Below are 72089 nucleotides of genomic sequence, written 5' to 3' on the forward strand. Positions count from 1 at the left end.
AAATGACTAAGTCGAAAAAAAAAAAATTTTCAACTTTTTTCAATTTTACCCCCGTGGGATATATATTCTACCCACACACATTTGGAACTCTCCTGGGGTACCCTCACACATATTATTCCTTCATTTAGTGGATATTTTCACAAAAAAGTGAAATTTTCAAAAATTCAGAACATTGGCTGAAAATGACTAAATATGAACGCCACATCGGGCGAATCGCTCTGGAACTGAAATTGGAACGCTCACTGACATTTCCACTAACTGAAAGTCTGATAAACGCCGGTTAAATGACTAGGTCCAAAAAAAAAATTTTTATCAACTTTTTTCAATTTTACCCCCCCCCCGTGGTATATATCTTCTACCCACACACACTTGGAACTCTCCTGGGGTACCCTCACACATATTATTCCCTCATTTAGTGGATATTTTCACAAAAAAGTGAAATTTTCAAAAATTCAGAAAATTGGCTGAAAATGACTAAATATGAACGACACATCGGGCGAATCGCTCTGGAACTTAAATCGGAATGCTCACTGACATTTCCCCTATCTGAAAGTCTGATGAACGCCGGAAAAATGACTAAGTCTAAAAAAAAATTTTTTTTAACTTTTTTCAATTTTACCCCCGTGGGATATATATTCTACCCACACACATTTGGAACTCTCCTGGGGTACCCTCACACATATTATTCCCTCCTTTAGTGGATATTTTCACAAAAAAGTGACATTTTCAAAAATTCATAAAATTGGCTGAAAATGACTAAATATGAAGGAATCATTGGGCGAATCGCTCTGGAACTGAAATCGGAACACTCGCTGACATTTCCCCTAACTGAAAGTCTGATAAACGCCAGAAAAATGACTAGGTCCAAAAAAAATTTTTCAACTTTTTTCAATTTTACCCCCGTGGGATATATATTCTACCCACACACATTTGGAACTCTCCTGGGGTACCCTCACACATATTATTCCCTCATTTAGTGGATATTTTCACAAAAAAGTGAAATTTTCAAAAATTCTGAAAATTGGCTGAAAACGACTAAATATGAAGGACTCATCGGGCGAATCGCTCTGGAACTGAAATTGGAATGCTCACTGACATTTCCCCTATCTGAAAGTCTGATAAACGGCGGAAAAATGAGAAAGTCCAAAAAAAAATTTTTTTCAACTTTTTTCAATTTTACCTCCGTGTGATATATATTCTTCCCACATGCATTTGGAACTGTCCTGTTATACGCTCACACATATTGTTCCCTCATTTAGTGGATATTTTCACAAAAAAGTGAAATTTTCAAAAATTCAGAAAATTGGCTGAAAACGACTAAATATGAAGGACTCATCGGGCGAATCGCTCTGGAACTGAAATCGGAATGCTCACTGACATTTCCCCTATCTGAAAGTCTGATAAATGCCGGAAAAATGACTTAAGTCCAAAAAAAAATTTTTTTTCACCTTCTTTCAATTTTACCCCCGTGGGATATATATTCTACCCACACACATTTGGAACTCTCCTGGGGTACCCTCACACATATTATTCCCTCATTTAGTGGATATTTTCACAAAAAAGAGAAATTTTTAAAAATTCTGAAAATTGGCTGAAAACGATTAAATATGAAGGACTCATCGGGCGAATCGCTCTGAAACTGAAATCGGAACGCTCACTGACATTTCCCCTAACTAAAAGTCTGATAAACGCTGGAAAAATGATTAAGACCAAAAAAAATGTTTCACCTTTTTTCAATTTTACCTCCGTGGGATATATATTCTTCCCACATGCATTTGGAACTCTCCTGTTATACGCTCACACATATTGTTCCCTCATTTAGTGGATATTTTCACAAAAAAGTGAAATTTTCAAAAATTCTGAAAATTGGCTGAAAACGACTAAATATGAAGGACTCATCGGGCGAATCGCTCTCGAACTGAAATTGGAACGCTCACTGACATTTCCCCTATCTGAAAGTCTGATAAACGCCGGAAAAATGAGAAAGTCCAAAAAAAAATTTTTTTCAACTTTTTTCAATTTTACCTCCGTGGGATATATATTCTTCCCACATGCATTTGGAACTCTCCTGTCATACGCTCACACATATTGTTCCCTCATTTAATGGATATTTTCACAAAAAAGTGAAATTTTCAAAAATTCAGAAAATTGGCTGAAAACGACTAAATATGAAGGACTCATCGGGCGAATCGCTCTGGAACTGAAATCGGAATGCTCACTGACATTTCCCCTATCTGAAAGTCTGATAAATGCCGGAAAAATGACTTAAGTCCAAAAAAAAATTTTTTTTCACCTTTTTTCAATTTTACCCCCGTGGGATATATATTCTACCCACACACATTTGGAACTCTCCTGGGGTACCCTCACACATATTATTCCCTCATTTAGTGGATATTTTCACAAAAAAGAGAAATTTTCAAAAATTCGGAAAATTGGCTAAAAACGACTAAATATGAAGGACTCATTGGGCGAATCGCTCTGGAACTGAAATCGGAATGCTCACTGACATTTCCCCTAACTGAAAGTCTGATAAACGCCGGAAAAATGACTAGGTCCAAAATTAATTTTTTATCAACTTTTTTCAATTTTACCCCTGTGGTATATATCTTCTACCCACACACATTTGGAACTCTCCTGGGGTACCCTCACACATATTATTCCCTCATTTAGTGGATATTTTCACAAAAAAGAGAAATTTTCAAAAATTCGGAAAATTGGCTGAAAACTACTAAATATGAAGGACTCATCGGGCGAATCGCTCTGGAACTGAAATTGGAACGCTCACTGACATTTCCCCTATCTGAAAGTCTGATAAACGGCAGAAAAATGACTAAGTCCAAAAAAAAATTTTTTTCAACTTTTTTCAATTTTACCCCCGTGGGATATATATTCTACCCACACACATTTGGATCTCTCCTGGGGTACCCTCACACATATTATTCCCTCATTTAGTGGATATTTCCACAAAAAAGTGAAATTTTCAAAAATTCTGAAAATTGTCTGAAAACGATTAAATATGAAGGACTCATCGGGCGAATCGCTCTGGAACTGAAATCGGAACGCTCACTGACATTTCCCCTATCTGAAAGTCTGATAAATGCCGGAAAAATGACTAAGTCGAAAAAAAAAATTTTTCAACTTTTTTCAATTTTACCCCCGTGGGATATATATTCTACCCACACACATTTGGAACTCTCCTGGGGTACCCTCACACATATTATTCCCTCATTTAGTGGATATTTTCACAAAAAAGAGAAATTTTCAAAAATTCGGAAAATGGCTGAAAATGACTAAATATGAAGGACTCATCGGGCGAATCGCTCTGGAACTGAAATCGTAACGCTCACTGACATTTCCCCTTACTGAAAGTCTGATAAACGCCGGAAAAATGACTAGGTCCAAAAAAAATTTTTTCTCAACTTTTTTCAATTTTACCCCCCGTGGTTAATATCTTCTACCCACACACATTTGGAACTGTCCTGGGGTACCCTCACACATATTATTCCCTCATTTAGTGGATATTTTCACAAAAAAGAGAAATTTTCAAAAATTCGGAAAATTGGCTAAAAATGACTAAATATGAAGGACTCATCGGGCGAATCGCTCTGGAACTGAAATCGGAATGCTCACTGACATTTCCCCTAACTGAAAGTCTCATAAACGCCGGAAAAATGACTAGGTCCAAAATTAATTTTTTATCAACTTTTTTCAATTTTACCCCCGTGGTATATATCTTCTACCCACACACATTTGGAACTCTCCTGGGGTACCCTCACACATATTTTTCCCTCATTTAGTGGATATTTTCACATAAAAGTGAAATTTTCAAAAATTCAGAAAATTGGCTGAAAATGACTAAATATGAACGACTCATCGGGCGAATCGCTCTGGAACTGAAATCGGAACGCTCACTGACATTTCCCCTAACTGAAAGTCTGATAAACGCCGGAAAAATGACTAAGTCCAAAAAAAATGTTTTATCAACTTTTTTCAATTTTACCCCTGTGGGATATATACGCTACCCACACACATTTGGAACTCTCCTGGGGTACCCTCACACATATTATTCCCTCATTTAGTGGATATTTTCACAAAAAAGTGAAATTTTTAAAAATTCTGAAAATTGGCTGAAAACGATTAAATATGAAGGACTCATCGGGCGAATCGCTCTGGAACTGAAATCGGAACGCTCACTGACATTTCCCCTAACTAAAAGTCTGATAAACGCCGGAAAAATGATTAAGACCAAAAAATTGTTTCACCTTTTTTCAATTTTACCTCCGTGGGATATATATTCTTCCCACATGCATTTGGAACTCTCCTGTTATACGCTCACACATATTGTTCCCTCATTTAGTGGATATTTTCACAAAAAAGTGAAATTTTCAAAAATTCTGAAAATTGGCTGAAAACGACTAAATATGAAGGACTCATCGGGCGAATCGCTCTGGAACTGAAATTGGAATGCTCACTGACATTTCCCCTATCTGAAAGTCTGATAAACGCCGGAAAAATGAGAAAGTCCAAAAAAAAATTTTTTTCAACTTTTTTCAATTTTACCTCCGTGGGATATATATTCTTCCCAAATGCATTTGGAACTCTCCTGTTATACACTCACACATATTGATCCCTCATTTAGTGGATATTTTCACAAAAAAGTGAAATTTTCAAAAATTCAGAAAATTGGCTGAAAACGACTAAATATGAAGGACTCATCGGGCGAATCGCTCTGGAACTGAAATCGGAATGCTCACTGACATTTCCCCTATCTGAAAGTCTGATAAATGCCGGAAAAATGACTAAGTCGAAAAAAAAAAAATTTTCAACTTTTTTCAATTTTACCCCCATGGGATATATATTCTACCCACACACATTTGGAACTCTCCTGGGGTACCCTCACACATATTATTCCCTCATTTAGTGGATATTTTCACAAAAAAGTGAAATTTTCAAAAATTCAGAAAATTGGCTGAAAATGACTAAATATGAACGACACATCGGGCGAATCGCTCTGGAACTTAAATCGGAATGCTCACTGACATTTCCCCTATCTGAAAGTCTGATGAACGCCGGAAAAATGACTAAGTCTAAAAAAAAAATTTTTTTAAATTTTTTCAATTTTACCCCCGTGGGATATATATTCTACCCACACACATTTGGAACTCTCCTGGGGTACCCTCACACATATTATTCCCTCCTTTAGTGGATATTTTCACAAAAAAGTGAAATTTTCAAAAATTCTGAAAATTGGCTGAAAACTACTAAATATGAAGGACTCATCGGGCGAATCGCTCTGGAACTGAAATTGGAACGCTCACTGACATTTCCCCTATCTGAAAGTCTGATAAACGCCGGAAAAATGAGAAAGTCCAAAAAAAAATTTTTTTCAACTTTTTTCAATTTTACCTCCGTGGGATATATATTCTTCCCACATGCATTTGGAACTCTCCTGTTATACGCTCACACATATTGTTCCCTCATTTAGTGGATATTTTCACAAAAAAGTGAAATTTTCAAAAATTCAGAAAATTGGCTGAAAACGACTAAATATGAAGGAATCATTGGGCGAATCGCTCTGGATCTGAAATCGGAACGCTCACTGACATTTCCCCTATCTGAAAGTCTGATAAATGCCGGAAAAATGACTAAGTCGAAAAAAAAAAAATTTTCAACTTTTTTCAATTTTACCCCCGTGGGATATATATTCTACCCACACACATTTGGAACTCCCCTGGGGTACCCTCACACATATTATTCCCTCATTTAGTGGATATTTTCACAAAAAAGTGAAATTTTCAAAAATTCAGAACATTGGCTGAAAATGACTATATATGAACGCCACATCGGGCGAATCGCTCTGGAACTTAAATCGGAATGCTCACTGACATTTCCCCTATCTGAAAGTCTGATGAACGGCGGAAAAATGACTAAGTCTAAAAAAAAATTTTTTTCAACTTTTTTCAATTTTACCCCCGTGGGATATATATTCTACCCACAAACATTTGGAACTCTCCTGGGGTACCCTGACACATATTATTCCCTCTTTTAGTGGATATTTTCACAAAAAAGAGAAATTTTCAAAAATTCAGAACATTGACTGAAAATGACTAAATATGAACGACTCATCGGGCGAATCGCTCTGGAACTGAAATTGGAACGCTCACTGACATTTCCCCTAACTGAAAGTCTGATAAACGCCGGAAAAATGACTAGGTCCAAAAAAAAATTTTTTATAAACTTTTTTCAATTTTATCCCCCCGTGGTATATATCTTCTACCCACACACACTTGGAACTCTCCTGGGGTACCCTCACACATATTATTCCCTCATTTAGTGGACATTTTCACAAAAAAGTGAAATTTTCAAAAATTCAGAAAATTGGCTGAAAATGACTAAATATGAACGACACATCGGGCGAATCGCTCTGGAACTGAAATCGGAACACTCACTGACATTTCCCCTATCTGAAAGTCTGATAAACGCCGGAAAAATGACTAAGTCGAAAAAAAAAAATTTTTCAACTTTTTTCAATTTTACCCCCGTGGGATATATATTCTACCCACACACATTTGGAACTCTCCTGGGGTACCCTCACACATATTATTCCCTCATTTAGTGGATATTTTCACAAAAAAGTGAAATTTTCAAAAATTCTGAAAATTGGCTGAAAACGACTAAATATGAAGGACTCACCGGGCGAATCGCTCTGAAACTGAAATCGGAACGCTCACTGACATTTCCCCTATCTGAAAGTCTGATAAATGCTGGAAAAATGACTAAGTGGAAAAAAATAATTTTTTCAACTTTTTTCAATTTTACCCCCGTGGGATATATATTCTACCTACACACATTTGGAACTCTCCTGGGGTACCCTCACACATATTATTCCCTCATTTAGTGGATATTTTCACAAAAAAGTGAAATTTTCAAAAATTCAGAAAATTGGCTGAAAATGAGTAAATATAAAGGAATCATGGGGCGATTCGCTCTGGAACTGAAATCGGAACGCTCACTGACATTTCCCGTAACTGAAAGTCTGATAAACGCCCGAAAAATGACTAAGTCCAAAAAAAAGTTTTTATCAACTTTTTTCAATTTTACCCCCCGTGGGATATATCTTCTACCCACACACATTTGGAACTCTCCTGGGGTACCCTCACACATATTATTCCCTCATTTAGTGGATATTTTCACAAAAAAGAGAAATTTTCAAAAATTCGGAAAATTGGCAGAAAACGACTAAATATGAAGGACTCATCGGGCGAATCGCTCTGGAACTGAAATCGGAACGCTCACTGACATTTCCCCTAACTGAAAGTCTGATAAACACCGGAAAAATGACTAGGTCCAAAAAAAATTTTTTATTAACTTTTTTCAATTTTACCCCCGTGGGATATATACTCTACCCACACACATTTGGAACTCTCCTGGGGTACCCTCACACATATTATTCCCTCATTTAGTGGATATTTTCACAAAAAAGTGAAATTTTCAAAAATTCTGAAAATTGGCTGAAAACGACTAAATATGAAGGACTCATCGGACGAATCGCTCTGGAACTGAAATTGGAACGCTCACTGACATTTCCCCTATCTGAAAGTCTGATAAACGCCGGAAAAATGAGAAAGTCCAAAAAAATATTTTTTTCAACTTTTTTCAATTTTACCTCCGTGGGATATATATTCTTCCCACATGCATTTGGAACTCTCCTGTTATTCGCTCACACATATTGTTCCCTCATTTAGTGGATATTTTCACAAAAAAGTGAAATTTTCAAAAATTCAGAAAATTGGCTGAAAACGACTAAATATGAAAGAATCATCGGGCGAATCGCTCTGGAACTGAAATCGGAACGCTCACTGACATTTCCCCTATCTGAAAGTCTGATAAACGCCGGAAAAATGACTAAGTCCAAAAAAATTTTTTTATCAACTTTTTTCAATTTTACCCCCCGTGGGATATATATTCTACCCACACACATTTGGAACTCTCCTGGGGTACCGTCACACATATTATGCCCTCATTTAGTGGATATTTTCACAAAAAAGAGAAATTTTCAAAAATTCGGAAAATTGGCTAAAAACGACTAAATATGAAGGACTCATCGGGCGAATCGCTCTGGAACTGAAATCGGAACGCTCACTGACATTTCCCCTAACTGAAAGTCTGATAAACGCCGGAAAAATGACTAGGTCCAAAAAAAATTTTTCAACTTTTTTCAATTTTACCCCCGTGGGTTATATATTCTACCCACACACATTTGGAACTCTCTTGGGGTACCCTCACACATATTATTCCGTCATTTAGTGGATATTTTCACAAAAAAGTGAAATTTTCAAAAATTCTGAAAATTGGCTGAAAACGACTAAATATGAAGGACTCACCGGGCGAATCCCTCTGGAACTGAAATCGGAACGCTCACTGACATTTCCCCTATCTGAAAGTCTGATAAATGCTGGAAAAATGACTAAGTCGAAAAAAATAATTTTTTTAACTTTTTTCAATTTTACCCCCGTGGGATATATATTCTACCCACACACATTTGGAACTCTCCTGGGGTACCCTCACACATATTATTCCCTCATTTAGTGGATATTTTCACAAAAAAGTGAAATTTTCAAAAATTCAGAAAATAGGCTGAAAATGACTAAATATGAACGACTCATCGGGCGAATCGCTCTGGAACTTAAATCGGAATGCTCACTGACATTTCCCCTATCTGAAAGTCTGCTAAACGCTGAAAAAATGACTAAGTCCGAAAAAAAAATGTTTTCACCTTTTTTCAATTTTACCCCGTGGGATATATCTTCTACCCACACACATTTGGAACTCTTCTGGGGTACCGTCACACATATTATTCCCTCATTTAGTGGATATTTTTACAAAAAAGTGAAATTTTCAAAAATTCAGAAATGTGGCTGAAAATGACTAAATATGAACGACTCATCGGGCGAATCGCTCTGGAACTGAAATCGGAACGCTCACTGAGATTTCCCCTAACTGAAAGTCTTATAAACGCCGTAAAAATGACTAAGTCCAAAAAAAAAATTTTTTAAACTTTTTTCAATTTTACCTCCGTGGGATATATATTCTACCCACACGCATTTGGAACTCTCCTGTTGTACCCTCACACATATTATTCCCTCATTTAGTGGATATTTTCACAAAAAAGTGAAATTTTCAAAAATTCTGAAAATTGGCTGAAAACGATTAAATATGAAGGACTCATCGGGCGAATCGCTCTGGAACTGAAATCGGAACGCTCACTGACATTTCCCCTAACTAAAAGTCTGATAAACGCCGGAAAAATGACTAGGTCCAAAAAAAAATTTTTTATCAACTTTTTTCAATTTTACCCCCCGTGGTATATATCTTCTTCCCACACACATTTGGAACTGTCCTGGGGTACCCTCACACATATTATTCCCTCATTTAGTGGATATTTTCACAAAAAAGTGAAATTTTCAAAAATTCTGAAAATTGGCTGAAAACGACTAAATATGAAGGACTCATCGGGCGAATCGCTCTGGAACTGAAATTGGAACGCTCACTGACATTTCCCCTATCTGAAAGTCTGATAAACGCCGGAAAAATGAGAAAGTCCAAAAAAATATTTTTTTCAACTTTTTTCAATTTAACCTCCGTGGGATATATATTCTTCCCACATGCATTTGGAACTCTCCTGTTATACGCTCACACATATTGTTCCCTCATTTAGTGGATATTTTCACAAAAAAGTGAAATTTTCAAAAATTCAGAAAATTGGCTGAAAACGACTAAATATGAAAGAATCATCGGGCGAATCGCTCTGGAACTGAAATCGGAACGCTCACTGACATTTCCCCTATCTGAAAGTCTGATAAACGCCGGAAAAATGACTAAGTCCAAAAAAATTTTTTTATCAACTTTTTTCAATTTTACCCCCCGTGGGATATATATTCTACCCAAACACATTTGGAACTCTCCTGGGGTACCCTCACACATATTATTCCCTCATTTAGTGGATATTTTCACAAAAAAGTGAAATTTTCAAAAATTCAGAAAATTGGCTGAAAACGACTAAATATGAAGGACCCATTGGGCGAATCGCTCTGGAACTGAAATCGGAACGCTCACTGACATTTCCCCTAACTAAAAGTCTGATAAACGCCGGAAAAATGACTAGGTCCAAAAAAAATTTTTTTATCAACTTTTTTCAATTTTACCCCCCGTGGTATATATCTTCTTCCCACACACATTTTGAACTGTCCTGGGGTACCGTCACACATATTATGCCCTCATTTAGTGGATATTTTCACAAAAAAGAGAAATTTTCAAAAATTCGGAAAATTGGCTAAAAACGACTAAATATGATGGACTCATCGGGCGAATCGCTCTGGAACTGAAATCGGAACGCTCACTGACATTTCCCCTAACTGAAAGTCTGATAAACGCCGGAAAAATGACTAGGTCCAAAAAAAATTTTTCAACTTTTTTCAATTTTACCCCCGTGGGATATGTATTCTACCCACACACATTTGGAACTCTCTTGGGGTACCCTCACACATATAATTCCCTCATTTAGTGGATATTTTCACAAAAAAGTGAAATTTTCAAAAATTCTGAAAATTGGCTGAAAACAACTAAATATGAAGGACTCATCGGGCGAATCGCTCTGGAACTGAAATTGGAACGCTCACTGACATTTCCCCTATCTGAAAGTCTGATAAACGCCGGAAAAATGAGAAAGTCCAAAAAAATATTTTTTTCAACTTTTTTCAATTTTACCTCCGTGGGATATATATTCTTCCCACATGCATTTGGAACTCTCCTGTTATACGCTCACACATATTGTTCCCTCATTTAGTGGATATTTTCACAAAAAAGTGAAATTTTCAAAAATTCAGAAAATTGGCTGAAAACGACTAAAAATGAAGGACTCATCGGGCGAATCGCTCTGGAACTGAAATCGGAATGCTCACTGACATTTCCCCTATCTGAAAGTCTGATAAATGCCGGAAAAATGACTTAAGTCCAAAAAAAATTTTTTTTTCACCTTTTTTCAATTTTACCCCCGTGGGATATATATTCTACCCACACACATTTGGAACTCTCCTGGGGTACCCTCACACATATTATTCCCTCATTTAGTGGATATTTTCACAAAAAACAGAAATTTTCAAAAATTCGGAAAATTGGCTGAAAACTACTAAATATGAAGGACTCATCGGGCGAATCGCTCTGGAACTGAAATCGGAACGCTCACTGACATTTCCCCTATCTGAAAGTCTGATAAACGCCGGAAAAATGACTAAGTCCCCCAAAAATTTTTTTTTCACCTATTTTCAATTTTACCCCCGTGGGATATATATTCTACCCACACACATTTGGAACTCTCCTGGGGTACCCTCACACAAATTATTCCCTCATTTAGTGGATATTTTCACAAAATTTAAATTTTCAAAAATTCTGAAAATTGGCTGAAAATGACTAAATATGAACGACTCATCGGGCGAATCGCTCTGGAACTGAAATTGGAACGCTCACTGACATTTCCCCTATCTGAAAGTCTGATAAACGGCGGAAAAATGACTAAGTCCAAAAAAAAATTTTTTTTCAACTTTTTTCAATTTTACCCCCGTGGGATATATATTCTACCCACACACATTTGGATCTCTCCTGGGGTACCCTCACACATATTATTCCCTCATTTAGTGGATATTTTCACAAAAAAGTGAAATTTTCAAAAATTCTGAAAATTGTCTGAAAACGATTAAATATGAAGGAATCATCGGGCGAATCGCTCTGGAACTGAAATCGGAACGCTCACTGACATTTCCCCTAACTGAAAGTCTGATAAACGCCGTAAAAATGACTAGGTCCCAAAAAAATTTTTTATCAACTTTTTTCAATTTTACCCCCCCGTGGTATATATCTTCTGCCCACACACACTTGGAACTCTCCTGGGGTACCCTCACACATATTATTCCCTCCTTTAGTGGATATTTTCACAAAAAAGTGACATTTTCAAAAATTCAGAAAATTGGCTGAAAATGACTAAATATGAAGGAATCATCAGGCGAATCGCTCTGGAACTGAAATCGGAACACTCACTGACATTTCCCCTATCTGAAAGTCTGATAAATGCTGGAAAAATGACTAAGTCGAAAAAAATAATTTTTTAAACTTTTTTCAATTTAACCCCCGTGGGATATATATTCTACCCACACACATTTGGAACTCTCCTGGGGTACCCTCACACATATTAATCCCTCATTTAGTGGATATTTTCACAAAAAAGTGAAATTTTCAAAAATTCAGAAAATTGGCTCTAAATGAATAAATATGAACGACTCATCGGGCGAATCGCTCTGGAACTTAAATCGGAATGCTCACTGACATTTCCCCTATCTGAAAGTCTGCTAAACGCTGAAAAAATGACTAAGTCCGAAAAAAAATTGTTTTCACCTTTTTTCAATTTTACCCCCGTGGGATATATCTTCTACCCACACACATTTGGAACTCTTCTGGGGTACCCTCACACATATTATTCCCTCATTTAGTGGATATTTTCACAAAAAAGTGAAATTTTCAAAAATTCTGAAAATTGGCTGAAAACGACTAAATATGAAGGACTCATCGGGTGAATCGCTCTGGAACTGAAATCGGAACACTCACTGACATTTCCCCTATCTGAAAGTCTGATAAATGCTGGAAAAATGACTAAGTCGAAAAAAATAATTTTTTCAACTTTTTTCAATTTTACCCCCGTGGGATATATATTCTACCCACACACATTTGGAACTCTCCTGGGGTACCCTCACACATATTATTCCCTCATTTAGTGGATATTTTCACAAAAAAGTGAAATTTTCAAAAATTGGCTGAAAATGAGTAAATATGAACGACTCATCGGGCGAATCGCTCTGGAACTTAAATCGGAATGCTCACTGACATTTCCCCTATCTGAAAGTCTGCTAAACGCTGAAAAAATGACTAAGTCCGAAAAAAAATTGTTTTCACCTTTTTTCAATTTTACCCCCGTGGGATATATCTTCTACCCACACACATTTGGAACTCTTCTGGGGTACCCTCACACATATTATTCCCTCATTTAGTGGATATTTTCACAAAAAAGTGAAATTTTCAAAAATTCTGAAAATTGGCTGAAAACGACTAAATATGAAGGACTCATCGGGCGAATTGCTCTGGAACTGAAATCGGAACACTCACTGACATTTCCCCTATCTGAAAGTCTGATAAATGCTGGAAAAATGACTAAGTCCAAAAAAAATTTTTTATCAACTTTTTTCAATTTTACCCCGTGTGGGATATATCTTCTACCCACACACATTTGGAACTCTCCTGGGGTACCCTCACACATATTATTCCCTCATTTAGTGGATATTTTCACAAAAAAGTGAAATTTTCAAAAATTCGGAAAATTGGCTGAAAATGACTAAATATGAAGGACTCATCGTGCGAATCGCTCTGGAACTGAAATCGGAATGCTCACTGACATTTGCCCTAAGTGAAAGTCTGATAAACGCAGGAAAAATGACTAAGTTCAAAAAAAAATTTTTTTTCAACTTTTTTCAATTTTACCCCCCGTGGTATATATCTTCTACCCACACACACTTGGAACTCTCCTGGGGTACCCTCACACATATTATTCCCTCATTTAATGGATATTTTCACAAAAAAAGAGAAATTTTCAAAAATACGGAAAATTGGCTGAAAACGACTAAATACGAATTACTCATCGGGCGAATCGCTCTGGAACTGAAATCGGAAAGCTCACTGACATTTCCCCTATCTGAAAGTCTGATAAATGCCGGAAAAATGACTAAGTCGAAAAAAAATTTTTTTCACCTTTTTTCTATTTTACCCCCGTGGGATATATATTCTACCCACACACATTTGGAACTCTTCTGGGGTACCCTCACACATATTATTCCCTCATTTAGTGGATATTTTCACAAAAAAGTGAAATTATCAAAAATTCTGAAAATTGGCTGAAAACGACTAAATATGAAGGACTCATCGGGCGAATCGCTCTGGAACTGAAATTGGAACGCTCACTGACATTTCCCCTATCTGAAAGTCTGAAAAACGCCGGAAAAATGAGAAAGTCCAAAAAAAAATTTTTTTCAACTTTTTTCAATTTTACCCCCGTGGGATATATATTCTACCCACACACATTTGGAACTCTCCTGGGGTACCCTCACACATATTATTCCCTCATTTAGTGGATATTTTCACAAAAAAGTGAAATTTTCAAAAATTCGGAAAATTGGCTGAAAACGACTAAATATGAAGGACTCATCGGGCAAATCGCTCTGGAACTGAAATCGGAACGCTCACTGACATTTCCCCTATCTGAAAGTCTATAAACGCTGAAAAAATGACTAAGTCCAAAAAAAAATTTTTTTCACCTTTTTTCAATTTTACCCCCGTGGGATATATATTCTACCCACACACATTTGGAACTCTCCTGGGGTATCCTCACACATATTATTCCCTCATTTAGTGGATATTTTCACAAAAAAGTGAAATTTTCAAAAATTCTGAAAATTGGCTGAAAATGACTAAATATGAACAACTCATCGGGCGAATCGCTCTGGAACTGAAATCGGAACGCTCACTGACATTTCCCCTATCTGAAAGTCTGATAAACGCCGGAAAAATGACTAATAGTGTTGAGCATTCCGATACTGAAATATCGGGTATCGGCCGATATTCGCGGTATCGGAATTCCGATACTTAATTCCGGTACTTTTGCATTATCGTATACCGGAATCGGAAGTTCCCATAATGCAATGAGCCATTTTCATTTTATTCAGCCAATGAGGATCCTAAGAAGTGTGGGCACATCCTGTTAGGCATGTAGGCATCTTAACTAATGGCATGGCTGTGATTGGCTGCTGAAATGATGTCATGATGCACTATAAAAGCCGCCGCCGCCATTTTGAGCTCACTCTGCTGGGAATTCAGTTAGGGATAGGATTCTGTTGTTCTGAGGGACAGTTTTAGCTACCTATTTGGTCTATTCTGCTTTACCCAAGCTACTTTATAAATCGCTGTGCCTTGCAGTGCTAGTGCACAGTTCTCTGTGCTGTTCACCTCTTTCTGCAAGGTCTCTGTGTGTGAGTGCAGCTCACCCTGTAGTGTGTGCTTCAGCCACGTCTGGTTATAGTGCACTCAGTGTGTGTCACTGCCTCATACATTGTCCTTTTTTGCCAATTCATAATTTTTCCTGATTTCTCCTATTAGTGTGGTGGTTCCATCCATATTCAGCTAAATTGGTTCCAAACACACTATATAGGTGTAGTTAGAGGAGCCTTTCTGCAGCATTGGGCCCTGCAGCCCCAGCCAGATTAGTATTAGCCTATTTTTTGCAGCCTCATCTATTGCATTGTAGGTTACCTTCCTACATTGTAATAGCTAAAAAAAGTTTGTGATACTATCGTTATTACATCTTTAGGCACATCCAGTGTCTTTTTGTGACAAAAAAAACCTAAATGAAGTTCACCAAACACTCCACTTTACAGTTGTGTAGGCCACATTAGCTCATATTAAAGTCTAGTCCACACTTTATAAAATTAGTGTTTCTTATACCTGTTAGCAGCTGTTCAGGAATAAGCACACTAAGCCCTTAGTACTTTTCTGCCTATCTTTATCAGTCTACCAAGATGAAGAAGGTAGGGAGTAAGGCATGTTGTCGTGGGCGTGGGTGTGGAGTTTCTGCAGGGAGAGGACGTGAGGATTCTGTGCCTGCAGGGAGAGGACGTGGGGATTCTGTGCCTGCTGCGGGCACCAGTGACTCAGCATCCCCCAGTTTTACCAGGGAACAGTCCTTTATGCGCAGCTTTGTAGGAGCTAGCCGTACCCCACTGCTGTGGGAGGACCAAATTGAAGCCATTGTCGGATGGATGGCAGCTAACGCATCGACTTCAATTAGTTCCAGATCCTCTCAGGTCCTGAGCACTGAAGAGCACCCATCTGTCTCTTCACCACCTGCCACATTGCCCAGGCAGTCAGAGAGCCCTGGACAGGAGCCATCTCTACTTCTGTTCTCTGAATCTCTTGGCTTGGAAAGAGGGGGCCAGCCAAGCAGAATTCGAGAATTTGAAGAAGAGGTAGTATGCAGTGATGCGCAACCGTTTTGTCTCTCTGAATCTGAAGACGCGGGTGGGCCAGTGCCTATGGTCAGCAGCACACCTCAGTATGCATCTGATGATGAGACTCAGGTGCCACTTTCTGGTGCGTACTGTGCTGTCGAGACTACCCAGGAGAGGCAGTTGTTTGAAGAGGGTGGTGTAGATGATGAGGTCCTTGACCCATCATGGCCTGAGGGACAGGAAGGTGGTGGGAGCAGCTCTGAGGAAGAGATTCCCCGAACAGCCCAAAAAGGAGGGAGAGGGAGGGGGCAGACTTGGTTGCCTGTAGCCTCCACTTCGGCACCCATTAGGAGCATGGCTCTTCCAAAATCCAAAGCGGGCGCTCCCAAGACTTGCAGTGCCTGGTCCTTTTTTGACACAGTTGCAGATGACATTTGCTTTGTCAAATGCAAGCTGTGTAATCAGAAGGTGAAAAGAGGGAAAAGTGTCAGCAACCTCAATGCCACAAATATGTGGAAACATGTGCGGACCAAGCACGTGGTGGAGTTACAAAAACACACTGAAGACCTAGGCCAACCTACAGCGCCACTTACCACCTCTTCAGCTCGTGTTGTAGCCTCTTCCTTCAGCTCACACACAGCTGGTTCGGCTTCCTCACAGGATCGCCATGGAAGAATCTCTGGCACTGTTGTACAGAGACACAGTGTAATTCCACCCACAGCACCACTTTCCCAGTCATCCTCACACTCCCAGGCCAGTCTACAGCCATCGTTAGCACAGGCATGGGAGAAAAGGTGCCCATACTCGGCAAACCACCCCCGAGCACAGGCTCTGAATGCTGGCATAGCTAAACTACTGGCCCTTGAAATGCTATCATTCAGGCTGGTGGAGACTGACACATTCCGTAACTTTATGGCATTGGCAGTCCCACAATACAACGTGCCCAGCCGATTTTATTTCAGCAGGCAAGCCGTCCCTGCCCTGCAACATCATGTGGAGGGAAAAATTAAACATGCGCTACAAAACGCCATCAGTAGCAAGGTCCACCTGACCACCGATGCGTGGACCAGTAAGCATGGACAGGGACGATACCTTTCCCTCACTGCCCATTGGGTAAATGTTGTGGAGCCGGGTACAGATCTTGAGAGTGGCGCTGTATGTGTTCTGCCAACTCCAAAGATTGCAGGAATCCAGTATGTACACATTGACTCCTTCTCATACTCCAGTTCCTCTGAATCAGCGCTGCAGGAGCCGTCACGGTCTACCTCCACATCGACCCGTGAACGGTTACCTGTTATGGTGACCAATATGAGCACAGCCGTGGCCAAACGTCAACAGGCCGTATTAAAATTAATTTCTTTGGGTAATCGAAGCCACACAGCGCAGGAGCTATGGAATGCCATCAAGCAGCAGAGCGACGTGTGGTTTGTGCCAGCAAATCTCCAGCCAGGCATGGTAGTGTGTGACAATGGCCGAAATCTGGTGGCAGCTCTGGGCCTAGGCAACCTCACTCACATCCCATGTCTGGCACATGTGCTCAACTTGGTCGTGCAGAGTTTTTTGAGGGACTATCCGGATCTTGATGCACTGCTTCACAAGGTCCGCATAGAGTGCGCCCACTTGCGGCGTTCCAGCAATGCAAGATCACGCATTTCAGCTCTGCAGCGCCGATTACGTCTTCCGGAACATCGCATCATATGTGACCTACCCACCAGGTGGAATTCAACGTTACATATGTTGGAGAGGTTGTGTGAGCAGCAGGCAGCAGTAATGGAGTACCAGCTGCAGCAGGCGCAAACAAGTCGCAGTGCGCGCCGTTCACACTTCACCACCACTGAGTGGGCCTCTATGAAGGACATTTGCCACGTTTTGCGTGCCTTCGATTATTCCACGCGGATGGCGAGTGCAGATGATGCACTAGTCAGCATGACTATCCCCCTTATCTGCCTGCTTGAAAAAACACTGCAAGCACTAAGGGATGAGGTTTTGGAAGAGGTGGAGGATGAGGAGTCACAAATGCCATCTGCTTCTCTACAGTCTGCGCAACGTGGTTCCTCACAAAGGCCTAGGCAGGGGACACTTTGTGAGGAGGATGAGGAGGAGTCAATGGATGAGGAAGACATCTGTCCAGAGGAGGGAGGTACACAATGCTCTAGTAGTCAGTATCTAGAGCGAGGGTGGGGTGATGCAGAGCAGGCAGAGATCACGCCTCAAGCAGGGGACAGCGTTTCTTGGCCATTTGGCAGTCTGCAGCACATGGTTGATTTCATGCTGCAGTGCCTGAGAAACGACCGCCGCATCGCCCACATTCTCAACACGGTTGATTATTGGGTGTCCACCCTCCTAGATCCTCGCTACCGGGACAACTTACAAAGTCTCATAACACCGTTGAACCGGGAGCGTTAAATGCAGGAGTACCAAGATGCACTGGTGCATTCCATCATGTTCTCCATTCCAGCCGAGAGCAGTGCTGCTAGTGCTTTACAAAGCAGCTCAGTGCGTCGAGGCAGTGGAGGAAGCTCTGCACAAAGATGGAGCAGAAGCAGCGCCTCAGCACAAGGTAAGACCAGTATGGCCGAAATGTGGCAAAGTTTTGTGTCCCCGCCGCCACAAATGTCTACACCATCACAGACGGCTCCAGTCAGCAGGAGGCAACGTTTCCGTCAGATGGTGACAGACTACATGTCTTGCCCTCTTAGTGTACTCCCAGACGGCTCTTCTCCCTTCAAGTTTTGGGTTTGTAAGCTAGATACATGGCCAGAGCTAAGTCAGTTTGCATTGGAGGTGCTAGCTTGCCCTGCTGCTAGTGTATTATCGGAACGCGTCTTTAGTGCCGCAGGTGGTGTACTAACAGACCGTCGCATGCGACTATCCTCTGATAACGTTGACTGGCTTACTTTTCTCAAAATGAACAAGGCCTGGATCTCTCATGAATTTGCCAGTCCTCTTCCAGAATAAATAATTGTTGGCAAAAGTATCCAGGTCTCCTGTTCTGTTCATGTTTCTACCACCTGAACTGTAATCCCTGACCTCCAACACCGCCAGTTGGCGATCGGAAGTGCCGTCTGCACAGTCAACACTTGCTGCCGTGTCATTGGGGTTCAGTAACGTCAGCTGTTCCCCGGCTGTGCGGACGGCAATTTCTCCTGCTCTGTCCACATTCTCACTACTACAGATTTTAAAGTTGCTCCAATTACACCTCTGGCTCCTCTGTTTTCAGTATTATCCCTGAGCTCCAACACCGCCAGTTGGCGCTCGGAAGTGCCGCCTGCACAGTCAACACTTGCTGCCATGTCATTGGGGTTCAGTAACGTCAGCTGTTCCCCTGCTGTGCGGACGGCAATTTCTCCTGCTCTGTCCACATTCTCACTACTACAGATTTTAAAGTTGCTCCAATTACACCTCTGGCTCCTCTGTTTTCAGTATTATCCCTGAGCTCCAACACCGCCAGTTGGTGCTCGGAAGTGCCATCTGCACAGTCAACACTTGCTGCCATGTTATTGGGGTTCAGTAACGTCAGCTGTTCCCCTGCTGTGCGGACGGCAATTTCTCCTGCTCTGTCCACATTCTCACTACTACTGATTTTAAAGTTGCTCCAATTACACCTCTGGCTCCTCTGTTTTCAGTATTATCCCTGAGCTCCAACACTGCCAGTTGGCGCTCGGAAGTGCCGTCTGCACAGTCAATACTTGCTGCCGTGTTATTGGGGTTCAGTAACGTCAGCTGTTCCCCTGCTGTGCGGGCGGCACTTTCTCCTGCTCTGTCCACATCCACTGTACTGCTGATTTAAAATCTCCTCCAAATACACCTCTGGCTCCTCTGTTTCCAGTATTGTCCCTGAGCTCCAACACCGCCAGTTGGCGCTCGGAAGTGCCGCCTGCACAGTCAACACTTGCTGCCATGTTATTGGGGTTCAGTAACGTCAGCTGTTCCCCTGCTGTGCGGACGGCAATTTCTCCTGCTCTGTCCACATTCTCACTACTACAGATTTTAAAGTTGCTCCAATTACACCTCTGGCTCCTCTGTTTTCAGTATTATCCCTGAGCTCCAACACCGCCAGTTGGCGCTCGGAAGTGCCGTCTGCACAGTCAACACTTGCTGCCATGTTATTCGGGTTCAGTAACGTCAGCTGTTCCCCTGCTGTGCGGACGGCAATTTCTCCTGCTCTGTCCACATCCACTGTACTACTGATTTAAAACCTCCTCCAAATACACCTCTGGCTCCTCTGTTTTCAGTATTATCCCTGAGCTCCAACACCGCCAGTTGGCGCTTGGAAGTGCCGTCTGCACAGTCAACACTTGCTGCCGTGTTATTGGGGTTTGGTAACGTCAGCTGTTCCCCTGCTGTGCGGACGGCAATTTCTCCTGCTTTGTCCATATCCACTGTACTACTGATTTAAAACTTTCTCCAATTACACCTCTGGCTCCACTCTGTTTTTAGTATTTACCCTGGGTTCCAGCACCGCCAGCTGATTCTCGGTAGTTCCATTTGCTCTTGAACCTTCTACTACCCATCTGGGTTCCAGTACCGTCAGCTGGTTCTCGGCAGTGTCTTTGGCACGGGTACTCCCTCCAGCCCAGCCTGGTTCCAACACGCCAGCTGTTTCTGGGTAGTGTCAACGTCACTTTGCCTCCAATGCGTTGTCCTGTCGTGTTGCGGTCGAGTTAGCCGACTCTATGGTGCCTGCAGTTTAGGTGACTCCTATGTTGGCTGCGGGATCTGGCAATGAAGACTGGTTCCATAGTGCCTATAGGACAAGCACCCCCTGTAGGACTGTGGGTTTTGGTAACTGCGGCCGGCTCGCGGCCTTGAACTTTTTTTTACATGGGTACCTTCTGCTACCCATCCGGGTTCCAGTACCGTCAGCTGGTTCTCGGCAGTGCCTTTGGATTAGGTGCCTCCTTCTCGGTATCCAAGTTCTACCAACGTCTGCTGATCCTTGGTAGTGCTTTCTGGCACAGGTACCTCCTGCTTAGTAACCAAGTTCCAGTACCGTCAGCTGGTCTTCGGCAGTTCCATTGGCTCTTGTACCTTCTGCTACCCATCCTGGTTCCAGTTCCGTCAGCTGGTCCTCGGTAGTTCCATTTGCTCTTGTACCTTCTACTACCCATCCGGGTTCCAGTACCGTCAGCTGGTTCTCGGCAGTGACTTTGGCACGGGTACTCCCTCCTGCCCAGCCTGGTTCCAGCACGCCAGCTGTTTCTGGGTAGTGTCAATGTCACTTTGCCTCCAATGCGCTGTCCTGTCGTGTTGCGGTCGGGTTAGCCGACTCTAAGGTGCCTGCAGTTTAGGTGACTCCTATGTGGGCTGCGGGATCAGGCAATGAAGGCTGGTTCCATAGTGCCAATAGGACAAGCACCCCCTGTAGGACTATGGGTTTTGGTAACTGCGGCCGGCACGCGGCCTTGAACTTTTTTTTACATGGGTACCTTCTGCTACCCATCCGGGTTCCAGTACCGTCAGCTGGTTCTCGGCAGTGCCTTTGGATTAGGTGCCTCCTTCTCGGTATCCAAGTTCCACCAACGTCTGCTGGTCCTTGGTAGTGCTTTCTGGCACAGGTACCTCCTGCTTAGTAACCGAGTTCCAGTAGCGTCAGCTGGTCTTCGGCAGTTCCATTGGCTCTTGTACCTTCTACTACTCATCCGGGTTCCAGTACCGTCAGCTGGTTCTCGGCAGTGTCTTTGGCACGGGTACTCCCTCCTGCCCAGCCTGGTTCCAGCACGCCAGCTGTTTCCGGGTAGTGTCAACGTCACTTTGCCTCCAATGCGTTGTCCTGTCGTGTTGCGGTCGGGTTAGCCGACTCTATGGTGCCTGCAGTTTAGGTGACTCCTATGTGGGATGCGGGATCTGGCAATGAAGGCTGGTTCCATAGTGCCTATAGGACAAGCACCCCCCGTAGGACTGTGAGTTTTGGTAACTGCGGCCGGCTCGCGACCTTGAACTTTTTTTTACATGGGTACCTTCTGCTACCCATCCGGGTTCCAGTACCGTCAGCTGGTTCTCGGCAGTGCCTTTGGATTAGGTGCCTCCTTCTCGGTATCCAAGTTCCACCAACGTCTGCTGGTCCTTGGTGGTGCTTTCTGGCACAGGTACCTCCTGCTTAGTAACCGAGTTCCAGTACCGTCAGCTGGTCTTCGGCAGTTCCATTGGCTCTTGTACCTTCTGCTACCCATCCGGGTTCCAGTATCGTCAGCTGGTCCTCGGTAGTTCCATTTGCTCTTGTACCTTCTACTACCCATCCGGGTTCCAGTACCGTCAGCTGGTTCTCGGCAGTGACTTTGGCACGGGTACTCCCTCCTGCCCAGCCTGGTTCCAGCACGCCAGCTGTTTCCGGGTAGTGTCAACGTCACTTTGCCTCCAATGCGTTGTCCTGTCGTGTTGCGGTCGGGTTAGCCGACTCTATGGTGCCTGCAGTTTAGATGACTCCTCTGTGGGCTGCGGGATCAGGCAATGAAGGCTGGTTCCATAGTGCCAATAGGACAAGCACCCCCTGTAGGACTGTGGGTTTTGGTAACTGCGGCCGGCTCGCGGCCTTGAACTTTTTTTTACATGGGTACCTTCTGCTAAGCATCCGGGTTCCAGTACCGTCAGCTGGTTCTCGGCAGTGCCTTTGGATTAGGTGCCTCCTTCTCGGTATCCAAGTTCCACCAAGGTCTGCTGGTCCTTGGTAGTGCTTTCTGGCACAGGTACCTCCTGATTAGTAACCAAGTTCCAGTACCGTCAGCTGGTCTTCGGCAGTTCCATTGGCTCTTGTACCTTCTGCTACCCATCCGGGTTCCAGTACCGTCAGCTGGTCCTCGGTAGTTCCATTTGCTCTTGTACCTTCTACTACCCATCCGGGTTCCAGTACCGTCAGCTGGTTCTCGGCAGTGACTTTGGCACGGGTACTCCCTCCGCCCAGCCTGGTTCCAGCACGCCAGCTGTTTCCGGGTAGTGTCAACGTCACTTTGCCTCCAATGCGTTGTCCTGTCGTGTTGCGGTCGGGTTAGCCGAATCTATGGTGCCTGCAGTTTACATGACTCCTATGTGGGCTGCGGGATCAGGCAATGAAGGCTGGTTCCATAGTGCCAATAGGACAAGCACCCCCTGTAGGACTGTGGGTTTTGGTAACTGCGGCCGGCTCGCGGCCTTGAACTTTTTTTTACATGGGTACCTTCTGCTACCCATCCGGGTTCCAGTACCGTCAGCTGATTCTCGGCAGTGCCTTTGGATTAGGTGCCTCCTTCTTGGTATCCAAGTTCCACCAACGTCTGCTGGTCCTTGGTAGTGCTTTCTGGCACAGGTACCTCCTGCTTAGTAACCAGTTCCAGTAGCGTCAGCTGGTCTTCGGCAGTTCCATTGGCTCTTGTACCTTCTGCTACCCATCCGGGTTCCAGTACCGTCAGCTGGTTCTCGGTAATTCCTCAGCTTTCTTGTACCTTCTGCTACATTTCCAAGTTCAAGCTTTTTGAAATGGTTCTTGGTAATCACTCTGGATCTCCCTGACGAGGACCCTGAAGACGAGGACCCTGAAGACCAACCCTAAGAAGATGAGGACCCCGAAGACAACGACCCTGAAGATGAGGACCCTGAAGACCACCCCGAAGAAGATGAGGACCCTGAAGACCACCCCAAAGAAGACGAGGACCCTGAAGACCACCCCGAAGAAGACGAGGACCCTGAAGACCACCCCGAAGAAGATGAGGACCCCGAAGACGAGGACCCAGAAGACCAACCCGAAGAAGACGAGGACCCCGAAGACGAGGACCCCCGAAGATGACGACCCTGAAGACCACCCCGAAGAAGACCAAGAAGATGACCCTGAAGAAGTTGACCAAGAGGACAAAGAAGAGAAGACAAGCACCAAGATACAGAAGAACAAGAGACAGAAAACCAAGAAGCAGAAATACAAGAAGCTGCAGAACAAAAAGCGGAAGAACATTAAGCATAAGACTAAAAATCAGAGCAAAAGATAATATCTAAATTATAAGCAGAAGATGACTAAGCAGTGTATGGGGGTGAGTCCGTTCCTCCTCGTGGTGCCCCTGGAAAAGACCTGCTGCTGCAGGCCAAACTGAACGCGGACAAATCCTGTTGTAAATCTTTTGTGACGGGCAGAACGAAAGGTGTAATGTCCAACCTTTTATAGATAACAACTACAGGAATGCCTGTCACAAATAAGAATATGATGAAGAAGAAGAATATGAAGAAGATGAAGAAGTAGAATATGAAGAATGTAAAAAAAAAGAATAATACGAAGAAGGTGAAGAAGAAGAAGATGAAGAAGGTGAAGAAGAAGAGGATGAAAAAGATGCTGAGGATGATGAAGGAGAAAGTGTGGGAGAAGTAAAAAAGAAGGTGAAGAGCATGGAAGTAGTGAAACATAAATATCTGACAAAATATAAAAATACTTAACATAGTCAATATTTCCGTAACTCAGAAAGTCTTAAAAAAAATATGAATTCCTGCTACTCCATTTGATTGGGCTAAACCTCTATGCCTTTATTGTCTCCCCCACCTCAGCCAATACATTCTACATTATTCTTAGTTGTTTTCCTTCATGTAGAATTAACCTACAAGGAAAGAAAGGGTTTATTTTCATTCCGATATTTCTGTCCCATTGACTTGCATTGGTTTCCAGTATCGGAATCGGCGATATCCGATACTTTTTCGGTATCAGTCCGATCCAATCCGATATTTCCCGATATCGGAAGGTATCGCTCAACACTAATGACTAAGTCGAAAAAAAATTTTTTTCAACTTTTTTCAATTTTACCCCCGTGGGATATATATTCTACCCACACACATTTGGAACTCTCCTGGGGTACCCTCACACATATTATTCCCTCATTTAGTGGATATTTTTACAAAAACGTGAAATTTTCAAAAATTCTGAAAATTGGCTGAAAACGACTAAATATGAAGGACTCATCGGGCGAATCGCTCTGGAACTGAAATCGGAACGCTCACTGACATTTCCCCTATCTGAAAGTCTGATAAACGCCGGAAAAATTACTAAGTCCAAAAAAAATTTTTTTTAAACTTTTTTCAATTTTACCCCCGTGGGATATATATTCTACCCACACACATTTGGAACTCTCCTGGGGTACCCTCACACATATTATTCCCTCATTTAGTGGATATTTTCACAAAAAAGTGAAATTTTCAAAAAATTCTGAAAATTGGCTGAAAACGACTAAATATGAAGGACTCATCAGGCGAATCGCTCTGGAACTGAAATCTGAACGCTCACTGACATTTCCCCTATCTGAAAGTCTGATAAATGCCGGAAAAATGACTAAGTCTAAAAAAAAATTTTTTTCAACCGTTTTCAATTTTACCCCGTGGGATATATATTCTACCCACACACATTTGGAACTCTCCTGGGGTACCCTCACACATATTATTCCCTCATTTAGTGGATATTTTCACAAAAAAGTGAAATTTTCAAAAATTCTGAAAATTGGCTGAAAATGAGTAAATATGAAGGACTCATCGGGCGAATCGCTCTGGTACTGAAATCGGAATGCTCACTGACTTTTCCACTATCTGAACGTCTGATAAACGCCGGAAAAATGACTAAGTTTAAAAAAAAAAATTTTTCAACTTTTTTCAATTTTACCCCCGTGGGATATATATTCTACCCACAAACATTTGGAACTCTCCTGGGGTACCCTCACACATATTATTCCCTCATTTAGTGGATATTTCCAAAAAAAGTGAAATTTTCAAATATTCAGAAAATTGGCTGAAAACAACTAAATATGAAGGACTCATCGGGCGAATCGCTCTGGAACTGAAATCGGAACGCTCACTGACATTTCCCCTATCTGAAAGTCTGATAAACGCCGGAAAAATGACTAAGTCTAAAAAAAAATTTTCTTCATCTTTTTTCAATTTTACCCCGGTGGGATATATATTCTACCCACACACATTTGGAATTCTCTTGGGGTACATTCACACATATTATTCCCTCATTTAGTGGATATTTTCACAAAAAAGTTAAATTTTCAAAAATTCTGAAAATTGGCTGAAAACGACTAAATATGAAGGACTCATCGGGCGAATCGCTCTGGAACTAAAATCAGAACGCTCACTGACATTTCCCCTATCTGAAAGTCTGATAAACGCTGAAAAAATGACTAAGTCCAAAAAAAAAAATTTTTCACCTTTTTTCAATTTTACCCCCGTGGGATATATATTCTACCCACACACATTTGGAACTCTCCTGGGGTACCCTTACACATATTATTCCCTCATTTAGTGGATATTTTCACAAAAAAGTTAAATTTTCAAAAATTCTGAAAATTGGCTGAAAACTACTAAATATGAAGGACTCATCGGGCGAATCGCTCTGGAACTGAAATCGGAACGCTCACTGACTTTTCCGCTATCTGAAAGTCTGATAAACGCCGGAAAAATGACTAAGTCTAAAAAAAAAATGTTTTCAACTTTTTTCAATTTTACCCCCGTGGGATATATATTCTACCCACACACATTTGGAACTCTCCTGGGGTACCCTCACACATATTATTCCCTCATTTATTGGAAATTTTCACAAAAAAGTGAAATTTTCAAATATTCAGAAAATTGGCTGAAAACAACTAAATATGAAGGACTCATCGGGCGAATCGCTCTGGAACTGAAATCGGAACGCTCACTGACATTTGCCTTAACTGAAAGTCTGATAAACACCGGAAAAATGACTAAGTCCAAAAAAAATTTTTTTTCAACTTTTTTCAATTTTACCCCCGTGGGATATATATTCTACCCACACACATTTGGAACTCTCCTGGGGTACCCTCACACATATTATTCCCTCATTCAGCGTATATTTTCACAAAAAAGTGACATTTTCAAAAATTCTGAAAATTGGCTGAAAACGACTAAATATGAAGGACTCATCGGGCGAATCGCTCTGGAACTGAAATCGGAACGCTCACTGACTTTTACACTATCTGAAAGTCTGATAAACGCCGGAAAAATGTCTAAGTTTAAAAAAAAAAATTTTTCAACTTTTTTCAATTTTACCCCCGTGGGATATATATTCTACCCACACACATTTGGAACTCTCCTGGGGTACCCTCACACATATTATTCCCTCATTTAGTGGATATTTTCACAAAAAAGTGAAATTTTCAAATATTCAGAAAATTGGCTGAAAACAACTAAATATGAAGGACTCATCGGGCGAATCGCTCTGGAACTGAAATCGGAACGCTCACTGACATTTGCCCTAACTGAAAGTCTGATAAACGCCGGAAAAATGACTAAGTCTAAAAAAAATTTTTTTTCAACTTTTTTCAATTTTACCCCCGTGGGATATATCTTCTACCCACACACATTTGGAACTCTCCTGGGGTACCCTCACACATATTATTCCCTCATTTAGTGGATATTTTCACAAAAAAGTGAAATTTTCAAAAATTCTGAAAATTGGCTGAAAACTACTAAATATGAAGGACTCATCAGGCGAATCGCTTTGGAACTGAAATCGGAACGCTCACTGACATTTCCCCTATCTGAAAGTCTGAAAAACGCTGAAAAAATGACTAAGTCCAAAAAAAAAATTTTTTCACCTTTTTTCAATTTTACCCCCGTGGGATATATCTTCTACCCACACACATTTGGAACTCTCCTGGGGTACCCTCACACATATTATTCCCTCATTTAGTGGATATTTTCACAAAAAAGTGAAATTTTCAAAAATTCAGAAAATTGGCTGAAAACGACTAAATATGAAGGACTCATCGGGCGAATCGCTCTGGAACTGAAATCGGAACGCTCACTGACATTTCCCCTATCTGAAAGTCTGATAAACGCCGGAAAAATGACTAAGTCTAAAAAAAATTTTTCTTCATCTTTTTTCAATTTTACCCCCGTGGGATATATATTCTACCCACACACATTTAGAACCCTCCTGGGGTACCCTCACACATATTATTCCCTCATTTAGTGGATATTTTCACAAAAAAGTGAAATTTTCATAAATTCAGAAAATTGGCTGAAAATGACTAAATATGAACGACTCATCGGGCGAATTGCTCTGGAACTGAAATCGGAACACTCTCTGACATTTGCCCAAATTGAAAGTCTGATAAACGCCGGAAAAATGACTAAGTCTAAAAAAAATTTTTCTTCATCTTTTTTCAATTTTACCCCCGTGGGATATATATTCTCCCCACACACATTTAGAACCCTCCTGGGGTACCCTCACACATATTATTCCCTCATTTAGTGGATATTTTCACAAAAAAGTGAAATTTTCATAAATTCAGAAAATTGGCTGTAAACGACTAAATATGAAGGACTCATCGGGCGAATCGCTATGGAACTGAAATCAGAACGCTCACTGACTTTTCCGCTATCTGAAAGTCTGATAAACGCCGGAAAAATGACTAAGTTTAAAAAAAAAATTTTTTCAACTTTTTTCAATTTTACCCCTGTGGGATATATATTCTACCCACACACATTTGGAACTCTCCTGGGGTACCCTCACACATATTATTCCCTCATTTAGTGGATATTTTCACAAAAAAGTGAAATTTTCAAAAATTCTGAAAATTGGCTGAAAACGACTAAATATGAAGGACTCATCTGGTGAATCGCTCTGGAACTGAAATCGGAACGCTCCCTGACTTTTCCGCTATCTGAAAGTCTGATAAACGCCGGAAAAATGACTAAGTCTAAAAAAAAAATTTTTTCAACTTTTTTCAATTTTACCCCCGTGGGATATATATTCTACCCACACACATTTGGAATTCTCCTGTTGTACCCTCACACATATTATTCCCTCATTTAGTGGATATTTTCACAAAAAAGTGAAATTTTCAAAAATTCTGAAAATTGGCTGAAAACGACTAAATATGAACGACTCATCAGGCGAATCGCTCTGGAACTGAAATCGGAACACTCTCTGACATTTGCCCAAATTGAAAGTCTGATAAACGCCGGAAAAATGACTAAGTCCAAAAACAATTTTTTTCAACTTTTTTCAATTTTACCCCCGTGGGGTATATATACTGCCCACACACATTTGGAACTCTCCTGGGGTACCCTCACACATATTATTCCCTCATTTAGTGGATATTTTCACAAAAAAGTGAAATTTTCAAAAATTCAGAAAATTGGCTGAAAACGACTAAATATGAAGGACTCATCGGGCGAATCGCTCTGGAACTGAAATCGGAACGCTCACTGACATTTCCCCTATCTGAAAGTCTGATAAACGCCGGAAAAATGACTAAGTCTAAAAAAAATTTTTCTTCATCTTTTTTCAATTTTACCCCCGTGGGATATATATTCTACCCACACACATTTGGAATTCTCTTGGGGTACCCTCACACATATTATTCCCTCATTTAGTGGATATTTTCACAAGAAAGTGACATTTTCAAAAATTCTGAAAATTGGCTGAAAACGACTAAATATGAAGGACTCATCGGGCGAATCGGTCTGGAACTGAAATCGGAACGCTCACTGACATTTCCCCTATCTGAAAGTCTGATAAACGCTGAAAAAATGACTGAGTCCAAAAAAATTTTTCTTCATCTTTTTTCAATTTTACCCCCGTGGGATATATATTCTACCCACACACATTTGGAATTCTCTTGGGGTACCCTCACACATATTATTCCCTCATTTAGTGGATATTTTCACAAAAAAGTGACATTTTCAAAAATTCTGAAAATAGGATGAAAACGACTAAATATGAAGGACTCATCGGGCGAATCACTCTGGAACTGAAATCGGAACGATCACTGACATTTGCCCAAATTGAAAGTCTGATAAACGCCGGAAAAATGACTAAGTCCAAAAAAAATTTTTTTTTAACTTTTTTCAATTTTACCCCTGTGGGATATATATTCTACCCACACACATTTGGAACTCTCCTGGGGTACCCTCACACATATTATTCCCTTATTTAGTGGATATTTTCACAAAAAAGTGAAATTTTCAAAAATTCAGAAGATTGGCTGAAAATGACTAAATATGAAGGATTCATCAGGCGAATCGCTCTGGAACTGAAATCAGAACGCTCACTGACATTTGCCCAAATTGAAAGTCTGATAAACGCCGGAAAAATGACTAAGTCCAAAAAAATTTTTTTTTTTAACTTTTTTCAATTTTACCGCCGTGGGATATATATTCTACCCACACACATTTGGAACTCTCCTGGGGTACCCTCACACATATTATTCCCTTATTTAGTGGATATTTTCACAAAAAAGTGAAATTTTCAAAAATTCAGAAAATTGGCTGAAAACGACTAAATATGAAGGACTCATCGGGCGAATCACTCTGGAACTGAAATCGGAACGCTCACTGACATTTCCCCTATCTGAAAATCTGATAAACGCTGAAAAAATGACTAAGTCCAAAAAAAAAATTTTTTCACCTTTTTTCAATTTTACCCCCGTGGGTTATATATTCTACCCACACACATTTGGAACTCTCCTGGGGTACCCTCACACATATTATTCCCTCATTTAGTGGATATTTTCACAAAAAAGTGAAATTTTCAAAAATTCTGAAAATTGGCTGAAAACTACTAAATATGAAGGACTCATCTGGCGAATCGCTCTGGAACTGAAATCGGAACCCTCACTGACATTTGCCCTATCTGAAAGTCTGATAAACGCCAGAAAAATGACTAAGTCCAAAAAAAAAAAATTTTTCACCTTTTTTCAATTTTACCCCCGTGGGATATATATTCTACCCACACACATTTGGAACTCTCCTGGGGTACCCTCACCCATAATATTCCCTCATTTAGTGGATATTTTCACAAAAAAGTGAAATTTTCAAATATTCAGAAAATTGACTGAAAACAACTAAATATGAAGGACTCATCGGGCGAATCGCTCTGGAACTGAAATCGGAACGCTCACTGACATTTCCCCTATCTGAAAGTCTGATAAACGCTGAAAAAATGACTGAGTCCAAAAAAATTTTTCTTCATCTTTTTTCAATTTTACAACCGTGGGATATATATTCTACCCACACACATTTGGAATTCTCTTGGGGTACCCTCACACATATTATTCCCTCATTTAGTGGATATTTTCACAAAAAAGTGACATTTTCAAAAATTCTGAAAATTGGCTGAAAACGACTAAATATGAAGGACTCATCGGGCGAATCGCTCTGGAACTGAAATCGGAACGCTCACTGACATTTCCCCTATCTGAAAGTCTGATAAACGCTGAAAAAATGACTGAGTCCAAAAAAATTTTTCTTCATCTTTTTTCAATTTTACCCCCGTGGGATATATATTCTACCCACACACATTTGGAACTATCCTGGGGTACCCTCACACATATTATTCCCTCATTTAGTGGATATTTTCACAAAAAAGTGAAATTTTCAAAAATTCAGAAAATTGGCTGAAAACGACTAAATATGAAGGACTTATCAGGCGAATCGCTCTGGAACTGAAATCTGAACGCTCACTGACATTTCCCCTATCTGAAAGTCAGATAAACGCCGGAAAAATGACTAAGGCTAAAAAAAATTTTTTTTCATCTTTTTTCAATTTTACCCCCGTGGGATATATATTCTACCCACACACATTTGGAATTCTCCTGTTGTACCCTCACACATATTATTCCCTCATTTAGTGGATATTTTCACAAAAAAGTGAAATTTTCAAAAATTCTGAAAATTGGCTGAAAACGACTAAACATGAACGACTCATCAGGCGAATCGCTCTGGAACTGAAATCGGAACACTCTCTGACATTTGCCCAAATTGAAAGTCTGATAAACGCCGGAAAAATGACTAAGTCCAAAAACAATTTTTTTTCAACTTTTTTCAATTTTACCCCCGTGGGATATATATTCTACCCACACACATTTGGAATTCTCTTGGGGTACCCTCACACATATTATTCCCTCATTTAGTGGATATTTTCACAAAAAAGTGACATTTTCAAAAATTCTGAAAATTGGCTGAAAACGACTAAATATGAAGGACTCATCGGGCGAATCGCTCTGGAACTGAAATCGGAACACTCACTGACATTTCCCCTATCTGAAAGTCTGATAAACGCTGAAAAAATGACTGAGTCCAAAAAAATTTTTTTTCAACTTTTTTCAATTTTACCCCCGTGGGATATATTTTCTACCCACACACATTTGGAACTATCCTGGGGTGCCCTCACACATATTATTCCCTCATTTAGTGGATATTTTCACAAAAAAGTGAAATTTTCAAAAATTCAGAAAATTGGCTGAAAACGACTAAATATGAAGGACTCATCGGGCGAATCGCTCTGGAACTGAAATCGGAACGCTCACTGACATTTCCCCTATCTGAAATTCTGATAAACGCCGGAAAAATGACTAAGTCTAAAAAAAATTTTTCTTCATCTTTTTTCAATTTTACCCCCGTGGGATATATATTCTACCCACACACATTTGGAATTCTCTTGGGGTACCCTCACACATATTATTCCCTCATTTAGTGGATATTTTCACAAAAAAGTGACATTTTCAAAAATTCTGAAAATTGGCTGAAAATGACTAAATATGAAGGACTCATCGGGCGAATCGCTCTGGAACTGAAATCGGAACGCTCACTGACATTTCACCTATCTGAAAGTCTGATAAACGCTGAAAAAATTACTGAGTCCAAAAAAAAAATTTTTTCACCTTTTTTCAATTTTACCCCCGTGGGATATATCTTCTACCCACACACATTTGGAACTCTCCTGGGGTACCCTCACACATATTATTCCCTCATTTAGTGGATATTTTCACAAAAAAGTGAAATTTTCAAAAATTCAGAAAATTGGCTGAAAACGACTAAATATGAAGGACTCATCGGGCGAATCGCTCTGGAACTGAAATCGGAACGCTCACTGACATTTCCCCTATCTGAAAGTCTGATAAACGCCGGAAAAATGACTAAGTCTAAAAAAAATTTTTCTTCATCTTTTTTCAATTTTACCCCCGTGGGATATATATTCTACCCACACACATTTAGAACCCTCCTGGGGTACCCTCACACATATTATTCCCTCATTTAGTGGATATTTTCACAAAAAAGTGAAATTTTCAAAAATTCAGAAAATTGGCTGAAAACGACTAAATATGAAGGACTTATCAGGCGAATCGCTCTGGAACTGAAATCGGAATGCTCACTGACATTTCCCCTATCTGAAAGTCTGATAAACGCCGGAAAAATGACTAAGTCTAAAAAAAAATTTTTTTAATCTTTTTTCAATTTTACCCCCGTGGGATATATATTCTACCCACACACATTTGGAATTCTCCTGTTGTACCCTCACACATATTATTCCCTCATTTAGTGGATATTTTCACAAAAAAGTGAAATTTTCAAAAATTCTGAAAATTGGCTGAAAACGACTAAATATGAACGACTCATCAGGCGAATCGCTCTGGAACTGAAATCGGAACACTCTCTGACATTTGCCCAAATTGAAAGTCTGATAAACGCCGGAAAAATGACTAAGTCCAAAAACAATTTTTTTTCAACTTTTTTCAATTTTACCCCCGTGGGGTATATATTCAACCCACACACATTTGGAACTCTCCTGGGGTACCCTCACACATATTATTCCCTCATTTAGTGGATATTTTCACAAAAAAGTGAAATTTTCAAAAATTCAGAAAATTGGCTGAAAACGACTAAATATGAAGGACTCATCGGGCGAATTGCTCTGGAACTGAAATCGGAACGCTCACTGACATTTCCCCTATCTGAAAGTCTGATAAACGCCGGAAAAATGACTAAGTCTAAAAAAAATTTTTCTTCATCTTTTGTCAATTTTACCCCCGTGGGATATATATTCTACCCACACACATTTGGAATTCTCTTGGGGTACCCTCACACATATTATTCCCTCATTTAGTGGATATTTTCACAAAAAAGTGACATTTTCAAAAATTCTGAAAATTGGCTGAAAACGACTAAATATGAAGGACTCATCGGGCGAATCGCTCTGGAACTGAAATCGGAACACTCACTGACATTTCCCCTATCTGAAAGTCTGATAAACGCTGAAAAAATGACTGAGTCCAAAAAAATTTTTTTTCAACTTTTTTCAATTTTACCCCCGTGGGATATATCTTCTACCCACACACATTTGGAACTATCCTGGGGTACCCTCACACATATTATTCCCTCATTTAGTGGATATTTTCACAAAAAAGTGAAATTTTCAAAATATCAGAAAATTGGCTGAAAACGACTAAATATGAAGGACTCATCGGGCGAATCGCTCTGGAACTGAAATCGGAACGCTCACTGACATTTCACCTATCTGAAAGTCTGATAAACGCTGAAAAAATTACTGAGTCCAAAAAAAAAATTTTTTCACCTTTTTTCAATTTTACCCCCGTGGGATATATCTTCTACCCACACACATTTGGAACTATCCTGGGGTACCCTCACACATATTATTCCCTCATTTAGTGGATATTTTCACAAAAAAGTGAAATTTTCAAAAATTCAGAAAATTGGCTGAAAACGACTAAATATGAAGGACTCATCGGGCGAATCGCTCTGGAACTGAAATCGGAACGCTCACTGACATTTCCCCTATCTGAAAGTCTGATAAACGCCGGAAAAATGACTAAGTCTAAAAAAAATTTTTCTTCATCTTTTTTCAATTTTACCCCCGTGGGATATATATTCTACCCACACACATTTGGAATTCTCTTGGGGTACCCTCACACATATTATTCCCTCATTTAGTGGATATTTTCACAAAAAAGTGACATTTTCAAAAATTCTGAAAATTGGCTGAAAACGACTAAATATGAAGGACTCATCGGGCGAATCGCTCTGGAACTGAAATCGGAACGCTCACTGACATTTCTCCTAACTGAAAGTCTGATAAATGCCGGAAAAATGACTAAGTCCAAAAAAAATTTTTTTTTAACTTTTTTCAATTTTACCCCTGTGGGATATATATTCTACCCACACACATTTGGAACTCTCCTGGGGTACCCTCACACATATTATTCCCTCATTTAGTTGATATTTTCACAAAAAAGTGAAATTTTCAAATATTCAGAAAATTGGCTGAAAACTACTAAATATGAAGGACTCATTGGGCGAATCGCTCTGGAACTGAAATCGGAACGCTCACTGACATTTCCCCTATCTGAAAGTCTGATAAACGCTGGAAAAATGACTAAGTCCAAAAAAAAATTTTTTTAAACTTTTTTAAATTTTACCCCCGTGGGATATATATTCTACCCATATACATTTGGAACTCTCCTGGGGTACCCTCACACATATTATTCCCTCATTTAGTGGATATTTTCACAAAAAAGTGAAATTTTCAAAAATTCAGAAAATTGGCTGAAAACAACTAAATATGAAGGACTCATCAGGCGAATCGCTCTGGAACTGAAATTGGAACGCTCACTGACATTTCTACTATGTGAAAGTCTGATAAACGCTGAAAAAATGACTAAGCCCAAAAAAATTTTTTTTCATCTTTTTTCAAATTTACCCCCGTGAGATATATATTCTACCCACACACATTTGGAACTCTCCTGGGGTACCCTCACACATATTATTCCCTCATTTAGTGGATATTTTCACAAAAAAGTGAAATTTTCAAATATTCAGAAAATTGGCTGAAAACGACTAAATATGAAGGACTCATCGGGCGAATCACTCTGGAACTGAAATTGGAACGCTCACTGACATTTCCCCTATCTGAAAGTCTGATAAACGCTGAAAAAATGACTAAGTCCAAAAAAAATTTTTTTTTACCTTTTTTCAATTTTACCCCCATGGGATATATATTCTACCCACACACATTTGAAACTCTCCTGGGGTACCCTCACACATATTATTCCCTCATTTAGTGGATATTTTCACAAAAAAGTAAAATTTTCAAAAATTCTGAAAATTGGCTGATAATGACTAAATATGAACGACTCATCGGGCAAATCGCTCTGGAACTGAAATTGGAACGCTCACTGACATTTCCCCTAACTGAAAGTCTGATAAACGCTGGAAAAACGACTAAGTCCAAAAAAAAAATTTTTTCAACTTTTTTAAATTTTACCCCCGTGGGATCTATATTCTACCCATATACATTTGGAAGTCTCCTGGGGTACCCTCACACATATTATTCCTGTTATGATCTGCTACAAGCACTAAGGAAATACAGGAGATCTGTCCCTACAATCGAACTATACTGGATCCCTACGATGTAACGGGGAACCTGATCCTGCGATCAGACCCGCTAAAGTCCTCGGCTAGTCTGTACGAAGACCTATAGATGCAAGGGAGGAATCCCTACAAGAACTAGGGACTGGCATAAAGTTGGACACCTCCTAGCAGAAATTGTAGCAGTCAAAGACAAACACACAACAAAGAACATAGAGGTCCGAAGACCTAGCAAAACTAACAGAGAACGGTAACAGAGCACCAAGCTAGCTCAAGAGTAGTAAATACAATGAAGTCCAGCAAGGCCAGAAGGGCGGAGCCGTATTAAATAGGCAAAAATGGTCATGTGACCAGCAAACTAGAAAAAACCTAACAGGAGAGTTCTAACAGTACCCCCTCTTCTAAGAGGATCCTCCGGATCCCCTAGGACCGGGCTTATCAGGAAACCTCCTGTGAAATGCTCTGACAAGTCTGGAAGCAGAAACATCATCCGCCCTCACCCATGAGTTATCCTCGGGTCCGAAACCCTTCCAAGCGACGAGATACTGCAAACTCCCTCTATACCGTCTAGAATTTAGGATGCGGGAAATTTCATATTCCCCGTCCTCCACCACCGGAGGAACAGTGGCAGAGGCGTCACCAACCGACACATCAGCTTTTTTCAACAGAGAAACATGAAACACCGGATTAATCTTCCAGGAGGTAGGAACCTCCAACCTAACAGCAGATTGGTTAACTATCTGAAGCACCTTAAAGGGCCCTACAAACTTGGGACCCAATTTTTTCGAAGGAATCCTCAATCGCAGATTCTTAGAGGACAACCAAACCATATCACCAATAGCAAACAAAACCTCTTGCCGTTTCCTATCAAAGTACCTCTTAGATTTTTTGTTAGCCTCCTGAAGATTATCACGCACATCCGTCCAAACTCTCTCCAAATCACCGCAAAAACTCTCCTCCTCCGGCACAGCCGATACCAATTTGGAGAATGACCCAAAAGACGGATGTCTCCCAGTACAACAAAAAAAAGGCGAACACCCAGCAGAAGAGAATGTATGGTTGTTAAGAGCAAATTCAGCAAGTGGCAGAAACTCAGACCACCCCTCTTGATTGTCTGCCACAAAGCAACGCAAGAACTGCTCAACATCCTGGTTCTTTCTTTCTGTCTGGCCATTAGACTCAGGATGATATCCGGATGAAAACGACAAATGAACTCCCAACCTGTCACAAAAGGCACGCCAAAAATGAGCCACGAACTGAGGTCCCCTATCAGAAACAATGTCAGTAGGAACACCATGTAGTCTGACAATTTCCTTGACAAAGGCCTTAGCGAGTGTCTTAGCGCAAGGCAGTTTGATGAAGGGAACCAAGTGACACATCTTGCTAAAACGGTCCACGACCACCCAGATGACCGTGAAACCTTCAGAGGGGGGAAGGTCAGTAATAAAGTCCATAGCCAGATGTGTCCAAGGTGCACTAGGAACCTCCAGAGGGCAAAGCAACCCCGCAGCAGGAGCATGCGAAGACTTAGATCTAGCACACACAGTACATTGATGCACCCACTTAATGACTTCCTTCTGCTATCCAGGCCACCAAAAACTGTGACCCACAAGTCTCTTGGTCTCAGAAATTCCTGGATGACCTGCCAACCGAGACTCATGACACTCAACAAACAAATCTCTCCTAAAGGTCCTAGGCACAAACAACCTCCCATGGGGAGTGTTAGATGGGGCATTCTCTTGAGCTTTAAAAATCTCATCCTCCAAAACGGAGTCCAAAGCAGCAATCACAACACCTTCTTGTAAAATGCTCTCCTCCTCCTCCTCAGCACTGACCATAGGAGAAAAGCTGCGAGACAAAGCATCCGCTTTAACATTCTTGGTACCCGGGATGTAAGTAACGGAAAAATTAAACCGCGAGAAAAAAAGTGCCCACCTAGCCAGACGGGCATTCAAGCACTTGGCAGCATCAAGATAGATCAGATTTTTATGATCAGTGAAAACCTGAATGGGAAATTCAGCACCTTCCAAGAGATGACGCCAGTGTTCAAATGCGAGTTTAATAGCCAGTAATTCCCGATTACCAATATCGTAATTAAGTTCAGTCTCAGAAATTTTATTTGAAAAAAAGGCACAGGGATATACTCCATCCTTGCTTTCCTGAGACAACACCGCACCGACCCCCACAGAAGAAGCATCAACCTCAACCAAAAACGGCTTAGTCACATCAGGCTGCATAAGGATGGGAGCAGAGGTGAACCTCTCCTTTAGAAACACAAAAGCTTCAATGGCCTCAGAAGTCCACTGAACCGCATTAGCACCTTTCCTGGTGAGATCGGTCAGTGGTTTGACAATAATAGAAATTTTTTTTATGAATTTTCTGTAATAATTGGCGAAACCCAAAAACCTCTGTATCGATTTCAAACCAATAGGCCTAGGCCATTCCTGCACAGCTTGAACTTTAACCGGGTCCATCTCAAAACCTTCACTGGAGATAATGTAACCCAAAAGACTAATTCTCTGGACAGCGAACTCACATTTCTCTAGCTTAGCAAAAAGCGAATTGTCCATTAATAACTGTAAAACCTCAGGTACGCTCCGCCAATGAGACTCCAGATCAGGCGAATAAATCAGAATGTCATCCAAATACACAACCACATTTTTGCCGATCAAAGGTCTAAGGATGTCATTAATAAGATTCTGAAAAAATGCTGGAGCATTGGTAAGACCAAAAGGCATAACCAGATTCTCAAAATGACCCACAGGAGTGTTAAAAGCAGTCTTCCATTCATCACCCTCCTTCATGCGCAACAAATTGTATGCCCCCCGGAGATCAATTTTAGAGAACCACTTGGCCCCCACTAACTGGTTAAACAAATCAGGAATCAATGGCAGTGGGTAAGGATTGCGTACAGTAATTTTATTAATCTCACAAAAGTCCAGACAAGGACGTAAACCGCCATCTTTTTTTTTAACAAAAAAAAATCCAACAGCCACAGGAGACTTGGAAGGCCTAATGTGACCGGCGGCCAAGCTTGTCTGTATGTATTCCTCCAAAGCCTTTCTCTCAGGAATATTAAGATTAAATAAACGACTTTTAGGAAGAGCCGCTCCAGGGACAAATTCAATGGTACAATCATAGTCTCTATGGGAAGGCAAAATTTGTGACTCCTCCTCAGAAAAAACTCTCCAAAAATCCTGAATAGGTACAGGTAATTCCCCTTTTTCCACCGCAGCAATACGTCCGTTACAACACTTGTCATAACATTTAGGGCTCCAGGACTTAATTTCATTGGTAGACCAATCCAGTACAGGATTATGCAATTTTAACCAGGGCAACCCCAATATTACTGGAGAAGGCAAATTATTCAATACTATCAAATCCAAATTCTCTTGATGAATACCATTAATAGTGAGGGGAAATTCACAGACCTTGTGAGTAACACTCTTCAAGGGAGAGCCATCGACAGAAACCACAGCAATAGGGGATGACAAAGGTTTAGGTTTTAATGTAAGTTTTTCCAAGAATCCCCCATCAATCACATTCAGAGTAGAACCACAATCCACAAATACCCGAAATTCAATTAATTCTTCCTGAGCAGTGGTAGTAGCAGATAGGAATACCCCCTTAGAATTTAAACAGGCAATACGGGCATAACTGACCATTTTTTTTTCTTTGTTCATACGAAGCACACAGTTCTTAATAAAATGACCAGAATTTCCGCAATAGAAGCACAAACCTTCAGAAAGCCTGCGGTCTTTTTCCTCAGAGCGGGGTGTCAGCGCCCCAATCTCCATCGGCTCTCCTTTGTCAGCACAGACCCTCTCAAGACTCGGAGCTGACATAGCAGAGGATTTGCTCTCATTAACCCTTGCACGCAGTCTCCTGTCCACCCGTAAAGCTAATTGCATAGCCTCCTGCAAGTTTCCGGGTGTGGGATAAGCAATCAGCAAATCTTTAACCCTTTCACCTAGCCCCGCCAGAAACAAACTTTTCAAAGCTGAATCGTTCCACCCCACCTGGGCAGACCACCGACGGAAGTGAGAACAATACTTTTCCACATTACCTGATCCCTGCCTCAAACGTCTCAATTCAGACTCAGCAGATGAGACACGATCAGGATCATCGTACAACAAACCCAAAGCAGAAAAAAAACTATCCACTGATCTAAAGCACGGATCACTAGGTTGGAGAGAAAATGCCCATCCCTGAGGATCCTTGCGCAAAAATGACATTATGAACCCTATGCGCTGTGATTCATCACCAGAGGATCTGCGTCTTAAACGAAAATACAATAAACAAGCATTTTTAAAAGAAAAAAAATCTTGTTGTTCTCCAAAAAATAGATCAGGCAGACGTATCTTTGGCTCTACCAAATGTGCTTCAGAACAGCTACTCACGTGTTGTTGGAGCTCGGCCACCTCCAGAGAGAGTCCCTGCAAGCATTGAGCCAAATCTTGAACCGAGACCATGATGGAAACTGGAGGTCTTTCCTTAGAGAAATTTTTTTTTTGGGCTGGACTTACTGTTATGATCTGCTACAAGCACTAAGGAAAGACAGGAGATCTGTCCCTACAATCGAACTAAACTGGATCCCTACGATGTAACGGGGAACCTGATCCTGCGATCAGACCCGCTAAAGTCCTCGGCTAGTCTGTACGAAGACCTATAGATGCAAGGGAGGAATCTCTACAAGAACTAGGGACTGGGATAAAGTTGGACACCTCCTAGCAGAAATTGTAGCAGTCAAAGACAAACACACAACAAAGAACATAGAGGTCCGAAGACCTAGCAAAACTAACAGAGAACGGTAACAGAGCACCAAGCTAGCTCAAGAGTAGCAAATACAATGAAGTCCAGCAAGGCCAGAAGGACGGAGCCGGATTAAATAGGCAAAAATGGTCATGTGACCAGCAAACTAGAAAAAACCTAACAGGAGAGTTCTAACAATTCCCTTATTTAGTGGATATTTTCACAAAAAAGTTAAATTTTCAAAAATTCAGAAAATTGGCTGAAAGTGACTAAATATGAAGGACTGATCGGGCGAATCGCTGTAGAACTGAAGTCGGAACGCTCACTGACATTTGCCCAAATTGAAAGTCTGATAAACGCCGGAAAAATGACTAAGTCCAAAAAAAATTTCTTTTCAACTTTTTTCAATTTTACCCCCGTGGGATATATATTCTACCCACACACATTTGGAAGTCTCCTGGGGTACCCTCACACATATTATTCCCTCATTTAGTGGATATTTTCACAAAAAATTGAAATTTTCAAAAATTCTGAAAATTGGCTGGAAACGACTAAATATGAAGGACTCATCCGGCGAATCGCTGTGGAACTGAAATCGGAACGCTCACTGACATTTCTCCTATGTGAAAGTCTGATGAACGCTGAAAAAATGACTAAGTCCAAAAAAAATTTTTTTTCACCTTTTTTCTATTTTACCCCCGTGAGATATATCTCCTACCCACACACATTTGGAACTCTCCTGGGGTACCCTCACACATATTATTCCCTCATTTAGTGGATAATTTCACAAAAAAGTGAAATTTTCAAAAATTCTGAAAATTGGCTGAAAACGACTAAATATGAAGGACTCATCGGGCGAATCGCTCTGGAACTGAAATCGGAACACTCACTGACATTTCCCCTAACTAAAAGTCTGATAGACGCCGGAAAAATGACTAAGTCCCAAAAAAAAAATTTTAAAACTTTTTTCAATTTTACCCCCGTGGGATATATATTCTACCCACATACATTTGGAACTCTCCTGGGGTACCCTCACACATATTATTCCCTCATTTAGTGGATATTTTCACAAAAAGTGAAATTTTCAAATATTCAGAATATTGGCTGAAAACGACTAAATATGAAGGACTCATTGGGCGAATCGCTCTGGAACTGAAATTGGAACGCTCAATGACATTTGCTCTAACTGAAAGTCTGATAAACGCTGGAAAAATGACTAAGTCCAAAAAAAATTTTTTTTCACCTTTTTTCAATTTTACCCATGTGGGATATATATTCTACCCACACACATTTGGAACTCTCCTGGGGTACCCTCACACATATTATTCCCTCATTTAGTGGATATTTTCACAAAAAGTGAAATTTTCAAAATTTCAGAATATTGGCTGAAAACGACTAAATATGAAAGACTCATCGGGCGAATCGCTCTGGAACTGAAATTGGAACGCTCAATGACATTTGCCCTAATTGAAAGTCTGATAAACGATGGAAAAATGACTAAGTCCAAAAAAAAATTTTTTTCAACTTTTTTCAATTTTACCCCCGTGGGATATATATTCTACCCATATACATTTGAAACTCTCCTGGGGTACCCTCACACATATTATTCCCTCATTTAGTGGATATTTTCACAAAAAAGTGAAATTTTCAAAAATTCAGAAAATTGGCTGAAAGCAACTAAATATGAAGGACTCATCGGGCGAATCGCTCTGGAACTGAAATTGGAACGCTCAATGACATTTGCCCTAATTGAAAGTCTGATAAACGCCGGAAAAATGACTAAGTCCAAAAAAAAAATTTTTCAACTTTTTTCAATTTTACCCCCATGGGATATATATTCTACCCACACACATTTGGAACTCTACTAGGGTACCCTCACACATATTATTCCCTCATTTAGTGGAAATTTTCACAAAAAAGTGAAATTTTCAAAAATTCTGAAAATTGGCTGAAAATGACTAAATATGAACGAATCATTGGGCAAATCGCTCTGGAGCTGAAATTGGAGCGCTCCCTGACATTTCCCCTAACTGAAAGTCTGATAAACGCCGGAAAAATGACTAAGTCCCAAAAAAAAAATTTTAAAACTTTTTTCAATTTTACCCCCGAGGGATATATATTCTACCCACACACATTTGGAACTCTCCTGGGGTACCCTCACACATATTATTCCCTCATTTAGTGGATATTTTCACAAAAAAGTGAAATTTTCAAAAATTCAGAAAATTGGCTGAAAATGACTAAATATGAAGGACTCATTGGGCGAATCGCTCTGGAACTGAAATTGGAACGCTCAATGACATTTGCCCTAATTGAAAGTCTGATAAACGCTGGAAAAATGACTAAGTCCAAAAAAAAATTTTTTTAAACTTTTTTCAATTTTACCCCCGTGGGATATATATTCTACCCACACACATTTGGAACCCTCCTGGGGTACCCTCACACATATTATTCCCTCATTTAGTGGATATTTTCACAAAAAAGTGAAATTTTCAAAAATTCTGAAAATTGGCTGAAAATGACTAAATATGAACGACTCATCGGGCAAATCGCTCTGGAACTGAAATTGGAACGCTCACTGACATTTCCCCTAACTGAAAGTCTGATAAACGCCGGAAAAATGACTAAGTCCCAAAAAAAATTTTTTTAAACTTTTTTCAATTTTACCCCCGTGGGATATATATTCTACCCACATACATTTGGAACTCTCCTGGGGTACCCTCACACATATTATTCCCTCATTTAGTGGATATTTTCACAAAAAGTGAAATTTTCAAATATTCAGAATATTGGCTGAAAACGACTAAATATGAAGGACTCATTGGGCGAATCGCTCTGGAACTGAAATTGGAACGCTCAATGACATTTGCCCTAACTGAAAGTCTGATAAACGCTGGAAAAATGACTAAGTCCAAAAAAAATTTTTTTTCAACTTTTTTCAATTTTACCCACATGGGATATATATTCTACCCACACACATTTGGAACTCTCCTGGGGTACGCTCACACATATTATTCCCTCATTTAGTGGAAATTTTCACAAAAAAGTGAAATTTTCAAAAATTCTGAAAATTGGCTGAAAATGACTAAATATGAACGAATCATTGGGCAAATCGCTCTGGAACTGAAATTGGAGCGCTCACTGACATTTCCCCTAACTGAAAGTCTGATAAACGCCGGAAAAATGACTAAGTCCCAAAAAAAAAATTTTAAAACTTTTTTCAATTTTACCCCCGTGGGATATATATTCTACCCACACACATTTGGAACTCTCCTGGGGTACCCTCACACATATTATTCCCTCATTTAGTGGATATTTTCACAAAAAAGTGAAATTTTCAAAAATTCTGAAAATTGGCTGAAAATGACTAAATATGAACAACTCATCGGGCAAATCGCTCTGGAACTGAAATTGGAACGCTCACTGACATTTCCCCTCACTGAAAGTCTGATAAACGCTGGAAAAATGACTACGTCCAAAAAAAATTTTTTTTCACCCTTTTTCAATTTTACCCCCGTGGGATATATATTCTACCCACACACATTTGGAACTCTCCTGGGGTACCCTCACACATATTATTCCCTCATTTAGTGGATATTTTCACAAAAAGTGAAATTTTCAAATATTCAGAATATTGGCTGAAAATGACTAAATATGAACGACTCATTGGGCAAATCGCTCTGGAACTGAAATTGGAACGCTCAATGACATTTGCCCTAATTGAAAGTCTGATAAACGCCGGAAAAATGACTAAGTTCAAAAAAAAATTTTTTTCAACTTTTTTCAATTTTACCCCCGTGGGATATATATTCTACCCACACACATTTGGAACTCTACTAGGGTACCCTCACACATATTATTCCCTCATTTAGTGGATATTTTCACAAAAAAGTGAAATTTTCAAAAATTCTGAAAATTGGCTGAAAATGACTAAATATGAAGGACTCATTGGGCGAATTGCTCTGGAACTGAAATTGGAACGCTCAATGACATTTGCCCTAATTGAAAGTCTGATAAACGCTGGAAAAATGACTAAGTCCAAAAAAAAATTTTTTTCAACTTTTTTCAATTTTACCCCCGTGGGATATATATTCTACCCACACACATTTGGAACTCTACTAGGGTACCCTCACACATATTATTCCCTCATTTAGTGGATATTTTCACAAAAAAGTGAAATTTTCAAAAATTCTGAAAATTGGCTGAAAATGACTAAATATGAACGACTCATTGGGCAAATCGCTCTGGAACTGAAATTGGAGCGCTCACTGACATTTCCCCTAACTGAAAGTCTGATAAACGCTGGAAAAATGACTAAGTCCCAAAAAAAAATTTTTTCAACTTTTTTCAATTTTACCCCCGTGGGATATATATTCTACCCACACAGATTTGGAACTCTCCTGGGGTACCCTCACACATATTATTCCCTCATTTAGTGGATATTTTCACAAAAAAGTGACATTTTCAAAATTCTGAAAATTGGCTGAAAGCAACTAAATATGAAGGACTCATCGGGCGGATCGCTCTGGAACTGAAATCGGAACGCTCACTGACATTTCCCCTATCTGAAAGTCTGATAAACGCCGGAAAAATGACTAAGTCCAAAAAAATTTTTTTTTCAACTTTTTTCAATTTTACCCCCGTGGGATATATATTCTACCCACACACATTTGGAACTCTCCTGGGGTACCCTCACACATATTATTCCCTCATTTAGTGGATATTTTCACAAAAAAGTGAAATTTTCAAAAATTCAGAAAATTGGCTGAAAATGACTAAATATGAACGACTCATCGGGCAATTCGCTCTGGAACTGAAATTGGAACGCTCACTGACATTTCCCCTAACTGAAAGTCTGATAAACGCCGGAAAAGTGACTAGGTCCAAAAAAAAATTTTTTTCAACTTTTTTCAATTTTACCCCCTTGGGATGTATATTCTACCCACACACATTTGGAAATCTCCTTCCCACACACATTTGGAATTCTACTAGGGTACCCTCACATATTATTCCCTCATTTAGTGGATATTTTCACAAAAAAGTGAAATTTTCAAAAATTCAGAAAATTGGCTGAAAATGACTAAATATGAAGGACTCATTGGGCGAATCGCTCTGGAACTGAAATTGGAACGCTCACTGACATTTCCCTTAACTGAAAGTCTGATAAACGCCGAAAAAATGACTAAGTCCCAAATAATTTTTTTTAAAACTTTTTTCAATTTTTCCCCCGTGGGATATATATTCTACCCACACACATTTGGAACTCTCCTGGGGTACCCTCACACATATTATTCCCTCATTTAGTGGATATTTTCACAAAAAAGTGAAATATTCAAAAATTCAGGAAATTGGCTGAAAGCAACTAAATATGAAGGACACATCGGGCGAATCGCTCTGGAACTGAAATCGGAATGCTCACTGACATTTCCCTTAACTGAAAGTCTGATAAACGCCGAAAAAATGACTAAGTCCCAAATAATTTTTTTTTCAACTTTTTTCAATTTTACCCCCGTGGGATATATATTCTACCCACACACATTTGGAACTCTCCTGGGGTACCCTCACACATATTATTCCCTCATTTAGTGGATATTTTCACAAAAAAGTGAAATTTTCAAAAATTCTGAAAATTGGCTGAAAATGACTAAATATGAACGACTCATCGGGCAAATCGCTCTGGAACTGAAATTGGAATGCTCACTGACATTTCCCCTAACTGAAAGTCTGATAAACGCTGGAAAAATGACTAAGTCCCAAAAAAAATTTTTTAAAACTTTTTTCAATTTTACCCCCGTGGGATATATATTCTACCCACACACATTTGGAACTCTCCTGGGGTACCCTCACACATATTATTCCCTCATTTAGTGGATATTTTCACAAAAAGTGAAATTTTCAAATATTCAGAATATTGGCTGAAAACGACTAAATATGAAGGACTCATCGGGCGAATCGCTCTGGAACTGAAATTGGAACGCCCAATGACATTTGCACTAATTGAAAGTCTGATAAACGCCGGAAAAGTGACTAGGTCCAAAAAAAAATTTTTTTCAACTTTTTTCAATTTTACCCCCGTGGGATATATATTCTACCCACACACATTTGGAACTCTCCTGGGGTACCCTCACACATATTATTCCCTCATTTAGTGGATATTTTCACAAAAAAGTGAAATTTTCAAAAATTCTGAAAATTGGCTGAAAATGACTAAATATGAACGACTCATCGGGCAAATCGCTCTGGAACTGAAATTGGAACGCTCACTGACATTTCCCCTAACTGAAAGTCTGATAAACGCCGGAAAAGTGACTAGGTCCAAAAAAAAATTTTTTTCAACTTTTTTCAATTTTACCCCCTTGGGATGTATATTCTACCCACACACATTTGGAAATCTCCTTCCCACACACATTTGGAATTCTACTAGGGTACCCTCACATATTATTCCCTCATTTAGTGGATATTTTCACAAAAAAGTGAAATTTTCAAAAATTCAGAAAATTGGCTGAAAATGACTAAATATGAAGGACTCATTGGGCAAATCGCTCTGGAACTGAAATTGGAACGCTCACTGACATTTCCCTTAACTGAAAGTCTGATAAACGCCGAAAAAATGACTAAATCCCAAATAATTTTTTTTAAAACTTTTTTCAATTTTTCCCCCGTGGGATATATATTCTACCCACACACATTTGGAACTCTCCTGGGGTACCCTCACACATATTATTCCCTCATTTAGTGGATATTTTCACAAAAAAGTGAAATATTCAAAAATTCAGGAAATTGGCTGAAAGCAACTAAATATGAAGGACACATCGGGCGAATCGCTCTGGAACTGAAATCGGAATGCTCACTGACATTTCCCTTAACTGAAAGTCTGATAAACGCCGAAAAAATGACTAAGTCCCAAATAATTTTTTTTTCAACTTTTTTCAATTTTACCCCCGTGGGATATATATTCTACCCACACACATTTGGAACTCTCCTGGGGTACCCTCACACATATTATTCCCTCATTTAGTGGATATTTTCACAAAAAAGTGAAATTTTCAAAAATTCTGAAAATTGGCTGAAAATGACTAAATATGAACGACTCATCGGGCAAATCACTCTGGAACTGAAATTGGAATGCTCACTGACATTTCCCCTAACTGAAAGTCTGATAAACGCTGGAAAAATGACTAAGTCCCAAAAAAAATTTTTTAAAACTTTTTTCAATTTTACCCCCGTGGGATATATATTCTACCCACACACATTTGGAACTCTCCTGGGGTACCCTCACACATATTATTCCCTCATTTAGTGGATATTTTCACAAAAAGTGAAATTTTCAAATATTCAGAATATTGGCTGAAAACGACTAAATATGAAGGACTCATCGGGCGAATCGCTCTGGAACTGAAATTGGAACGCCCAATGACATTTGCACTAATTGAAAGTCTGATAAATGCCGGAAAAGTGACTAGGTCCAAAAAAAAATTTTTTTCAACTTTTTTCAATTTTACCCCCGTGGGATATATATTCTACCCACACACATTTGGAACTCTCCTGGGGTACCCTCACACATATTATTCCCTCATTTAGTGGATATTTTCACAAAAAAGTGAAATTTTCAAAAATTCTGAAAATTGGCTGAAAATGACTAAATATGAAGGACTCATTGGGCGAATCGCTCTGGAACTGAAATTGGAACGCTCAATGACATTTGCACTAATTGAAAGTCTGATAAACGCCGGAAAAGTGACTAGGTCCAAAAAAAAATTTTTTTAAACTTTTTTTAATTTTATCCCCTTGGGATGTATATTCTACCCACACACATTTGGAAATCTCCTTCCCACACACATTTGGAATTCTACTAGGGTACCCTCACATATTATTCCCTAATTTAGTGGATATTTTCACAAAAAGTGAAATTTTCAAATATTCAGAATATTGGCTGAAAACGACTTAATATGAAGGACTCATCGGGCGAATCGCTCTGGAACTGAAATTGGAACGCTCAATGACATTTGCCCTAATTGAAAGTCTGATAAATGCCGGAAAAGTGACTAGGTCCAAAAAAAAATTTTTTTCAACTTTTTTCAATTTTACCCCCGTGGGATATATATTCTACCCACACACATTTGGAACTCTCCTAGGGTACCCTCACACATATTATTCCCTCATTTAGTGGATATTTTCACAAAAAGTGAAATTTTCAAATATTCAGAATATTGGCTGAAAACGACTAAATATGAAGGACTCATCGGGCGAATCGCTCTGGAACTGAAATTGGAACGCCCAATGACATTTGCACTAATTGAAAGTCTGATAAACGCCGGAAAAGTGACTAGGTCCAAAAAAAAATTTTTTTCAACTTTTTTCAATTTTACCCCCGTGGGATATATATTCTACCCACACACATTTGGAACTCTCCTGGGGTACCCTCACACATATTATTCCCTCATTTAGTGGATATTTTCACAAAAAAGTGAAATTTTCAAAAATTCTGAAAATTGGCTGAAAATGACTAAATATGAACGACTCATCGGGCAAATCGCTCTGGAACTGAAATTGGAACGCTCACTGACATTTCCCCTAACTGAAAGTCTGATAAACGCCGGAAAAGTGACTAGGTCCAAAAAAAAATTTTTTTCAACTTTTTTCAATTTTACCCCCTTGGGATGTATATTCTACCCACACACATTTGGAAATCTCCTTCCCACACACATTTGGAATTCTACTAGGGTACCCTCACATATTATTCCCTCATTTAGTGGATATTTTCACAAAAAAGTGAAATTTTCAAAAATTCAGAAAATTGGCTGAAAATGACTAAATATGAAGGACTCATTGGGCAAATCGCTCTGGAACTGAAATTGGAACGCTCACTGACATTTCCCTTAACTGAAAGTCTGATAAACGCCGAAAAAATGACTAAATCCCAAATAATTTTTTTTAAAACTTTTTTCAATTTTTCCCCCGTGGGATATATATTCTACCCACACACATTTGGAACTCTCCTGGGGTACCCTCACACATATTATTCCCTCATTTAGTGGATATTTTCACAAAAAAGTGAAATATTCAAAAATTCAGGAAATTGGCTGAAAGCAACTAAATATGAAGGACACATCGGGCGAATCGCTCTGGAACTGAAATCGGAATGCTCACTGACATTTCCCTTAACTGAAAGTCTGATAAACGCCGAAAAAATGACTAAGTCCCAAATAATTTTTTTTTCAACTTTTTTCAATTTTACCCCCGTGGGATATATATTCTACCCACACACATTTGGAACTCTCCTGGGGTACCCTCACACATATTATTCCCTCATTTAGTGGATATTTTCACAAAAAAGTGAAATTTTCAAAAATTCTGAAAATTGGCTGAAAATGACTAAATATGAACGACTCATCGGGCAAATCGCTCTGGAACTGAAATTGGAATGCTCACTGACATTTCCCCTAACTGAAAGTCTGATAAACGCTGGAAAAATGACTAAGTCCCAAAAAAAATTTTTTAAAACTTTTTTCAATTTTACCCCCGTGGGATATATATTCTACCCACCCACATTTGGAACTCTCCTGGGGTACCCTCACACATATTATTCCCTCATTTAGTGGATATTTTCACAAAAAGTGAAATTTTCAAATATTCAGAATATTGGCTGAAAACGACTAAATATGAAGGACTCATCGGGCGAATCGCTCTGGAACTGAAATTGGAACGCCCAATGACATTTGCACTAATTGAAAGTCTGATAAATGCCGGAAAAGTGACTAGGTCCAAAAAAAAATTTTTTTCAACTTTTTCAATTTTACCCCCGTGGGATATATATTCTACCCACACACATTTGGAACTCTCCTGGGGTACCCTCACACATATTATTCCCTCATTTAGTGGATATTTTCACAAAAAAGTGAAATTTTCAAAAATTCTGAAAATTGGCTGAAAATGACTAAATATGAAGGACTCATTGGGCGAATCGCTCTGGAACTGAAATTGGAACGCTCAATGACATTTTCCCTAATTGAAAGTCTGATAACGCTGGAAAAATGACTAAGTCCCAAAAAAAAAAATGTAAAACTTTTTTCAATTTTGCCCCCGTTGGATATATATTCTACCCACACACATTTGGAACTCTCCTGGGGTACCCTCACACATATTATTCCCTCATTTAGTGGATATTTTCACAAAAAAGTGAAATTTTCAAAAATTCTGAAAATTGGCTGAAAATGACTAAATATGAACTACTCATCGGGCAAATCGCTCTGGAACTGAAATTGGAACGCTCACTGATATTTCCCCTAACTGAAAGTCTGATAAACGCCGGAAAAATGACTAATTCCAAAAAAATGTTTTTTTCAACTTTTTTCAATTTTACCCCCGTGGGATATATATTCTACCCACACACATTTGGAACTCTACTGGGGTACCCTCACACATATTATTCCCTCATTTAGTGGATATTTTCACAAAAAGTGAAATTTTCAAAAATTCAGAAAATTGGCTGAAAATGACTAAATATGAACGACTCATCGGGCAAATCGCTCTGGAACTGAAATTGGAACGCTCACTGACATTTCCCCTAACTGAAAGTCTGATAAACGCTGGAAAAATGACTAAGTCCCAAAAAAAATTTTTTAAAACTTTTTTCAATTTTACCCCCGTGGGATATATATTCTACCCACACACATTTGGAACTCTCCTGGGGTACCCTCACACATATTATTCCCTCATTTAGTGGATATTTTCACAAAAAGTGAAATTTTCAAATATTCAGCATATATTGGCTGAAAACGACTAAATATGAAGGACTCATCGGGCGAATCGCTCTGGAACTGAAATTGGAACGCTCAATGACATTTGCACTAATTGAAAGTCTGATAAACGCCGGAAAAGTGACTAGGTCCAAAAAAAAATTTTTTTAAACTTTTTTTAATTTTATCCCCTTGGGATGTATATTCTACCCACACACATTTGGAAATCTCCTTCCCACACACATTTGGAATTCTACTAGGGTACCCTCACATATTATTCCCTAATTTAGTGGATATTTTCACAAAAAGTGAAATTTTCAAATATTCAGAATATTGGCTGAAAACGACTAAATATGAAGGACTCATCGGGCGAATCGCTCTGGAACTGAAATTGGAACGCTCAATGACATTTGCCCTAATTGAAAGTCTGATAAATGCCGGAAAAGTGACTAGGTCCAAAAAAAAATTTTTTTCAACTTTTTTCAATTTTACCCCCGTGGGATATATATTCTACCCACACACATTTGGAACTCTCCTGGGGTGCCCTCACACATATTATTCCCTCATTTAGTGGATATTTTCACAAAAAAGTGAAATTTTCAAAAATTCAGAAAATTGGCTGAAAGCAAGTAAATATGAACGTCTCATCGGGCAAATCGCTCTGGAACTGAAATTGGAACGCTCACTGACATTTCCCCTAACTGAAAGTCTGATAAACGCCGGAAAAATGACTGAGTCCCAAAAAAATTTTTGTAAAACTTTTTTCAATTTTACCCCTGTGGGATATATATTCTACCCACACACATTTGGAACTCTCCTGGGGTACCCTCACACATATTATTCCCTCATTTAGTGGATATTTTCACAAAAAAGTGAAATTTTCAAAAATTCTGAAAATTGGCTGAAAATGACTAAATATGAAGGACTCATCGGGCGAATCGCTCTGGAACTGAAATCGGAACGCTCACTGACATTTCCCCTATCTGAAAGTCTGATAAACGCCGGAAAAATGACTAAGTCCAAAAAAATTTTTTTTTCAACTTTTTTCAATTTTACCCCCGTGGGATATATATTCTACCCACACACATTTGGAACTCTCCTGGGGTACCCTCACACATATTATTCCCTCATTTAGTGGATATTTTCACAAAAAAGTGAAATTTTCAAAAATACTGAAAATTGGCTGAAAATGACTAAATATGAATGACTCATCGGGCAATTCGCTCTGGAACTGAAATTGGAACGCTCACTGATATTTCCCCTAACTGAAAGCTGATAAACGCCGGAAAAATGACTAAGTCCCCAAAAAATTTTTTGAAAACTTTTTTCAATTTTACCCCGGTGGGATATATATTCTACCCATATACATTTGGAACTCTCCTGGGGTACCCTCACACATATTATTCCCTCATTTAGTGGATATTTTCACAAAAAAGTGAAATTTTCAAAAATTCAGAAAATTGGCTGAAAATGACTAAATATGAACGACTCATCGGGCGAATCGCTCTGGAACTGAAATCGGAACGCTCACTGACATTTCCCCTAACTGAAAGTCTGATAAACGCCGGAAAAATTACTAAGTAAAAAAAATTTTTTTTTAAACTTTTTTCAATTTTCCCCCGTGGGATCTATCTTCTACCCACACACATTTTGAACTCTCCTGGGGTACCCTCACACATATTATTCCCTCATTTAGTGGATATTTTCACAAAAAAGTGAAATTTTCAAAAATTCTGAAAATTGGCTGAAAACTACTAAATATGAAGGACTCATTGGGCGAATCGCTCTGGAACTGAAATCGGAACGCTCACTGATATTTCCCCTAACTGAAAGCTGATAAACGCCGGAAAAATGACTAGGTCCAAAAAAATTTTTTTTTCAACTTTTTTCAATTTTACCCCCGTGGGATATATATTCTACTCATATACATTTGGAACTCTCCTGGGGTACCCTCACACATATTATTCCCTCATTTAGTGGATATTTTCACAAAAAAGTGAAATTTTCAAAAATTCTGAAAATTGGCTGAAAACGACTAAATATGAACGACTGATCGGGCAAATCGCTCTGGAACTGAAATTGGAACGCTCACTGACATTTCCCCTAACTGAAAGTCTGATAAACGCCGGAAAAATGACTAAGTCCAAAAAAAAATTTTTTAAAACTTTTTTCAATTTTACCCCCGTGGGATATATCTTCTACCCACACACATTTGGAACTCTCCTGGGGTACCCTCACACATATTATTCCCTCATTTAGTGGATATTTTCACAAAAAAGTGAAATTTTCAAAAATTCTGAAAATTGGCTGAAAGAGACTAAATATGAACGACTCATCGGGCGAATCGCTCTGGAACTGAAATCGGAATGCTCACTGACATTTCCCCTATCTGAAAGTCTGATAAACGCCGGAAAAATGACTAAGTCCAAAAAAATTTTTTTTCACCTTTTTTCAAATTTACCCCCGTGGGATATATCTTCTACCCACACACATTTGGAACTCTCCTGGGGTACCCTCACACATATTATTCCCTCATTTAGTGGATATTTTCACAAAAAAGTTAAATTTTCAAAAATTCAGAAAATTGGCTGAAAATGACTAAATATGAACGACTCATCGGGCGAATCGCTCTGGAACTGAAATTGGAACGCTCCCTGACATTTCCCCTAACTGAAAGTCTGATAAACGCCGGAAAAATGACTAAGTCCAAAAAAATTTTTTTTAAAACTTTTTTCAATTTTACCCTCGTGGGATATATCTTCTACCCACACACATTTGGAACTCTCCTGGGGTACCCTCACACATTATTCCCTCATTTAGTGGATATTTTCACAAAAAAGTGAAATTTTCAAAAATTCAGAAAATTGGCTGAAAATGACTAAATATGAACGACTCATCGGGCGAATCGCTCTGGAACTGAAATCGGAACGCTCACTGACATTTCCCCTAACTGAAAGTTTGATAAACGCCGGAAAAATGACTAAGTCAAAAAAATTTTTTTTTAAACTTTTTTCAATTTTACCCCCGTGGGATCTATCTTCTACCCACACACATTTTGAACTCTACTGGGGTACCCTCACACATATTATTCCCTCATTTAGTGGATATTTTCACAAAAAATTGAAATTTTCAAAAATTCTGAAAATTGGCTGAAAACTACTAAATATGAAGGACTCATTGGGCGAATCGCTCTGGAACTGAAATCGGAACGCTCACTGACATTTCCCCTATCTGAAAGTCTGATAAACGCTGGAAAAATGAATAAGTCCAAAAAAAAAAATTTTTCAACTTTTTTCAATTTTACCCCCGTGGGATATATATTCTACACATATACATTTGGAACTCTCCTGGGGTACCCTCACACATATTATTCCCTCATTTAGTGGATATTTTCACAAAAAAGTGAAATTTTCAAAAATTCAGAAAATTGGCTGAAAACAACTAAATATGAAGGACTCATCGGGCGAATCGCTCTGGAACTGAAATCGGAACGCTCACTGACATTTCTCCTATGTGAAAGTCTGATAAACGCTGAAAAAATGGCTAAGTCCAAAAAAAAATTTTTTTCAACTTTTTTCAATTTTACCCCGTGGGATATATATTCTACCCATATACATTTGGAACTCTCCTGGGGTACCCTCACACATATTATTCCCTCATTTAGTGGATATTTTCACAAAAAAGTGAAATTTTCAAAAATTCTGAAAATTGGCTGAAAACGACTAAATATGAAGGACTCATCGGGCGAATCGCTCTGGAACTGAAATCGGAACGGTCACTGACATTTCCCCTAACTGAAAGTCTGATAAACTCCGGAAAAATGACTAAGTCCAAAAAAATTTCTTTTAAAACTTTTTTCAATTTTACCCCCGTGGGATATATATTCTACCCACACACACTTGGAACTCTCCTGGGGTACCCTCACACATATTATTCCCTCATTTAGTGGATATTTTCACAAAAAAGTGAAATTTTCAAAAATTCAGAAAATTTGCTGAAAACAACTTAATATGAAGGACTCATCGGGCAAATCGCTCTGGAACTGAAATTGGAATGCTCACTGACATTTCCCCTAACTGAAAGTCTGATAAACGCAGGAAAAATGACTAAGTCCAAAAAAAATTTTTTTAAAACTTTTTTCAATTTTACCCCCGTGGGATCTATCTTCTACCCACACACATTTGGAACTCTCCTGGGGTACCCTCACACATATTATTCCCTCATTTAGTGGATATTTTCACAAAAAAGTGAAATTTTCAAAAATACTGAAAATTGGCTGAAAACTACTAAATATGAAGGACTCATTGGGCAAATCGCTCTGGAACTGAAATCGGAACGCTCACTGACATTTCCCCTATCTGAAAGTCTGATAAACGCTGGAAAAATGACTAAGTCCAAAAAAAAAATTTTTTCAACTTTTTTCAATTTTACCCCCGTGGGATATATATTCTACCCATATACATTTGGAACTCTCCTGGGGTACCCTCACACATATTATTCCCTCATTTAGTGGATATTTTCACAAAAAAGTGAAATTTTCAAAAATTCAGAAAATTGGCTGAAAACAACTAAATATGAAGGACTCATCGGGCGAATCGCTCTGGAACTGAAATCGGAACGCTCACTGACATTTCTCCTATGTGAAAGTCTAATAAATGCTGAAAAAATGAAAAAGTCCCAAAAAAAAATTTTTTTCACCTTTTTTCAATTTTACCCCCGTGGGATATATATTCTACCCACACACATTTGGAACTCTCCTGGGGTACCCTCACACATATTATTCCCTCATTTAGTGGATATTTTCACAAAAAAGTGATATTTTCAAAAATTCTGAAAATTGGCTGAAAACGACTAAATATGAATGACTCATCGGGCAAATCGCTCTGGAACTGAAATTGGAACGCTCACTGACATTTCCCCTAACTGAAAGTCTGATAAACGCCGGAAAAATGACTAAGTCCAAAAAAAATTTTTTTAAAACTTTTTTCAATTTTACCCCCGTGGGATATATCTTCTACCCACACACATTTGGAACTCTCCTGGGGTACCCTCACACATATTATTCCCTCATTTAGTGGATATTTACACAAAAAAGTGAAATTTTCAAAAATTCAGAAAATTGGCTGAAAATGACTAAATATGAACGACTCATCGGGCAAATCGCTCTGGAACTGAAATTGGAACGCTCACTGACATTTCCCCTAACTGAAAGTCTGATAAACGCCGGAAAAATGACTAAGTCCAAAAAAAATTTTTTAAAACTTTTTTCAATTTTACCCCCGTGGGATATACACTGCTCAAAAAAATAAAGGGAACACTTAAACAACAGAATATAACTCCAAGTAAATCAAACTTCTGTGAAATCAAACTGTCCACTTAGGAAGAAACACTGATTGACAATCAATTTCACATGCTGTTGTGCAAATGGAATAGACAATAGATGGAAATTATTGGCAATTATCAAGAGACACTCAATAAAAGGAGTGGCTCTGCAAGTGGGACCACAGACCACTTCTCAGTAGCAATGCTTTCTGGCTGATGTTTTGGTCACTTTTGAATGTTGGTTGTGCTTTCACACTCATGGTAGCATGAGACGGACTCTACAACCCACAGAAGTTGCTCAGGTAGTGCAGCTCATCCAGGATGGCACATCAATGCGAGCTGTGGCAAGAAGGTTTGCTTTGTCTGTCAGCGTAGCGTCCAGAGACTGGAGGCACTACCAGGAGACAGGCCAGTACACCAGGAGACGTGGAGGGGGCCGTAGGAGGGCAACAACCCAGCAGCAAGACCGCTACCTCCGCTTTTGTGCAAGGAGGAACAGGAGAAGCACTGCCAGAGCCCTGCAAAATGACCTCCAGCAGGCCACAAATGTGCATGTGTCTGCACAAACGGTTAGAAACCGACTCCATGAGGTTGGTATGAGGGCCCGACGTCCACAGATAGGGGTTGTGCTCACAGCCCAAGACCGTGCAGGACGCTTGGCATTTGCCACAGAACACCAGGATTGGCAAAGTCACCACTGGCGCCCTGTGCTCTTCACAGATGAAAGCAGGTTCACACTGAGCACATGTGACAGACGTGACAGAGTCTGGAAACGACGTGGAGAGCGATCTGCAGCCTGCAACATCCTTCAGCATGATCGGTTTGGCACTGGGTCAGTAATGGTGTGGGGTGGCATTTCTTTGGAGGGCCGCACAGCCCTCCATAAGCTCGCCAGAGGTAGCCTGACTGCCATTAGGTACCGAGATGAGATCCTCAGACCCCTTGTGAGACCATATGCTGGTGCGGTTGGCCCTGGGTTCCTCCTAATGCAGGACAATGCCAGACCTCATGTGGCTGGAGTGTGTCAGCAGTTCCTGCAAGATGAAGGCATTGAAGCTGTGGACTGGCCCGCCCGTTCCCCAGACCTGAATCCGATTGAGCACATCTGGGACATCATGTCTCGCACCATCCATCAACGTCACGTTGCACCACAGGCTGTCCAGGAGTTGTCAGATGCTTTAGTCCAGGTCTGGGCGGAGATCTCACAGGAGACCATCCGCAACCTCATCAGGAGCATGCCCAGGCATCGTAGGGAGGTCATACAGGCACGTGGAGGCCACACACAATACTGAGCTTCATTTTGACTTGTTTTAAGGACATTACATCTAAGTTGGATCAGCCTGTAGTGTGTTTTACAACTTTAATTTTGGGGGTGACTCCAAATCCAGGCCTCCATTGGTTAATAAATTTGATTTCCATTGATGATTTTTGTGTGATTTTAATGTCAGCACATTCAACTTTCTACAGAACAAAGTATTCAATGAGAATATTTCATTCATTCAGATCTAGGATGTGTTATTTGAGTGTTCCCTTTATTTTTTTGAGCAGTGTATATTCTACCCATATACATTTGGAACTCTCCTGGGGTACCCTCACACATATTATTCCCTCATTTAGTGGATATTTTCACAAAAAAGTGAAATTTTCAAAAATACTGAAAAGTGGCTGAAAACTACTAAATATGAAGGACTCATTGAGCGAATCGCTCTGGAACTGAAATCGGAATGCTCACTGACATTTTCCCTATCTGAAAGTCTGATAAACACTGGAAAAATGACTAAGTCCAAAAAAAAAATTTTTTACATTTTTTTCAATTTTACCCCCGTGGGATATATATTCTACCCATATACATTTGGAACTCTCCTGGGGTATCCTCACACATATTATTCCCTCATTTAGTGGATATTTTCACAAAAAAGTTAAATTTTCAAAAATTCTGAAAATTGGCTGAAAACGACTAAATATGAATGACTCATCGGGCAAATCGCCCTGGAACTGAAATTGGAACGCTCACTGACATTTCCCCTAACTGAAAGTCTGATAAACGCCGGAAAAATGACTAAGTCCAAAAAAAAAATTTTTAAAACTTTTTTCAATTTTACCCCCGTGGGATATATATTCTACCCATATACATTTGGAACTCTCCTGGGGTACCTTCACACATATTATTCCCTCATTTAGTGGATATTTTCACAAAAAAGTGAAATTTTCAAAAATTCAGAAAATTGGCTGAAAATGACTAAATATGAACGACTCATCGGGCGAATCGCTCTGGAACTGAAATCGGAACGCTCACTGACATTTCCCCTAACTGAAAGTCTGATAAACGCCGGAAAAATGACGAAGTCAAAAAAAATTTTTTTCAACTTTTTTCAATTTTACCCCCGTGGGATCTATATTCTACCCACACACATTTTGAGCTCTCCTGGGGTACCCTCACACATATTATTCCCTCATTTAGTGGATATTTTCACAAAAAAGTGAAATTTTCAAAAATTCTGAAAATTGGCTGAAAACTACTAAATATGAAGGACTCATTGGGCAAATCGCTCTGGAACTGAAATCGGAACGCTCACTGACATTTCTCCTATGTGAAAGTCTGATAAACGCCGGAAAAATGACTAAGTCCAAAAAAAATTTTTTTAAAACTTTTTTCAATTTTACCCCCGTGGGATATATCTTCTACCCACACACATTTGGAACTCTCCTGGGGTACCCTCACACATATTATTCCCTCATTTAGTGGATATTTTCACAAAAAAGTGAAATTTTCAAAAATTCTGAAAATTGGCTGAAAACGACTAAATATGAACGACTCATCGGGCAAATCGCTCTGGAACTGAAATTGGAAGGCTCACTGACATTTCCCCTAACTGAAAGTCTGATAAACGCAGGAAAAATAACTAAGTCCAAGAAAAATTTTTTTAAAACTTTTTTCAATTTTACCCCCGTGGGATCTATCTTCTACCCACACATATTTGGAACTCTCCTGGGGTACCCTCACACATATTATTCCCTCATTTAGTGGATATTTTCACAAAAAAGTGAAGTTTTCAAAAATACTGAAAATTGGCTGAAAACGACTAAATATGAATGACTCATCGGTCAAATCGCTCTGGAACTGAAATTGGAACGCTCAATGACATTTCCCCTAACTGAAAGACTTATAAACGCCGGAAAAATGACTAAGTCGAAAAAAAAAATTTTTTCAACTTTTTTCAATTTTACCCCCGTGGGATATTTATTCTACCCACACACATTTGGAACTCTCCTGGGGTACCCTCACACATATTATTCCCTCATTTAGTGGATATTTTCACAAAAACGTGAAATTTTCAAAAATTCTGAAAATTGGCTGAAAACGACTAAATATGAAGGACTCATCGGGCGAATCGCTCTGGAACTGAAATCGGAAAGCTCACTGACATTTCCCCTAACTGAAAGTCCGATAAACGCCAGAAAAATGACAGTCCAAAAAAATTTTTTTTCAACTTTTTTCAATTTTACCCCCGTGGGATATATATTCTACCCATATACATTTGGAACTCTCCTGGGGTACCCTCACACATATTTTTCCCTCATTTAGTCTATATTTTCACAAAAAAGTGAAATTTTCAAAAATTCTGAAAATTGGCTGAAAACTGCTAAACGTGAAGGACTCATTGGGCGAATCGCTCTGGAACTGAAATCGGAACGCTCACTGACATTTCCCCTATCTGAAAGTCTGATAAACGCTGGAAAAATGACTAAGTCCAAAAAAAAATTTTTTTCAACTTTTTTCATTTTTACCCCCGTGGGATATATATTCTACCCATATACATTTGGAACTCTCCTGGTGTACCCTCACACATATTATTCCCTCATTTAGTGGATATTTTCACAAAAAAGTGAAATTTTCAAAAATTTTGAAAATTGGCTGAAAACGACTAAATATGAATGACTCATCGGTCAAATCGCTCTGGAACTGAAATTGGAACGCTCAATGACATTTCCCCTAACTGAAAGTCTTATAAACGCCGGAAAAATGACTAAGTCGAAAAAAAAAATTTTTTCAACTTTTTTCAATTTTACCCCCGTGGGATATTTATTCTACCCACACACATTTGGAACTCTCCTGGGGTACCCTCACACATATTATTCCCTCATTTAGTGGATATTTTCACAAAAAAGTGAAATTTTCAAAAATACAGAAAATTGGCTGAAAACAACTAAATATGAAGGACTCATCAGGCGAATCACTCTGGAACTGAAATCGGAACGCTCACTGACATTTCCCCTAACTGAAAGTCTGATGAACGCCGGAAAAATGACTAAGTCCAACAAAAATTTTTTTCAACTTTTTTCAATTTTACCCCCGTGGGATATATATTCTACCCATATACATTTGGAACTCTCCTGGGGTACCCTCACACATATTATTCCCTCATTTAGTGGATATTTTCACAAAAAAGTGAAATTTTCAAAAATTCTGAAAATTGGCTGAAAACTGCTAAACGTGAAGGACTCATTGGGCGAATCGCTCTGGAACTGAAATCGGAACGCTCACTGACATTTCCCCTATCTGAAAGTCTGATAAACGCTGGAAAAATGACTAAGTCCAAAAAAAAAATGTTTTCACCTTTTTTCAAATTTACCCCGGTGGGATATATATTCTACCCACACACATTTGGAACTCTCCTGGGGTACCCTCACACATATTATTCCCTCATTTAGTGGATATTTTCACAAAAAGTGACATTTTCAAAAATTCTGAAAATTGGCTGAAAATGACTAAATATGAACGACTCATCGGGCGAATCGCTCTGGAACTTAAATCGGAATGCTCACTGACATTTCCCCTATCTGAAAATCTGATAAACGCCGGAAAAATAACTAAGTCTAAAAAAAAAATTTTTTCAACTTTTTTCAATTTTACCCCCGTGGGATATATATTCTACCCATATACATTTGGAACTCTCCTGGGGTACCCTCACACATAATATTCCCTCATTTAGTGGATATTTTCACAAAAAAGTGAAATTTTCAAAAATTCTGAAAATTGGCTGAAAATGACTAAATATGAACGACTCATTGGGCAAATCGCTCTGGAACTGAAATTGGAACGCTCACTGACATTTCCCCTAACTGAAAGTCTGATAAACGCCGGAAAAATGACTAAGTCCAAAAAAAATTTTTTTTAAACTTTTTTCAATTTTACCCATGTGGGATATATATTCTACCCACACACATTTGGAACTCTCCTGGGGTACCCTCACACATATTATTCCCTCATTTAGTGGATATTTTCACAAAAAAGTGAAATTTTCAAAAATTCAGAAAATTGGCTGAAAGCGACTAAATATGAAGGACTCATCGGGCGAATCGCTCTGGAACTGAAATCGGAACGCTCACTGACATTTCCCCTAACTGAAAGTCTGATAAACGCCGGAAAAATGACTAAGTCCAAAAAAAATTTTTTTTCACCTTTTTTCAATTTTACCCCCGTGGGATATATATTCTACCCACACACATTTGGAACTCTCCTGGGGTACCCTCACACATATTATTCCCTCATTTAGTGGATATTTTCACAAAAAAGTGAAATTTTCAAATATTCAGAAAATTGGCTGAAAACGACTAAATATGAAGGACTCATCGGGCGAATCGCTCTGGAATAGAATTCGGAATGCTCACTGACATTTCTCCTATCTGAAAGTCTGATAAACGCTGAAAAGATGATTAAGTCCAAAAAAATTTTTTTTCACCTTTTTTCAATTTTACCCCCGTGGGATATATATTCTACCCACACACATTTGGAACTCTCCTGGGGTACCCTCACACATATTATTCCCTCATTTAGTGGATATTTTCACAAAAAGTGACATTTTCAAAAATTCTGAAAATTGGCTGAAAATGACTAAATATGAACGACTCATCGGGCGAATCGCTCTGGAACTTAAATCGGAATGCTCACTGACATTTCCCCTATCTGAAAATCTGATAAACGCCGGAAAAATAACTAAGTCTAAAAAAAAAATTTTTTCAACTTTTTTCAATTTTACCCCCGTGGGATATATATTCTACCCATATACATTTGGAACTCTCCTGGGGTACCCTCACACATAATATTCCCTCATTTAGTGGATATTTTCACAAAAAAGTGAAATTTTCAAAAATTCTGAAAATTGGCTGAAAATGACTAAATATGAACGACTCATCGGGCAAATCGCTCTGGAACTGAAATTGGAACGCTCACTGACATTTCCCCTAACTGAAAGTCTGATAAACGCCGGAAAAATGACTAAGTCCAAAAAAAATTTTTTTTAAACTTTTTTCAATTTTACCCATGTGGGATATATATTCTACCCACACACATTTGGAACTCTCCTGGGGTACCCTCACACATATTATTCCCTCATTTAGTGGATATTTTCACAAAAAAGTGAAATTTTCAAAAATTCAGAAAATTGGCTGAAAGCGACTAAATATGAAGGACTCATCGGGCGAATCGCTCTGGAACTGAAATCGGAACGCTCACTGACATTTCCCCTAACTGAAAGTCTGATAAACGCCGGAAAAATGACTAAGTCCAAAAAAAATTTTTTTTCACCTTTTTTCAATTTTACCCCCGTGGGATATATATTCTACCCACACACATTTGGAACTCTCCTGGGGTACCCTCACACATATTATTCCCTCATTTAGTGGATATTTTCACAAAAAAGTGAAATTTTCAAATATTCAGAAAATTGGCTGAAAACGACTAAATATGAAGGACTCATCGGGCGAATCGCTCTGGAATAGAATTCGGAACGCTCACTGACATTTCTCCTATCTGAAAGTCTGATAAACGCTGAAAAGATGATTAAGTCCAAAAAAATTTTTTTTCACCTTTTTTCAATTTTACCCCCGTGGGATATATATTCTACCCACACACATTTGGAACTCTCCTGGGGTACCCTCACACATATTACTCCCTCATTTAGTGGATATTTTCACAAAAAAGTGAAATTTTCATATATTCAAAAAATTGGCTGAAAACGACTAAATATGAAGGACTCATCGGGCGAATCGCTCTGGAACTGAAATCGGAACGCTCACTGACATTTCCCCTATCTGAAAGTCTGATAAACGCCGGAAAAATGACTAAGTTCAAAAAAAAATTTTTTTCACCTTTTTTCAAATTTACCCCCGTGGGATATATATTCTACCCACACACATTTGGAACTCTCCTGGGGTACCCTCACACATATTATTCCCTCATTTAGTGGATATTTTCACAAAAAGTGACATTTTCAAAAATTCTGAAAATTGGCTGAAAATGACTAAATATGAAGGACTCATCGGGCGAATCGCTCTGGAATAGAAATCGGAACGCTCACTGACATTTCTCCTATCTGAAAGTCTGATAAACGCTGAAAAGATGACTGAGTCCAAAAAAAAAATGTTTTCACCTTTTTTCAAATTTACCCCGGTGGGATATATATTCTACCCACACACATTTGGAACTCTCCTGGGGTACCCTCACACATATTATTCCCTCATTTAGTGGATATTTTCACAAAAAGTGACATTTTCAAAAATTCTGAAAATTGGCTGAAAATGACTAAATATGAAGGACTCATCGGGCAAATCGCTCTGGAACGTAAATTGGAATGCTCACTGACATTTCCCCTAACTGAAAATCTGATAAACGCCGGAAAAATGACTAAGTCAAAAAAATAATTTTTTTAAAACTTTTTTCAATTTTACCCCCGTGGAATATATCTTCTACCCACACACATTTGGAACTCTCCTGGGGTACCCTCACACATATTATTCCCTCATTTAGTGGATATTTTCACAAAAAAGTGATATTTTCAAATATTCAGAAAATTGGCTGAAAAAAACTAAATATGAAGGACTCATCGGGCGTATCGCTCTGGAACTGAAATCGGAGCGCTCACTGACATTTCTCCTATCTGAAAGTCTGATAAACGCTGAAAAAATGACTAAGTCCCCAAAAAATTTTTTTAAAACTTTTTTCAATTTTACCCCCGTGGGATATATATTCTACCCATAGACATTTGGAACTCTCCTGGGGTACCCTCACACATATTATTCCCTCATTTAGTGGATACTTTCACAAAAAAGTGAAATTTTCAAAAATTCTGAAAATTGGCTGAAAATGACTAAATATGAACGACTCATCGGGCAAATCGCTCTGGAACGTAAATTGGAATGCTCACTGACATTTCCCCTATCTGAAAGTCTGATAAACGCCGGAAAAATGACTAAGTGTAAAAAAAAATTTTTTTCAACTTTTTTCAATTTTACCCCCGTGGGATATATATTCTACCCATAGACATTTGGAACTCTCCTGGGGTACCCTCACACATATTATTCCCTCATTTAGTGGATATTTTCACAAAAAAGTGAAATTTTCAAATATTCAGAAAATTGGCTGAAAGCGACTAAATATGAAGGACTCATTGGGCGAATCGCTCTGGAACTGAAATCGCAACGCTCACTGACATTTCTCCTATCTGAAAGTCTGATAAACGCTGGAAAAATGACTAAGTCCAAAAAAAAAAATTTTTCACCTTTTTTCAATTTTACCCCCGTGGGATATATATTCTACCCACACACATTTGGAACTCTCCTGGGGTACCCTCACACATATTATTCCCTCATTTAGTGGATATTTTCACAAAAAGTGACATTTTCAAAAATTCTGAAAATTGGCTGAAAATGACTAAATATGAACGACTCATCGGGCAAATCGCTCTGGAACGTAAATTGGAATGCTCACTGACATTTCCCCTATCTGATAGTCTGATAAACGCTGAAAAAATGATTAAGTCCAACAAAATTTTTTTTCACCTTTTTTCAATTTTACCCCCGTGGGATATATATTCTACCCACACACATTTGGAACTCTCCTGGGGTACCCTCACACATATTACTCCCTCATTTAGTGGATATTTTCACAAAAAAGTGAAATTTTCATATATTCAAAAAATTGGCTGAAAACGACTAAATATGAAGGACTCATCGGGCGAATCGCTCTGGAACTGAAATCGGAACGCTCACTGACATTTCCCCTATCTGAAAGTCTGATAAACGCCGGAAAAATGACTAAGTTCAAAAAAAATTTTTTTTCACCTTTTTTCAAATTTACCCCCGTGGGATATATATTCTACCCACACACATTTGGAACACTCCTGGGGTACCCTCACACATATTATTCCCTCATTTAGTGGATATTTTCACAAAAAGTGACATTTTCAAAAATTCTGAAAATTGGCTGAAAATGACTAAATATGAAGGACTCATCGGGCGAATCGCTCTGGACATGAAATCGGAACGCTCACTGACATTTGCCCAAATTGAAAGTCTGATAAACGCCGGAAAAATGACTAAGACCAAAAAAAATTTTTTTTCACCTTTTTTCAAATTTACCCCCGTGGGATATATATACTACCCACACACATTTGGAACTCTCCTGGGGTACCCTCACACATATTATTCCCTCATTTAGTGGATATTTTCACAAAAAGTGACATTTTCAAAAATTCTGAAAATTGGATGAAAAAGACTAAATATGAACGACTCATCGGGCAAATCGCTCTGGAACGTAAATTGGAATGCTCACTGACATTTCCCCTAACTGAAAGTCTGATAAACGCCGGAAAAATGACTAAGTCCAAAAAAAATTTTTTTTCACCTTTTTTCAATTTTACCCCCGTGGGATATATATTCTACCCACACACATTTGGAACTCTCCTGGGGTACCCTCACACATATTATTCCCTCATTTAGTGGATATTTTCACAAAAAAGTGAAATTTTCAAATATTCAGAAAATTGGCTGAAAACGACTAAATATGAAGGACTCATCGGGCGAATCGCTCTGGAATAGAAATCGGAACGCTCACTGACATTTCTCCTATCTGAAAGTCTGATAAACGCTGAAAAGATGACTGAGTCCAAAAAAAAAATGTTTTCACCTTTTTTCAAATTTACCCCGGTGGGATATATATTCTACCCACACACATTTGGAACTCTCCTGGGGTACCCTCACACATATTATTCCCTCATTTAGTGGATATTTTCACAAAAAGTGACATTTTCAAAAATTCTGAAAATTGGCTGAAAATGACTAAATATGAAGGACTCATCGGGCAAATCGCTCTGGAACGTAAATTGGAATGCTCACTGACATTTCCCCTAACTGAAAATCTGATAAACGCCGGAAAAATGACTAAGTCAAAAAAAAATTTTTTTAAAACTTTTTTCAATTTTACCCCCGTGGAATATATCTTCTACCCACACACATTTGGAACTCTCCTGGGGTACCCTCACACATATTATTCCCTCATTTAGTGGATATTTTCACAAAAAAGTGATATTTTCAAATATTCAGAAAATTGGCTGAAAAAAACTAAATATGAAGGACTCATCGGGCATATCGCTCTGGAACTGAAATCGGAGCGCTCACTGACATTTCTCCTATCTGAAAGTCTGATAAACGCTGAAAAAATGACTAAGTCCCCAAAAAATTTTTTTAAAACTTTTTTCAATTTTACCCCCGTGGGATATATATTCTACCCATAGACATTTGGAACTCTCCTGGGGTACCCTCACACATATTATTCCCTCATTTAGTGGATACTTTCACAAAAAAGTGAAATTTTCAAAAATTCTGAAAATTGGCTGAAAATGACTAAATATGAACGACTCATCGGGCAAATCGCTCTGGAACGTAAATTGGAATGCTCACTGACATTTCCCCTATCTGAAAGTCTGATAAACGCCGGAAAAATGACTAAGTGTAAAAAAAAATTTTTTTCAACTTTTTTCAATTTTACCCCCGTGGGATATATATTCTACCCATAGACATTTGGAACTCTCCTGGGGTACCCTCACACATATTATTCCCTCATTTAGTGGATATTTTCACAAAAAAGTGAAATTTTCAAATATTCAGAAAATTGGCTGAAAGCGACTAAATATGAAGGACTCATTGGGCGAATCGCTCTGGAACTGAAATCGCAACGCTCACTGACATTTCTCCTATCTGAAAGTCTGATAAACGCTGGAAAAATGACTAAGTTCAAAAAAAAATTTTTTTCACCTTTTTTCAAATTTTCCCCCGTGGGATATATATTCTACCCACACACATTTGGAACTCTCCTGGGGTACCCTCACACATATGATTCCCTCATTTAGTGGATATTTTCACAAAAAAGTGAAATTTTCAAATATTTAGAAAATTGGCTGAAAATGACAAAATATGAAGGACTCATCGGGCGAATCGCTCTGGAACTGAAATCGGAACGCTCACTGACAGTTCTCCTATCTGAAAGTCTGATAAACGCTGAAAAAATGACTAAGTCCAAAAAAAAAAATTTTTCACCTTTTTTCAATTTTACCCCCGTGGGATATATATTCTACCCACACACATTTGGAACTCTCCTGGGGTACCCTCACACATATTATTCCCTCATTTAGTGGATATTTTCACAAAAAAGTGAAATTTTCAAAAATTCTGAAAATTGGCTGAAAACGACTGAATATGAAGGACTCATCGGGCGAATCACGCTGGAACTGAAATCAGAACGCTCACTGACATTTCCCCTATCTGAAAGTCTGATAAACGCTGAAAAAATGACTAAGTCCAAAAAAAATTTTTTTTCACCTTTTTTCAATTTTACCCCCGTGGGATATATATTCTACCCACACACATTTGGAACTCTCCTGGGGTACCCTCACACATATTATTCCCTCATTTAGTGGATATTTTCACAAAAAAGTGAAATTTTCAAAAATTCAGAAAATTGGCTGAAAATTACTAAATATGAAGGACTCATTGGGCGAACCGCTCTGGAATTGAAATCGGAACGCTCACTGAAATTTGCCCTAATTGAAAGTCTGAAAAACGCCGGAAAAATGACTAAGTCAAAAAAATATTTTATCTCAACTTTTTTCAATTTTACCCCCGTGGGATATATATTCTACCTACACACATTTGGTACTCTCCTGGGGTACCCTCACACATATTATTCCCTCATTTAGTGGATATTTTCACAAAAAAGTGAAATTTTCAAAAATTCGGAAAATTGGCTGATAACGATTAAATATGAAGGACTCATCGGGCGAATCGCTCTGAAACTGAAATTGGAACGCTCACTGACATTTCCCCTATCTGAAAGTCTGATAAACGCCGGAAAAATGACTAAGTCCCAAAATATTTTTTTCACCTTTTTTCAATTTTACCCCCGTGGGATATATATTCTACCCACACACATTTGGAACTCTCCTGGGGTACCCTCCCACATATTATTCCCTCATTTAGTGGATATTTTCACAAAAAAGTGAAATTTTCAAAAATTCTGAAAATTGGCTGAAAACGACTAAATATGAAGGACTCATCGGGCGAATCGCTCTGGAACTGAAATTGGAACGCTCACTGACATTTCCCCTATCTGAAAGTCTGATAAACGCTGTAAAAATGACTAAGTCCAAAAAAAATTTTTTTTCACCTTTTTTCAATTTTACCCCCGTGGGATATATATTCTACCCACACACATTTGGAACTCTCCTGGGGTACCCTCACACATATTATTCCCTCATTTAGTGGATATTTTCACAAAAAAGTGAAATTTTCAAATATTTAGAAAATTGGCTGAAAACGACTAAATATGAAGGACTCATCGGGCGAATCGCTCTGGAACTGAAATCGGAACGCTCACTGACATTTGCCCTAATTGAAAGTCTGATAAACGCCAGAAAAATGACTAAGTCCAAAAAAAATTTTTTTTCAACTTTTTTCAATTTTACCCCCGTGGGATATATATTCTACCCACACACATTTGGAACTCTCCTGGAGTACCCTCACACATATTATTCCCTCATTTAGTGGATATTTTCCCAAAAAAGTGAAATTTTCAAAAATTCAGATAATTGGCTGAAAACGACTAAATATGAAGGACTCATCGGGCGAATCGCTCTGGAACTGAAATCGGAACGCTCACTGACAGTTCTCCTATCTGAAAGTCTGATAAACGCTGAAAAGATGACTAAGTCCAAAAAAAAAAATTTTTCACCTTTTTTCAATTTTACCCCCGTGGGATATATATTCTACCCACACACATTTGGAAGACTCCTGGGGTACCCTCACACATATTATTCCCTCATTTAGTGGATATTTTCACAAAAAAGTGAAATTTTCAAAAATTCAGAAAATTGGCTGAAAACAACAGAATATGAAGGACTCATCGGGCGAATCGCGCTGGAACTGAAATCGGAATGCTCACTGACATTTCCCCTATCTGAAAGTCTGATAAACGCTGTAAAAATGACTAAGTCCAAAAAAAATTTTTTTTCACCTTTTTTCAATTTTACCACCGTGGGATATATATTCTACCCACACACATTTGGAACTCTCCTGGGGTACCCTCACACATATTATTCCCTCATTTAGTGGATATTTTCACAAAAAAGTGAAATTTTCAAAAATTCAGAAAATTGACTGAAAACGACTAAATATGAAGGACTCATTGGGCGAATCGAGCTGGAACTGAAATCGGAACGCTCACTGACATTTCCCCTATCTGAAAGTCTGATAAACGCTGTAAAAATGACTAAGTCGAAAAAAAAATTTTTTTCACCTTTTTTCAATTTTACCCCCGTGGGATATATATTCTACCCACACACATTTGGAACTCTCCTGGGGTACCCTCACACATATTATTCCCTCATTTAGTGGATATTTTCACAAGAAAGTGAAATTTTCAAAAATTCTGAAAATTGGCTGAAAATGACTAAATATGAAGGACTCATTGGGCGAATCGCTGTGGAACTGAAATCGGAACGCTCACTGACATTTGCCCTAATTGAAAGTCTGATAAACGCCGGAAAAATGACTAAGTCCAAAAAAATTTTTTTTTCAACTTTTTTCAATTTTACCCCTGTGGGATATATATTCTACCCACACACATTTGGAACTCTCCTGGGGTACCCTCACACATATTATTCCCTCATTTAGTGCATATTTTCACAAAAAAGTGAAATTTTCAAAAATTCTGAAAATTGGCTAAAAACGACTAAATATGATGGACTCATCGGGCGAATCGCTCTGGAACTGAAATTGGAATGCTCACTGACAGCTCCCCTATCTGAAAGTCTGATAAACGCTGTAAAAATGACTAAGTCCAAAAAAAAAAATTTTTCACCTTTTTTCAATTTTACCCCCGTGGGATATATATTCTACCCACACACATTTGGAACTCTCCTGGGGTACCCTCACACATATTATTCCCTCATTTAGTGGATATTTTCACAAAAAAGTGAAATTTTCAAAAATACAGAAAATTGGCTGAAAACAACTAAATATGAAGGACTCATCAGGCGAATCACTCTGGAACTGAAATCGGAACGCTCACTGACATTTCCCCTAACTGAAAGTCTGATGAACGCCGGAAAAATGACTAAGTCCAACAAAAATTTTTTTCAACTTTTTTCAATTTTACACCCGTGGGATATATATTCTACCCATATACATTTGGAACTCTCCTGGGGTACCCTCACACATATTATTCCCTCATTTAGTGGATATTTTCACAAAAAAGTGAAATTTTCAAAAATTCTGAAAATTGGCTGAAAACTGCTAAACGTGAAGGACTCATTGGGCGAATCGCTCTGGAACTGAAATCGGAACGCTCACTGACATTTCCCCTATCTGAAAGTCTGATAAACGCTGGAAAAATGACTAAGTCCAAAAAAAAAATGTTTTCACCTTTTTTCAAATTTACCCCGGTGGGATATATATTCTACCCACACACATTTGGAACTCTCCTGGGGTACCCTCACACATATTATTCCCTCATTTAGTGGATATTTTCACAAAAAGTGACATTTTCAAAAATTCTGAAAATTGGCTGAAAATGACTAAATATGAACGACTCATCGGGCGAATCGCTCTGGAACTTAAATCGGAATGCTCACGGACATTTCCCCTATCTGAAAATCTGATAAACGCCGGAAAAATAACTAAGTCTAAAAAAAAAATTTTTTCAACTTTT

This window comes from Phyllobates terribilis, unplaced genomic scaffold (assembly GCF_046119375.1).
Source record: "Phyllobates terribilis strain yellow unplaced genomic scaffold, ASM4611937v1 Scaffold_13__5_contigs__length_258822181, whole genome shotgun sequence".
Lineage (NCBI taxonomy): Eukaryota > Metazoa > Chordata > Amphibia > Anura > Dendrobatidae > Phyllobates > Phyllobates terribilis.